Source organism: Daphnia pulicaria, chromosome 1 (assembly GCF_021234035.1).
Source record: "Daphnia pulicaria isolate SC F1-1A chromosome 1, SC_F0-13Bv2, whole genome shotgun sequence".
NCBI classification, from domain to species: Eukaryota; Metazoa; Arthropoda; class Branchiopoda; order Diplostraca; family Daphniidae; genus Daphnia; species Daphnia pulicaria.
Window position 1 is genome coordinate 16,043,741 of NC_060913.1, and position 52,680 is coordinate 16,096,420.

At 39.0% G+C, this 52,680-nt stretch overlaps 2 long non-coding RNA genes across 2 annotated transcripts; one reads left to right on the plus strand and one right to left on the minus strand.

Annotated features, from left to right (window-relative positions):
* Nucleotides 1-3,545: 3,545 nt before the first annotated feature.
* LOC124321185 lies at nucleotides 3,546-21,586 on the minus strand. Its single transcript, XR_006914179.1, has 3 exons — nucleotides 21,574-21,586; nucleotides 12,071-12,073; nucleotides 3,546-3,828 (listed from the first exon to the last, which is right to left on the minus strand). It is a non-coding gene; the product is annotated as an uncharacterized LOC124321185 (long non-coding RNA).
* Nucleotides 17,123-17,325, plus strand: LOC124321187. Its single transcript, XR_006914180.1, has 2 exons — nucleotides 17,123-17,177; nucleotides 17,260-17,325. It is a non-coding gene; the product is annotated as an uncharacterized LOC124321187 (long non-coding RNA).
* Nucleotides 21,587-52,680: the final 31,094 nt, after the last annotated feature.

Consider the following 52,680-nt stretch of genomic DNA (forward strand, 5'->3'; position numbering starts at 1 on the left):
AAACAAAATAACGTTTAACTCGGTAACATTGGAATCAGATGTTGACATAAATTGTCCCCAGATGCAAGACAATTGCAATTTGGATGATAAGAAATTTTTTTTTATTACGTTCACTTTGTTGGAAGAAGAATTCGTCCAAGTAATTGAGTTGTCTTTTTTGAAACCTTGGCAATAGGCATCAGTAGTGAACAATTTTCCGTTAACCGCAAATCTTTCACTAAAGAAAGCATTGTGATAACCAAATAACAAACAAAACTTCCGTTCAATCACAATAATTGTTTCAGGGACCATAACTTTTTTTTACCAATAGTGGAAGTTCGTACCCTGTTAAAAATACTGCTGCAGGGTACAGAAAAACTAATAGGGCTATCCAGTTTTTCATAACATTTACGGACATTTGGTTCAGACAACGGAATGAAGTGTCGTGAATAATTACGTAATTTGCTGATCATAAGAAATTTCTGAATATCTGCTTCGCTATGGAGTTTGATCCATGAAAAAGTCGCTTGATGAGACCACCAACGTCTTCATATAGGAAGGCAGAGGATGCCCATGGAGCACCCCAGTTTTCAGCTCCCTCAACAACATGTAGTAGTATATGTACGTTGTAACTTACACGTTCTACGCCTTAAAGTTTGGGTATCAAAGCTACAAATTTATAAATCATCAAGTGAGCAGTTTCAATTTGCGATACAGAAACGGTCTTCTGCAATAAGAGTCTCATTGCAGCTACAAACAACATCCAGTGTTTGTAATATGCGGGGGGGGGGTATTTTTTTCAAGACGACAGGAGAATAGAAAAGATGGAAATTGCGAAATTTACTAGCCTTCCAATCTCCAAGATATATAAGTGTCCATGCTTCGGAAATCACGCAAAATTTCATTACGCAATTTTAAATTTGCTAACTCATCATCGATTAGGGAGAATTTAGGTATATAATGAAATATTCCTGGTCTTTCCAACCATAGTTTTATGAAATTGCAAAACAACCCATAATTACGCACAGTGCATTATGTCAGGAATCAAACCAGTGATAGCGTTTAATAATGGAATAAAAAAAAAAGTATGGTTGGCTTCTTGATGCCTTGCACTGGTCTACGTATTCTTGTTGCTTCAACCACTTACTGGAATGATGTTTCATGCGTTCTTTTATCAGGCAAGGGAAGTGACAAAGGAAAACCCCTTACCAATCCAGATCCCTTTTCAAAAGTTTATCCGTTGTCCAAACAGTATCCGCATCCGTAAACCGCATTGAATTGCATGGCGTTTGATACCATTGCCCTAGCAGGTGCATCAGCTACGAAAAGGGGGAAAATTACTTTTGAGAAACGCTTAGTGCCCTTTAGTGTCCAATTTAGTCCATTATTGAAAAATTTTAGACTTCTCGTAAAAATGGAACGAAATATGTCTTAACCTATGTTTTCTTTGGTCCGCACCAAAAGCTACTTAACAACGTCTAGATTTATCGTTAAAATCTAATTCATTAATGGTACAGAATATGGGCCGATTTTCTAATCTAGAGGATTTGAATGGAAGGATCCCGTCTGGGGCCACTGCCATGGAGAAATTATCCCCAGAAAAAGGAAATTTACGAATTTCGTGTGATTTGTACATGTCACCTGTGTAGATCTCCCCCTTTAAGGTCCCATCTTGAAATAGGGATTTTTGTTTATTTGAGCAAATTTTGTCCCAAACTTGCGTCGTTTTCAAGGATCGTTTTAATTGATCACCAATGGAGCTCAAGAAAAAGAAAAATTTGGATTTCAAGAGTAATTCTTCCTCAAACTCTGTTTGGCAGAGTTCGCAAAAAAGTACGGTACTGGGTTCCCCAAGATATGATTGGCAATTAGGACAATAAAAGTGCGTCTCGACTATCATGTCTGAAAATAATATTTTTTCGAAGAAATTTTCGTTGTCGTTTTGGGCACGCAGATCCAGACAAAAATATTTAGGAGTTGTAAAATGTCCCCTAAGCAACCCTTGGAAAGTCGGTGTTTAACTAATAAGGCAAATATAAGAGATAAAACTGCCCCTTTAGTTACGTCTTTTGAACTCGGGTCAATAATTGCTTTATCGCCAGCATCTCGATCGAAATCGCCTTCTTCGTCGGAACCACTTGCGTACTCTGGTGGGGAATGGTCAGCTCTATTGGACAAATGGTCATCATCATCATCATTATCATCACTCAATACTCAGTTATTGCTCCTGGTGATGATCGTCGTTGTCAAAAATTTTATCACTAGCTACGTCTCCATCAATAATGTATTCCCTGTTGACTGGTTTGTACAATAGTAAACGAAAAAATACAAAAATAAGTAAAAGAACAAATAATTGCACGGTACCACGCGTTTTCGCATTAAATCACACAATCAATTGTAAGAAATAAGTAAAAATGTTAACTGTGCGCTATATTGCGCAATGAATTGTAAGATAAAAGTGATATGTCAACTGTGCGATAAACTGGGGCTGATTGTATGCTGGAAAATTGAAAAATTGATTACCATAGTTTGTGTTAGGATGACGATGAATAGACTCATTTTGAGCAAGCATCTGCCCAACAACCGTACGCATATTAACAAGTCCCATGTTTAGTCGCATATGGTATGGTATGTGGTTCTTGCTATGGCAGCTGGTTCACAGTTCAGTCTTTTCAGCCAAGACAAACAATTGGCTTGCTTTCAAAGAACTGAGACCTTAACCATACAGTGTTGACACTTTGTATTCAGCCGCTCTAACGCAAAACAAAACCAAAGAAAGACGATCGAGGCCCCTTCGGCGCTACCGCCCCCTCGATACTTCAGACCATTTCGGCCAAAATAATATAAATTCTTCTTCTTGAAAAAATGGGCATCCGCGACCGGCCGATTAATTGTTGCGGGAACCGTGGTGACCACGTCCTCTGAAAAGAAAGAACAAGAAAAATAATTTAGTCCGGAGTGGGAGGGTGGGAAACCTTAACTATGGTTAAGGTCTCACTTTTTGAAAGCAATTTCAATTGCTCTTCGGTCGCGTAGCGACCGAGAGCAATTTTCCAATTGTTTGTCTTGGCTGAAAAGACTGAACTGTGAACCAGCTGCTAAACGATCTATATATTAATGGTCGTATTAAAATTGAAGAAAAACCATAACCAAAAAAAACGTGCTTAATAAATGCATTTTTTTAAATCAATTCCGTTAGTCGTCAAAAAGCAGTCATGGCAGATAAAAGTCAGTTTGTTTCCGATCTTGACTTGCAAAATATATCAAGTAAATTGCAAAGAAAAATGAAGAGAAGATTGAATTAATTGAGCGAGTTAGTGCACGACTGACGAAATATCTAAAGAAAATAGAGAACTTCGAGTAAATATTGATCATACAAAAATTTTTGTAGTTGACCCGTCGATCAACGACATTGAATAAGAAGATGGCGAAGTTGTTGCTTTCGAAGAAGAAAATTTGTTAATTTTGGTGATTGCAACATCTAAGAGGTTGTAGGATGGATAAAGTAATATTGCATCTGTCCCTTGGTCACATGTTTGCAGTGGAACCAAATGGAAGTCGGGGATGTGGTGGTGTAGTGGATTAGAGCGTCAACACTTTGGAAAAAAGGCAATGAGGCTCTGGTTTCGAAACCCAGCTGAACCCGTCAAAAACCTGTAGCAGTCGCGCCGACGGAAGGCAGCACGCATAACACAGGGATCCTTGATTGCTTTCAAGGATATGACGTTAAACATACGGTGATGTGTTCAATCACATCTTCCAAATTGGAAACGAAACAGCGTCATTAGATCGGGATTCAGTTCCATGCGATAGTGCGCTATATAAATTGAGACATACATACATACAAGTCTATTTCAGTATGTTACAAAAAATAATAAAGATAAACCGACTTTTAATTTTAATTTATTTAGATTTAATCAGGATTAAGTTTATGATGATAGAAGAAATTGGAATTTTATTAAATCAATTTCTTGCGTTTATTCAACTGGCTGATCAAGACGACAATAACTTTATAGAACAAATAGTGAGAAGAAGACGAAGAGATATTCTCAGTCGAATTTTAGAACGCCATCGTGTAGTTTTGATGCGTTTTGAATAAAATAGGTCGGTATATTACTCGGCATATGTCGGAACTTGGTTTGAAACTTATCCCGAACGACATTTCAAACGAGACTTTCGATTTACTAAACCTACTTTTCGGGTAAGAAAACAAATCGTTTCAAAGCCAGAATTCTCTTACTGATTAAACATAGCTATTTTGATAAAGAATAAGGCTATTGTTGCGCATTATATAGAAAAACATTGTGTTTTCAGGTACTTGTTGAGTTGGTGAGCCCCTTCATACTAGGAGATTATGTATATAACGGCCTTCCTGTCACAGACAAATTAATGATAATGGTCTGGTGCCTTGCGAATCGAGAAGCATATCGTGTTGTATCAAGACGTTTTGCCATTAATCAAGAAACTGTACACTACGTAGTGATGAAGACGATGAAAGTTATCTTTAATATGGCGAACCGATTCATAAGATGGCCAAGGTTAGAAGACTACCAAGAACTATCAAGAAATTTTGAAATTGTCAATACTCTCGGTTAGTTAAATGTCTAGTCAAAATTTTCTCATATATTATAAATATTTTTATTGTATAGGGGCACTTGATGCTTCGGAATTTGAAATCCGCCAACCCTTAAATCAGCTGCCTTCATACACCAGCAGAAAGTGTAAAACGACAATAAAGCTACAGATAGTATCAACGCGTGATTTAGAAATCATTGATGCAGCAGTGGAATTTCCCGGAAGTTTGGGAGATGGTAGAATTCTGAGAAACAGTCCTCTTTCCGAAGCATTGGGTGTCAGGCTTGGCCAAACAGATTACCATATCCTCGCTGATACAGCCTATCCTCTACGTGAACATATTCTTGTACCGTTTAGAAATAATAGAGATCTAGAAGACCACGATTTAGCATACAACCGTGCCGTAAAAAGTGACCGTCAGGTTGTGGAGAGGGCATTTGGTTTACTCAATATGAAGTGGCGACGGCTTAAATTTTTAGACATATTCAAAATGAAGTACGCTCATCGAATGGTCTTGGTTTGTTGTTGTTTTCATAATTTCGGTTTACGTCGTGATGGGTGGATAGACGATGCCCCACAAGTTGACGATGGTGATGAAGTCGATCCAGACTATGAGTTCGATGAAGAACGGGAGACGGAAGCTGGTGTCGAAAAACAACGACGCATCGCTGAGGAGTTCATCTTTTAGAGTGTCTAAAATAAACTTGATTTTCAACACAATTGTTAACCAAAATTTTCGTTTGTATTTCTTTCTTGAAGAGAGGATTGTGTTTAATGGGATCACAGGGCAAAAGGCATTTGAAAATGAAAACTTAAATTACAGTCGAATTCTAATTGTTAAATAAAACCACAACAAAAACTGAGATTCAAACGTTGCTGACTTGAACTAAGAATTGCTTATTTTTTTGTTGAAAGGACGAAACATTTTCTCACAGGGCAGTCTAGTCGATTTCTTCAATCTGAAACATGAGGTTCAAGCAACATCGTTAGAAAAATTATAAATTGTTTAAAATTAAATAGATTATTAAATGGAACTTACAGCTTTGGCCACTTTATTATCTTCATTGACTCTTCTGTATTTGGCCAAGAAAGCCTCTGAAACCTTTTCAATAGCTTTAGCTGCAGAAATAATAGCGTTAGATTTAGCAGAACTCTTTTCGTTGCTTGCTTTTATCTCAGCTAGAAACTCTTTGTCCATTGCAGCACTATCCATTTCTAACTCTATAAGACGAGAAATTGATTCTGAATTCGTGATTTTTCCTTTTTGTCTTCTCGAGCGAGTTTCTTGGCTATTTTCCGATGACGGACGGCGGTTAGGTGAAGGAGTTAAATCCCTAGATCTCTTTTTCGAGGTTGCGGCTCCAACTCCATGGACATGTTCAAGAGTTGACGAATCTTCCAGCCCTAAGACTTGGTTCATTCGCAAAAAAAGGCCACTGGACGCGTTTTTCTTTGTTGGCTTCAGGAATTTGGTCATTGATTTCATTGAACTTTTTCTTCAGGGAGGCAAATTTCCCGCTGCACCGATCTGCAGTTGTATGAATTCCACGCTTCATCAACTCAACAGTAATCTGCAATAAAATTAATTGAGTGTCACTTTTACGAAATACTATGAGCTTAACTTACATGAAGATATATGCATTTAACTTATATAACAATTGATAGTGGCATTATGAAATTGAAATGATTAAATAACTTTCGAAAGCTTATACCTCTTGCCACAATGTTGACGCACGCTCGTTTTTTTTGTTAAATCGTGGCTGGAATTGTGAATACACGTCCAATAAAGCTTCAACTTCTGCGAATGTCCAGCGTTGAACGCCAGCGTTGATGGACTGTGGCTTGGTAGACTGTGATAAACCTATAACGAAACAAATCAATTAATAAAATCATTCAGCATGAAGTCTAAACAGAAAAATATAGTTGAATATACCATCTTTCGTGTGTTCAACAGTTTGCTTCTGTGCGATCGGTATTAGTTGACTGGCCACAACTGGTTTTGAAACCGACAATATTGCTGAATGAGAAGCAGAGACATCACAAGATGCTGATGGAGCTGATGGAATGGAGCTGGATGAAAGTGCTGTGGTCCTACCTCCTGCACCTGCTAACATTAGAATTTTTATTACTAAAAAATACATTGGCAAAATAAATAAAACAATCAATTCAATTAGTAAATTACCAGTCTCATATTTTAAAAATGCAGGATCTCTGGCTTCTATTTTACTTCTCAAAATTTTTGGAAAATTTTGCATAAATGTTGGCTCTGCATACAAAATTCCAAAATAAATTGAAAGAATTAAGACAAATTAGATTCACACAATTTTTACCTGTTTGAATTCTATGTTGCACATCCTTATTTATTGGGATAAGAAATTTCCTCCCAGTCAATTGACATTCAAAAAATACGCAGTTTGGAGATTTTTCTAACGCCTTGACGTTCGCCATTTTCGGCTGCTAAACGAGTGTGACGAAAAGAAATTTTTATTCGATTTGTTGGCTACAGCACTGCCTAATCAAAAACTATACTTCGCATCAATTCTTTCTCGTCAAAAAAGAAAGAGAGAAAAAGGTCCGCCGTTTATTGCTAGAAAACTCTCTTCTGTATTGGCTAAGAAACCTTGTCACGTGACATTTGGCAACGTTGATTGGGCGGTTTTCAAGTCGTTCACTTAACGAACCCCTGGTCTCTACGGTGGAACCCGACCAGACCCTTCGGATTGGCTCTCTCATCATACAGTGTTGCCAAAATGCGCCTTAATTGTCCTTCCAGACTTCAGATTTCAAATCAATAGGGATAGACTATTTTCTAAGGATATTAAAAGGCATTAATACTCCAGGGCAAAGGGGGAAGCCTAATTACGTTATCAGCAGTCGAAAAATTAAAATCGATGCCAAGCCAAGCAATCCCATTATTTTTCAAAACCTTTCGGCAAAAAGTCTTTTTTTAACCCATATCTAAAATTTGTCATATTTTTTAGTAAAGAGTGGTTTGAGGTTGCCATCTTAGATAGTTTTTACTATAAGAAAAGTGTACTAATGGAAAGACAAAGGGAGAGTGAAAAAAAGAGAAACCGACCCCTTTTTTCCCTACTCTATTCTTCCCTTCCTTGACTTTCCTTCCATTCGTACCCTTTTTTAAGGACAATGCCAAAGCTTTTGGGTTGTGGTTGCACCAAACTGGGAATTAAAAACTATCCAAGATGGCAACCTCGAACCACTCTATGTCTGTCTTTTTTCTCCCCCTGCCCCTAACATTTAAAATCTCGGTATTTGGAAAAACCGGCAACTACGGGAGGGGGGAACAAAGAGAAAATAATTGAGAAATGAAAACTTTACATTTTCACATCGTCGTTTCGTCACATCGTTTTCACAAGTCTAAGATTTCCCAGTCCAAAAATCATTTTCGTCCGACGAAAACTTGATTTTTGGCGAATTTTCAAAAAGCCGTTTTCCCATAAGCTTCTCTCAGCTGTGCGGAAACTTCAGTTAGTTACTGTAAGAAAATCAAAATTAACATGTAGTTTCAAATTGGATGTTTTTTTGTCAGATTGACTGTACTACTAGACCTATTTTGTATTTTCGTCACTTGATCTTCATTCTTCCACAATTTTTCCAGGCGGCAGGCGCTCACTTCAACAGGATCGCCACCTATTGGGCTAAATCAATACTAAAGCCATCTATGGGTAAGAAAAAGCAACTTTCATTGAAAAAAAAACGATCTGTCTCCATCCCTTAAAAAAAATAATCTGAAAATGAAAACAATAAAGAGACAAACGTCCGATCGAGATCCAAACATTCCATCTTCTAGCCTTTTTTTATTAATTTTATTATTATTTTAATAGTTTAAGTTTCAGTGCGTCAGCAGAGCTAATGCGTCCTATATAAACTCTGCCGACCGGCATCATATCTATTAAATGGTCGGGAGCGGACGCTCGAGACTTGATATATTCCGGCACGGATCAACTTGATTGCCGCCAAACACGGAATGTGCAGCTAAGTGTTGCTTCTGTTATTTTCCTTGGCTGCCAGCTCTCACTCTCTCATTGTCTCTCCCCCCCCCCCTCGTTATAACGCAAGAGTAATGAATCATAATCAATCTTGGTGGTCGGCCTCTCTCTCCCGAACTGCGTGGAATTGTCAGAAATTACCTACGCTATATCTAAAATGAATCGTATATGTAGACTACTACTATATACATACTATGCAGACTAAAGACTCTAATACATATGAGACTATTTCCCATATAAACATTGCGGCTCTTTTTCCCCTCTCTCCTTCCAATCACGAAAAGTGCCAGAAAACGAGAAATGGAGAGAGAGGGGAAAAGAGAAAGAAAAACGATCCCGTGCGGTCATATAAGATACTGGCTATATAGAGCGACTCCCTTTTCGTGCACAGCCGAGCCAAACCACCAAGGTATAGAGAGCAGTCATATTCTTCGGTCCACAGGGTACAAAAAGGGGAGAGAGAAAAAAAGGTCACGGCGTAACCCATAAAAAGGATGCCCATTATAGATCGGTTTTCACGGCGTGGAAAGGAAAAATGCGCAAGGAAAAAAAAAGGCGTGTGTGTTTTTTCTACGTTTTAGAATAGAACGGGTGAGAGTGTCTACATATGCATCAGAGCGGCCTTTTATGGGTGTATCTTCTTCGTCATCGTCGTAACGCTGTTGATCGGCTGTACATATGTCACTTGAATGATGGCGGCTTCTTCATGAATTCTTGATTGAACCGCCAGGTCAGCAGTATGCAACAGGCCAACGACGAGATGGAGGAGGACGGCATCGACGAGGAGTATCACCTTTCCTACCCCATGCTAGACGAATTGAGAGCAGTAGCTGCATCGGATACCGATTATGTCGAGCCCATGGAGGTGATATCAACGGGGTTCCGGACACCTTGCAATCAGACAGCCCTGGGCGTTCGTCAAAATTTGTCTGTCCGCGAAGAACTATCGGTAGACGATGGCCTTGTCCTCTTCGGCCGCCGCATCATCATTCCACGGCCGGCCCACCGGAAGTTAATCCAAAAGCTCCACGTGGCCCATCAGGGAATCTTACGAATGAAGCGCCGGGCGCGTCAAACCGTCTTTTAGCCGGGCATGTCCCACGACATAACCTTATGGGTGGAAAGCTACCAGGCATGTCAGGAGCGACTCCCGCATCTACAGAAGGAGCCTCTAATGTGCGGCCCCCTGCCAACACGGGTATTCGAAGATGTTTCAGCCGACCTTTTTCAGGTGGGCTTGCTACACGTTCTCGTCTACGCGGACCACCTGTCCCGAAGACCCATCGTTCACCAATGGCGCCACAACCCGTCCGCGCGAGAAGTTACACAGGCCATCATTGAAAATTTCGTCGACCTGGGCATTCCCGTGCGGCTGCGGTCCGACAACGGCCCACAGTTCGAAGCCCACAGTTTTCAGACCAAATTAAGCCAATGGGGCGTAGCATGGTGCAGCTCTACGCCACATTACCCCCAAAGACGTTTGAATCTCAGGACTGGTGTTTTGAATATTATTTCGTGAAACGCCATGGGCTGTTCCAAATTTATAACATAAAAACGTAAAAATTAATTCTACTGGAAATTCTCAATTGAATAAACAGGTTTAAGAATTATCACATTTTGAGTTTGGGAGGAACAGTGGGTTAAGTGGTAGCTTGAGAACCAAATCTCCATTCTTGGTCTTTTGTTCGATCCTCAAGGCTGTCATTATAAAAAAAATAATATTTACTCTTTTTCGTCCTATTTTCATTTTAAACCAAGATTTATGAGATAAACGAAAAACGTTAAGACTCGAATATCATTTCCAATAAAAACAATTGTGGGCTAGTTTTGGAAATTAGGTACGGCGAGAAAAAGAGGCCATTATCTAATTCAAATGTTGACATGAAATTCAAAATGTTTTGCAAAAATGACTGAATACCTATTCGCTTTAAAAATATTATTTTGTGAAAAGAAGAAAACAAAACAAACAAATAGAAGTACAAATTTTCTTGGCCAGACTTGATCCAACTTCCCTGAAAAATTTTGGTTTATAATCCTTAAACTAAGCAACAAAACTCATAAATGTTACACATCAATCGATTTGCCTTGAAAATCTAAGTCGATTGTTGTACAGACATTGGGAAATAACGAAAAAATTTTTTTTCGAAATTTGTTGTCCATATACGCGTCTACTGTTCCAAAATATAGAGTTTTGTTCCATTTCCTGGTAACGAAATATTTCAAAAAATACTAAAAATATAGAGAAAACATTTTTTTACTTTTGCAAAACTTTGTATTCCTTATCTTTTGGCATAATTATTTATAGGGTTAGTCCACTTTTACTCTAGATTTTCCATACAGCGTGATTTTTTCTTACAGTCAGCACAGGACCCAAATTTCCCGTCCATTAGGAAAATTTTAGATTTCAATTAACAATTTCTCGTTGAATCCTAGGTATTTATAACAATATGCCCTTTTGCTCAATTATAAAAAAAATAATTTAAAAAAATTGGAGTGTTAATTTTCTTAGACCTGGCCAAACTCTATCCAACTTCCCTAATAATTTTTGGTAAATTATGATTAAACTACGCAATAAAACCCATAAATGTTCCACGTCAATCGAAAAGCTTCCAAAATTGAGTTAGTAGAAGTTGGAGGCCCAAAAGAACCCGATATTCGTGATTCTCGTCAAATTTTGGTTTAATTTCATTTGTTGGTTGAAAATTATGAAAGTGTAAGTCCTTAAAGGATTGTAGCCTTCAGAAAAGTATTGATAATGTTAGGTGGGGACTATGGCTTGGATAGGATCTGGCTTAGCCCAGTCCCGTCGTGAAGAAAACCTGTAACAAATTTATTTTGTGGTAGCCAAAACGGGGACCTAAGTTATAGTGTGGATTAAATTACATTATTTGTAGTACAAACAATCTCAATTACACCTTAATTTCTTCAACATAAATGTCTTTAAAGCGAACTTCTCTAGTATATCCTGCACGGTTTGCTAGTAATAAATAGTGGCACAAGTTCTTCTTATGCAAAAAATATTGTGCGTTCAATTTGATCATATGGTCCACTTACATCAACACTTACTTCACATTTAATTGAATTAGTTCAAGCATAAAAGTAATTTAAAATTAAAAGTAGGACTAGAAAAAGATTTACAAGAAAAATAGGACACTTTGTATTCAGCAGCAACAAAAGCAAACTTAAAAACTTCCACTCTAGCTTATTAAAGAAGGGTTGGGTTTCTCGCAACTAAGGTATATGGGCAACGTTTTTGGCACATTCAATATCCATATACTTGCCTATTCCACTTGGACAACCAGTAGTCTGATTTGCACACAGATATTAAAATATGAAAACTAAAAAGAAAGTTATTACGTTTTCTCAAGTCGAGTTCCATAGAAAAATGTTGCATCCTTTCTGCGTAAAGTATACTAGCATTTTCGGAAAGCATTGTTATGAAAAAAGTTGCAAATAGAGAAATGGATAACTTGCAATGCAAAATTTTATGAACAAGGGGTGGGAACAGACTCCAGCGTAGGTAACCAAGTAATTGCGTAAAGAGACAGGCCACGGTGTGGATCAGGGAGTTGATGTGTGTGATGAGACCGATGGAAGCCAATTGTATGTTTTGTCGAAATTAAACAATTCTCTAGACTTAGAAGTTTTTACATATGCCCCGTCGTGTTCCAAGGAAGAGGGAGAGAATTAAGCAATGTGGTTTCTAATTCTTCGTTGTTTGGGCCACAACACCTTGAAATTTAGCATACAGGGATTGAGAGAATGATATGTATATTTATCTTTCAGTTTCGCTAGGTCTAAACTTACTTTATTCCGCGGAAAAATGTAAACCTATGGAATATGAAATAGGTTCATTATTCATGCAATACTTGTGGGATGTCCTTCAGCGTCATCACATGAAACTCAATATGTTAACTATGATGACACAGATCACAACTTTCTTGGTTATAAGCTTGTCCTGATTGTATTTAGTGGAACATAATTCCAAGCCGTCTTTTTTCTATTTTTAATATCTTCCTACAAAAGGTAATAATTCCCAAATTGAAGCGCCGAAACGGGTGGGCACCAGTAAAAATCTAGGTCGGGCTTAAAATTGTTGAGCATATAATTACAATGTGTTCCTAGATCTCGAAATAAAGCAATCTCTACAAATCTGAGTGATCGAATAATGTACTCAGATAGCTCTGCGTGCTTGCAGTTCTGTGATTTATTTCATTTTATTTTGTTATCATGGCTTCACGGAAAAGAAGAAGTGTAGACCGACAGCCGGATGATGCCAAGAAAGCCCGAATAACTTCGAATCTATAGGATCAGTCCCCCACCCCTGAATAGTTGAAGAGCCAGGGAAAAAGACGACTGTATTTTGTATTGCATTCTTACATACTTTTTATGTATTTCCAATGATCTTTATTTTCAATTCTAGAAGTCAAAGTGTACAAATTCCATGAAAGATTGTGTCATATCTAATGGTACAAATTAAAACTATAGTCAGCACAGATTTACTCGGAGGCCAAGCTGCACCGCGAAAGAATGGCATAGGATGAGTAAGCTACTTCGTGAAAAGGATAAGCTACTTCGTGAAAAGGATGAGCTTCTAGATGTCAAAGTGTGTTGATTGTGACAAAGAAGTTCTTATATCTAAAGAAGAAAATTATCTTCAACACTTAAAGGTATGTGGACGGCCTCGGCCACCAAGCTGCATCAAGGAAGAATGGAACAGGATGATGGAGTAACTTCATGAAAAGGATGACACAATTCGTAAATTACAGATCCAAATTTCAGGTAATTTAAAAAAAAAATAATAAATGTGTATATATCTAAAGAAAAGACATGTAACACGGCCTTATTTCATTTCAATCTATAACTTAAAGAAGCTCAACATCAACGTACTATCCCCAATGAGTCATCATCTCCAACGATTGCTGCTACCTCAAATCCTGATAAAGGTAGGGGGATTTTACTAGTTGACACACATTTTTTATTTTCACTTCCTCTTTTCGATTTACCTTACTCAACTTTTTGAGAATTTTTGAATCTCAAGACTGCGTATTGCCTGATATTGACATTCCCAAAGCATTTTTCGAAAATGGGGGAAAAACGAGCTAATATTGAACAAAACCAGAAAACAGATTTAGGAGTGGATAACAAAACTGAAAAAGATGGATCGGCCCCTATGACCATTTCATTATTTACATCTCGTCCCACGCGCAAAACAACACATCTCCGACTTCTGACTCCTGGGAAATGAATTTTGATTATTGGCAACAATAGTTTTGATTTTTAGTTCTCTGATTCTCATCTGTCTTCAGATATTTCTGGTAAGTTAATTCTGAGTCTGTGTGCAAGTTTTATAAATCTTGCAAAAATTTTGCATTGAGAGGTGAAGTTTTTTTTAAGATCGCGCCAAACCAATTCATATCGTTTCTTTTCCTTATTTCCTTGTTATCTAATTTTTGGCTCGATTGAAATTGACAAATGGCCGTAATATCAATTTTCGACTTCCGGCCACCTTGACTCTGATGTGCGTCCATTGTGTTGATTGTTTCCTATTCGGGGGGAGGAAAAGATAAATAATGTCAACCACGAACGCTGAACTTGTAACGTGAACCATTTCTTCTTTCACTTTCTTCTTTTCGCAGATGAAGGTGAATGCCAGTCGGCCGAGGATGAAGGCATCCAACAGGATTCGGGTGAAGCCAAAGATTCTGCAGCGGCGGTGGCAGCAGCTTTGACTTTGTATGTATTATCTGTGGTCATTCTTACTTTGTTCGTTTACGTGTGAAGATCCCACGTTCTAAACGAATGCGCAAAAGTGTAAATTATGCTGAGTCGGACTCTAGTTCACTCACGGAGCCTAGTTCACAAGTGTACGATACGTCACGACGTCGCTCACGTCGTGCACGCAATCAACTCCCCTTCTCCCCTCCCTCGCCTTCTGTGGTCGAAATCGCTTCCGAAAGGGCTACTAGCCGCAGCAGTATGCCTCCTTTGGAACCAATTTGGCCACCGACACTCCTCCCCGCCGAAGAAGAAAACTTCCGTGCTCCGTCTCCCTACGATTTCGGCTATCAGCAAGAGTTGGAAGCTTCCTATCTAGGGGCTCTACTAACAAGTAAGTGGTTTCTAAACACTTTTCTAAGTTTTCATAATTATTAATGTTCATTAAATTTTTCATTTATTCTTATTGTACATATTTTTTTAAAATTTTGTAGGCCAAACTACTTTTGAACGGATTGCTGCTTATCGCGCATTCCGTACACAGATAGATGCATTACTTAATACTCTGTCGCCTGATGACGAGTATTCAGTTATACCCCCGGTTCGTTATTAACATTTTTTTAAAATTGTCCTGGTTATTGTCATATGTCATCAATTATCTTTGTATCTCAACAAAGGAAGTATTATTGAAAATAAAATCCGATTTTTCCCTTATTCATTCTCATGTTTTTTTTAAATTAATTAACTGAGCAAAAGGCTGTTTACTACGCCCTTATTCTCACTTTAATTTCATTTTATTTGGAAGTAAAAAGAAAAGCTGTGTAAGCTGCTAGAATATCAAGATTGAGGAAATGAAAGGAAATACAATGTGGTCTCAAAGATTTCAAAGGTTTGTAAAAGATACATGTCTGGATACATGTGTGGGAGCAACACATGCAGAAGCAAACTTCAAAACTTAAACTCTAGTTTTTGGAATAGGAATCAGCCTAGTCCTTCTGTTGACGTAACTTGCGACATTATACAAGTAAGTATTAAAATAATTTGGATTAAAATATTTTATAAATATTTGTTAATCTTTTTGTTTTCCCAGGAGGAGCAGCTGGGAGAACTGAGACGCTTGAAAGAAGAAATTAATAATTAGCGGGTACATATAGAGCAATCTCACCAATTGCTGGAAAAAAATTTTGAGGAAGCACGTCGAATACTCAAAGAAGAAATAAACCCCCGCAACACATGCAGAAGCAAACTTCAAAACTTCCACTCTAGTTTTTGGAATAGAAATCAGCCTAGTCCTTCTGTTGACGTAACTTGCGACATTATACAAGTAAGTATTAAAATAATTTGGGTTAAAATATTTTATAAATATTTGTTAATCTTTTGTGTTTTCCCAGGAGAAGCAGCTGGGAGAACTGAGACGCTTGAAAGAAGAAATTAATAATGAGCGGGTACATATAGAGCAATCTCAGCAATTGTTTGAAAAAAATTTTGAGGAAGCACGTCGAATACTCAAAGAAGAAATAAACCCCCGCAACACATGCAGAAGCAAACTTCAAAACTTCCACTCTAGTTTTTGGAATAAGAATCAGCCTAGTCCTTCTGTTGACGTCACTTGCGAACAGCAGGGGACGCAAAAAAAGTGATGTTCGCTTAAGTGGAAGCTGTAACCGTTGCCAGCGGTGAAGAAGTTGCACAACACCGCTTCCTGCGCTGCTGCAGCTGTGCACTCCGCCCCTGCTAAAATTTTACAGAAACCTATTTTATATTTCTTTCAAATCTATCGCTGGCAATGTTTTCGCCCAAAAGGACGAGCAAGAAGGCAGCAAGAGGGGAAAATAGTGACGGAGGACTTCTTAGTTCTTAAACTTCTAAGTCTGGGCATTGATTCAAGCCATTGCTTGGATTTAAACCACTTTGTGGATGGACATAAGTGTATAAAGGGATATGTACCAAAGTTGCAACGTTTTTTACGTCCAAGTGTGGAAAAATGTTACTTGCGTGGATTGAACTAATAGTGTGGAGATAAGTAACTACGTGAATATATAAACCATGTGAACAGAATTCACAGCGAGAACTTAAGTTAGTCAGTTGGCAACATCCATTGCGTGGATTTAGACCGAGATATATTTGTGAGGAGCGTTGGTTTACTACATGAGATTATGAGAGACCAAAGTAGATTGAGACCTGAAGGGGCGTGAGCCTCTCTGTACTGTTAGGAATATCTAATAGGTTAGGGGAGGATTGGTTGCTGCGTTGCCAGATGAAGTTATCTGGTCTCTACGGTGGAACCCGACCCGACCCTTCGGTTCGATTGGCTCTCTCATCATACAGTGTTGCCAAAATGCGCCTTATTTTTCAAAACCCTTTGGAAATTTTTTTATTTTAACCTATATTAAAGAATTGTTATTTTAAAAAATCAATTTAGAAATATGACCGCGGTAAGGTTTTGTCCATTTGGCGTGGAATGTCCCATTATAAAAATATGTTTTCACTTTTTTGTAGGAAAACGAAGTCACAGAGGAAAGAGTTATCGTAAAAGCCGACTCCAATTTGTATTTCCCAGGAGTTGAAAAGTTTCGCCGAGCGCTCAATGAAGCCAGCGAGGTGGATGCTGAAGGGCGAAGTCCTTGCTTGATGGTTGATCTCTCCAACTTCATGGAAATCGACTACAGCGCACTAAAAGTATATAAGAAACTACAGCATTTATAGAAAATCAACATGTGTAGCAATTAACCGACAGTAATAATCGTATTTGTTGGTGCGACTTCACAGATGTTTGTATCCGTGGCGTCTGAGTGTCACAAAAAATGTGTGCTTCATTTCGTAAATGCTACTCCCAAGGTTGCCCAATCGATTTCTTCTACCCTACCATCAGCAGATATAGCATTTTTGCCCAAGGTAATGTCAAGTTGGTTTAACGAACAGCTTTATAGAAATCCATATACATCCTATTATTGGAACCCTTTTCATTCTGCCAAAGGTGGATAAGGATGACGTAACAAACGAAATTCAGATGGAAGAAATTGCCGCTTAAGCTAGTTGGGTATTTAAAAAACAGCTGATAATTTTTTGCAAAACAACGTGGATAACTTATTGATCAAATATAAGTACATGTTTCTCAGTCTATAAACAGTTCTATAGTGGAAGATAACACCCCTCTGGATGGAGATACAAGAGTGCCGGAGAAATCATAATTCTTAAAGAGGAAAAACCCTGGAGAAATACGCGAGTTCTTATAAACGCAATTATAAATAAAAACTGTGTTGAGAGAAATTGTTTCTTTTATTCACTTTATGTATTGAAGTTCATTGATTGATGACATGATTGATCTACATATCGGTTAGTAATTGCATTCGTTAGTTATATTACACTGTAGCCAAATGTGCTTATAAGGATGAATTACACATTTGTATTTCTTTGTGTTTCTATTTCTCCTCGAGTTTCTCGGGTGAAAAAATCGGGACCAGGTTATTTTGGGCTTTTACTGGCTTCCATCTTTCAAGAGGCACGAAGGAGGAAATTAGGAGGCGCTGCCCCCCTATGAGGCCATGAAGAAAAAGTGTGCCGATGCTGATTCTGCCTCGGGTAGACAATTTAGGTCTTTTTCGGCCACTAGATGGAGAATGGTAGCTCGTATAGTTAAAAACCTGCGTTGTGAAATTGCTGGAAGCCCAATTTTCCTTGGGCATTGTTGTTACTTGGCAACGTTGCCCCTTCTCTCCTAGAGTGTGAGAAGTGCAGATGTTTTTCATTTCTTGCCGACAAAAGTAACGGAAATCGAATGTCAATAAGACCCCGTTTATCTTAACTGCACTTAATAAAATAGAGTAATCAGAAATAACTTCAGAAGAAAAGATATCATACATATTTCGTAAAATCTTAATATTTTATTTACATTTTGGGTCTAATCATAGTATGGGTTCATAGCATGGGTCGCGGTTAACGACTGTGTAAAAAAAGATAAAAAAGTTGCTCCATAAATGATTGGCTCAAAAAGATAAGGGGACAGCCGAGAGAGAAAGTTCTGGCCAGAGAGATTACCTGGAAAAGGATGAAGGGAGAAGAGTTTAGGGAGGTATGGGTAGAGAGGTAGGGGGCGATTAGTCATAGTAGACTTCCGGGGTAGATTCAGATGTTGCAGAAACGAAAACGCCAACACACACAAACACACTAATACACACAAACTGAAGTAAGAAAAGACTATAGATAAAACAAGGGACTACAAATTTCAAAATTTTTCACATGATCTCAATGATTTCACACGATCACTTAAGGAAGGAACAACTTCATTACTGAAATGGATGGAATCCGGCATTGAGGACAAGGGAACTGAGGTGTTAATTTACTTAATTGCAGGGTGCATCCATGGCAGAGGGTGTTCCCGCATGGTACTACAACCCGATTTATTTGGTTTAAAAGACAAATGGGACACCTTTGGAAAGGAGCAGGAGCGGGAGCAGGAGCAGGAGCGGGAGCGGGAGCGGGAGCAGGAGCAGGAGCAGGAGCAGGTTGTTCTTCATTTTGTAATACAACTGCAGCTGGAATTTGTATTACACGATTGTTCCTTGGCCTTATAATGTTCCCATTTTGGATCCTCTGCATCCGTCGTTGTAGAGCTCCTTTGTATTCGATGTTCACTTCTGGTCGCCTAAAGATCAGAAGGAAAAAAAATACATTTTCTTTTTTTCTTTCCACAATATGAAATCTTTCATCCATTTTTTCTTTTTTGATAGAACAGGCACAATATTCGCAATATTTTGAACAGTAGCAAGAGGTTTCCTCGAATCATTCCGGGGTCGGTTCCCATTTTTGTTTTAACGATCTCTAGCATGCCATGTCGCCCTGGCTTCCGCCGTTCAATATCGGCTCTGAAGCGTATTCGATCATTCAAAATAGTGTCAATAAAATATCCATAAATACACTTTGACTTATGTCCCCTCTGTGGCTTATGTCCACGCAATAATAGTTTTTATTCACACTCCTGTCTCTTTTCCACCCTGAAGCCCTTACCCACGTCAAGCTTTGTGCCTTTATGGCCATTCCTGCCGTGAATTATTTCCACGTCATACCTCCTATTCCCACAATCTACCTTGAGGCCTCTAGAATAAGTTATTATACAGTGATTTGTAGTGATAGAGACCGGTTTGTTTGCTACTTTAAATCAGCTTTTGATCACGTCTATTAGACTCATGGAACAATTAAAGATTCAGAACATGGAGATCTGTATCTCTCACCACAGGAAAGGATAAAAGGAAAGATTTTAAAGTGTTCCTTTATGTAATAAAAGTATTAAAATCTTTTTGTAGAATGCTGATTTTACAGAAATTTCACAAGCTAGCTAAAGACGCTCGTAATCAATTTCGATTCCTCGTTGACAGTCTGCATAATCTCTTGTCGTTCGGGGGATACATATCCGGTAACAATCCTTTGAACACGTCCTTTGATATAGAGGTAAATATATGCAAACTAGTAGTATAACTAATAAATCACGATTCACAATTTAAGGTTTTTTTGTTTTTGTTTTATTAATAAGTCGCCCGCTCGCCAGTTCATTCACCGGGTAATCGTACACCGGTGCGGATATTTTCTGAACAGTCCACTTCACGACGAGAATGCATTTTAGAACTAGATGCTATGGTAGAAGCGGATCATGATTGGAAGCAGACGCAGTTTCTCCACGTTTTCCAACAACAACTTCTTACTGGCTACAAATTGACTAACAACATCGCAACTCCGTCTAACGTTCCAGCTGCAGATACAGCAGTTTGACAATTTTGTACTTTTTAAACATAGTTTTTGTTCCATTTCTTTCATGAAGAAAGAAGTAGGGAAGTTTGTTTGAATTGCGGCTCTGATGGACGTTTAGAGAGGAAGGGGCGTTGTTGCCGGACGAATTGCCCAACTGGACAGAGCCGGACGCTGTGTGGAACTCGACGTCGACTGGCTGCCGAAGCGACGGCGACGATAAAAAGGGCGGTTTGTTTGAATTGCGGCTCTGATGGACATTTAGAGAGGAAGGGGCGTTGTTGCCGGACGAATTACCCAACTAGACAGAGCCGGACGCTGCGTGGAACCTGACGTCGACTGGCTGCTGAAGCGACGACCACGGCATCGAGAAAAAGAGCGGCTTCAAATCCTGTTTATTGGTCGACAATTGACTATCAGGTCTCATCGAGACAAGGATCGGCATCCCATCTTCGCCAGTGAACCAGGCTTCAACCGACAGTGCGGGAACGAGTCCAAGAGTGTTGGGATAAAAATCTTCCAGGAAGCCTTTCGATGTCCTCGGTACAATCGCCGAGATGACTTCGCACTTGTTGGAATCGGTGATTCGGTAGAAGCGGGTAATTTCATTTTTGTTCACGTCCACCGTCCACCGTCTCTCGTTGTCCATCGAAGTGTTTCCACTGCGAGATACAATACTGGCAGAAAGTGTGCATGCAGTTCAATATTGTGGTAGCCTACTCAAGCAAAAAATACAATTCATGTAAATCAACTAGAAACACATTGAGAGTAAAATTATTATTGCTTACACAATTTAAGGTTTTTTTGTTTTTGTTTTATTAATAAGTCGCCCGCTCGCCAGTTCATTTTGGGTAATCGTACACCGGTGCGGATAGTTTCTGAACAGTCCACTTTACGACGAGAATGCATTTTAGAACTAGATGCTATGGTAGAAGCGGATCATGATTGGAAGCAGACGCAGTTTCTCCACGTTTTCCAACAACAACTTCTTACTGGCTACAAATTGACTAACAACATTGCAACTCCGTCTAACGTTCCAGCTGCAGATACCGCAGTTTGAAAAATTTGTACTTTTTAAACATAGTTTTTGTTCCATTTCTTTCATGAAGAAAGAAGTAGGGAAGTTTGTTTGAATTGCGGCTCTGATGGACGTTTAGAGAGGAAGGGGCGTTGTTGCCGGACGAATTGCCCAACTGGCCAGAGCCGGATGCTGTGTGGAACTCGACGTCGACTGGCTGCCGAAGCGACGGCGACGATAAAAAGGGCGGTTTGTTTGAATTGCGGCTCTGATGGACGTTTAGAGAGGAAGGGGCGTTGTTGCCGGACGAATTGCCCAACTGGACAGAGCCGGACGCTGCGTGGAACGTGACGTCGACTGGCTGCTGAAGCGACGACCACGGCATCGAGAAAAAGAGCGGCTTCAAATCCTGTTTATTGGTCGACAATTGACTATCAGGTCTCATCTAACACAAGGATCGGCATCCCATCTTCGCCAGTGAACCAGGCTTCAGCCGACAGTGCGGGAACGAGTCCAAGAGTGTTGGGGTACAAATCTTCCAGGAAGCCTTTCGATGTCCTCGGTACAATCGCCGAGATGACATCGCACTTGTTGGAATCGGTGATTCGGTAGAAGCGGGTAATTTCATTTTTGTTCACGTTCACACCGCGTTTGGGAATCATACCGATAGTGCGGTGCGTATCGGGTGTGATACCGGCTTGTTTGGAATCATGAATGTCGAAGGAATCAATTCCTGTTCGAAATACAGAAGCCTAGTTGAGCACATATCTCACTCTTATCCTTGTCTATTTCCAACGACATGTGAAGATTTTAGGCCTAGACCCAATCTTCGCCGCCGTTAAGCGGGATTGTCAGCACATAGAGCCTTGACTCGTGTTATACTGTGCCACTGAATTTAAGAATTTATAACCGTAGGTGCTTACTGACAAACGAAAACCCTACTGAGCTTTTTTCTACTGCTCGTATCCTAGACGTGGTTTCGTTTAGCACCATCATCCGCAGCAAATCATCTTTACTCTCTTTGATGTTCGATATAGTATATGTGAGTGCCGTTATCGACAGTGTGGGTCCCCGTATGACGGAATTGATAGTTGTTACTTGTCTATCTGTGTCTTGGAGTTGTTCGCTGAACTCTGTCTCAATGGTGTATCGTATGTTTTTAGTTTAGTTTTTTATGTTTCTTAGCATTTTAAATGTTTTTTTTTTTAAGTTTGAACCTACGATGAGGGTTACTGATTTTTTGGTGCCAATGTTGGCCAGTAATTCAATAATTCTTATTCACAGGTGCACATACTTCAAATCTTTATTATTTAATGTAGTAAATATACATAAATTTAAGGTTTACGCAACAATTTGTCAAAAATTATATTGTAAACAGTTTATTTAGTAGACAAGCAGAGAGACCAACAACGGATCAACCCCAAACCCACAAGAACATGCAATCACACTTGGGTCGCATTCAGGTCATAGACTCCATATATTACCATTTGAGCAGTAAGGCCAGTTAAAAGCAAGTTGATGCATGTATAAGACAACGAAGAGGGATAAAAACTTGTTATGGTGGACTTCTTTGTCGATTTTATTTTTGGTATTCATTAAATTTAAAACCAATTTGCCCAACAAAAACAAGAAATGGAAAATGTCGATAGCCTATCCACATCCTCTGAGGTGCTTTCTGAAATCCAAAAGGACATATACATTGGCCTCACATGCTTTTGCGAATGCTTTCATGGCCATTATAGTTTGTGGTGTATTATACAGCCGGAGAGACTGAACAGACACTGTTAGGTACGTTCTTTATAGTGTTATAATAATACCATTTAGCACGAATTGGATCCCTTTCAAAGGGAATACAAAATCTCATACAACAGGTAGTAGAGAAAGTAAAGTATACATAATCTGTGCTGTGTTAACTGCGTTTGTAGGAAAGTTGATCTTTTTAGGTTTTTCGTTTTTTTGTTCTTTAATTATTTTCGCCGACACTTCAATATTTTCCTCTAATAACTTATTTCGATTTTGTAGCTCACTTACTGTTTAATTGGTGTTTTATAAAAGTCAATGGATATTAATTCCGAAGCACGTTCACTGTTCGAGTCAGGTGAATTTTTTTCCTTAAAAAAATGTATTTAGTATAGTAAACGTAATTTTTAACCCATGGAATTTTAATTATCATATAATCTCGACCTTTATTTGTAAAATCAATTTGAAAAATCAATCTAACTCCTCTTCCACCTGGCCGAACGGCCATCAAATAATTGAAATGGCTCTTCAAGGTAAAACCATGTCACTTAATATTCTAGCTCGCTATAAAGCCCGTCTAGTTGAAAAAGGCTACACTCAAAGCCATTACATAGACCAACAGGACACAACAAAGCTCCCTTCGCACCATTGTCTCTTGTTGCAGCCTTGGATCTAGAAATCATTCTACTCGATATCAAAACGGCCTTTCTCTACGGTGAACCCAAAGAAGAACTTAACATACTTAAGATACTTAGAACAACTCGAAGGTTTTGTCACAGCCGGACGAGAAAAAGAAGTCTGTTGTCTCAAGATACAAAATAGATAAACCGGATACATCTTATAGGCTATATGCATACAAGACCTCCGTAAATGACTCTCTGCTTGTTAATACGTCGTTAAACATGACAGTCACCATCCACACAGCATCAGGAAGAAGTACCTCGAAACAAAATTTCAGGAGGAGAAGATGGTGGGGTATCATTAATTTCATATTCCTAAAATTCATTTGCCACAAATAAATTTTTTTTTGCTGGGAACTGAATTTGACGTTTTGGCACTTCAGGCTGAAATTATTCGTTTGAGGAAGGTAATTTCAGGGAAGTGGGGGAAAGAAAACCAAACCAAAGCGAGTTAATTTTTCCATAAATTCCGTGAATGTAGCACAATTAGTGACATAATGAGAACTTTAGTACCAATCATTAAAGATTACAAACACGAATTGGTTCTACCTAGACCCATTTTGAACGGTTTCATTTTGGGTGTAAGCATTTCTTATATAACTGCCATTGTAGTTTTGCTGTGCGTTGACCTTGACAATCCAGACTTGCGTCCATAGGTCAAACGACTGTGTATAGGAATTCGCGTCATCGCTGTCGTAAAAAACTGTTCGTTCTATCACAAAAGTAAAATTGCTTAACAATATTTACTTGAATTGATTTACTACGATTTTTTTATGTCTTAACGATTTTCTCTGTCAGAAAAAATACAAATTTTTTATTTAAAAAGAACCGGAACCAACAGGGTTTTTATAAAATTTTGTATTACATAACACCGACACTACACATTTACATAATGGGGTTTTCTTCAGAAAAGAATTGTGAAACGCAATGTTCAAATCCCCCTATTAGAACACTTGAAAGAAAAACACTTTTTTATCCTGGTTTTTACAAAAATGATGCTGGTTCACTTGTTCCACTTCATGAGCTGCGCAATTCAATGACAGCCTTATCACAAGGTTTCTTGTTGTTATATAATATAAAACATAGGTTACCCACGATCCAAAATGAAGTTATAGAAGTATAGAATAGGGCAAGTAAATGGCAGCATCACCACAAGGTTTCACGATTTACAAAATGCAAAAATGGAGAAAACTCACATGATAAAGAACAAATCCCCCGTTTTAAACCCAACTGGCTGGAGCCGAGGGATCCTTGACCAGGGCCGCCGCTGCTGTTGTTGTTGGCTCCTTGACGAATTGTTGTTGGCAGATGGTTCGGTGGAAGGAAGCTCAAGATTCTGGCGGAGCCGGTGTATATTCCGGAAGCGGAGTGCCGACGATGTTCTGCCTGGGTGGTAATCTCTTAATCTCACGGTAAACTGTCGTTACACCAAAGAACTGAACGCTAATCAACATTTGTGAGGATGCTTGAAAAGGTTAATATCTACTGGCGCTGTCCAAACTATTGGGAGATCTCTATTTAGAGCATGTGATCTGGGTTCACGGACCACCCGGGATGTCTTTCCCTCGTTTTGGGTTTCCCTCACGCTTTTTTATGTCAGCCACAGCGAATATAATATCGTCATATAAGCGACGAACCAAGGCGATTTAAGGAAAAAACCTGCAGGGAGCCTTTACGCTGTGACTTCCTTAGTCGACTCAGAGCGACTTTCACAACCGGCCCGGAAAAGACGATCGATTTAAAATCGATGGCCGCGATCTCCGATACTCTGAAAAGAGAAGTCAAGGCGAGAAGCATTACTAATTTAGATTATAGGTTCTTGAACGATAGGGAGGTTTCTGGACCGAGACCTTCCAGATAAGATAGCACCGAGCCTATATCCCAGAAGGAGTTATATCTGGGTTTCGGAGGGTAAGAATTAAAAATTCCTAGCATAAGTTTAATAACCAAAGGATGTTTACCCACGTCATAACCTTCGATCTTGCCAAGCGTAGCCGAGAGCATAGATCGAGAAATATTAATCGACCTATATATCTTACCCTCTTCGTGTAATTCGGAAAGAAAATCGAGTACGACGGTTAGAGAAGCAGACACGGGATTTTGATCCCGTTGAGCGCACCAACCGAGCCAACCGTTCCATGAGCTCTGGTAGCAAGCTGATGTGGCCTCACGGTTACTTTCCACGAGCAGCTGGACCACTCGTTCCGAAAAGTGAGGGTTACCCAATGGGTCCGAGAGCAATGCTATCTCCAGACAAATTATTCGGGGGGCTGCAAGGCTATCTCCATGACCACCACGGTTGCGCTTGCCAAACCGGTGCCACCAGAATTAATTCGGGCTCTTCTTTTATGATCTTTGTTAGACATCTGGCGATCATATTGAATGGGGGAAATGCGTATCCCCTCCGATTGGTCCACCTCAGGGAAAAAGCGTCGACTGCCATTGCTTCCGGCTGAGAACTCCAGCTGACAAACCGGTTCAATTGTCGATTCCATGTCGAGGCGAATAGGTCTATCTCTGGCTCCCAGAGGGCCAGAATCCGCTGGAACATCGATTCCTGTAGTTTCCAATCGCTGGATTCGTTCCGCATTCTCGATTGCTGATCTGCAAGAACATTCAGAACCCCGGGTAGGTGTATTGCTTCGATCTAAAGTTGGCGCTTTTCGCACCAATCGACAATGTCCGCCGATATGGCGCTGAGAGCTGGAGATCTAGTTCCACCTGACTTAGTAATATAATGCACCGCCATAAAATTGTCTAACATAAGACGTACTGATAGGTTAGAGACCTGACTGGTAAAGCATTTTAAACCATTAAGAGCCGCCAAAAGTTCCAACTCATTAATGTGCCTGTTTTTATCACCAAGAGTCCACGGACCTTTCGATGAAACCTCATTCATTACTGCCCCCCAACCTGAAAGCGACGCGTCCGAAAATATTGTGAGATCGGGGTCTGTTGCCGACATCGGTCTGCCGTTGGACTCTCTCACGTTGGCTCCTCCACCAATCCACCAAGTCAGATTCTGTTTCGATTTTTTGTCCAAAACGATAGTCGAATTAAGCGATCCCCCCAATTGTTTACAACTTTCAATGTATTGCGCCTGGAGGTCTCTATAGTGTGATTGGGCGAATGGAATTCTTTTATCGCCCAGGCAAGATTACCCAAAATTTTTGCAATATCTCTTAAGTAAACTGAAACCAGTTCTAAGGCTTTCCCACAAAGATCAATAATTTCTACAATTTTTTCGGGACGGAGAGAAAGAGAAAGAGACTTCGATTCTATAATCAAACCTAGGTACTCAATGACTTGCTCAGGTGTGCCCACTAATTTTTCTAAATTTATGAGAAAACCACACTTTTTCAAGATGGACACCGCAAATAAATAATCTCTCCCCGCCCCTTCCGCGTTTGAATTTAATATGAGAATATCGTCAAGGTAAATTATTAAACGAAGGTTTGTCTCCTTAAAAAATTTACGATTGGTTTCAAAATTTTGGTGAAAATCAAAGGGAAGACCGAAGGCTAGGCATCGAAATTGATACAAAACGCCCCCCCCCCCCCCCCCAAAGTATCCTAAAGAATTTCCTATCCTCCGGGTGGACGGGAACGGTGAGATAAGCGTCCTTCAAATCGATTTTAACAAAAAAATCATTTCGGCGGATCAATTCTTGAAGACAGCTAATGCCCTCCATTTTGAAATGTTCCGGTCTAACAAATTTATTTAAGGATTTCAAGTTTACAATAGGGCGAAATCCGCCCAAACGTTTAGGTATAACAAATAGACCGCTTATGAACCCCTCTGTAGACGTGGCGCTTTGTTCAATAGCGCCCTTTCTAATAAACTTTTTACTTTCCTGTCACAAGTCTCAGACTGAATTTTTCCCATCTTCATATTACGGCCTGCGACTGCTTGAAAAGGCGGGCTAATAAAATCAATTTTTACTCCCTCTTCTACGCTCGATAAGATCCAGGGGTCTTTAGATAGCGATTTCAAAAATTCGAAAAAATGACATAGCCTGGCGCCCACTATGACAGAATCCAAAATAACTAGAGGAATAGATGAGTCTGACACATACCGATTGTTGCTGAAGCTGTTGTTTCTAGCTGCTCCACCTCTGTTGAAACCACCGTTGTTGAAACTTCCACCGTTGTTGAAACTTCCACCGTAATGCCTGCCGCGGCTGCTACCGTTGCGTTGGAAACCGTTCGGCGCTTCTCTAGCGCTGCTGCCGCTTTCGTGTCCTTGAGACGATGAAGGGGCGCTGCCACGGCTGACGATCCTGAGTTGTTGGTCGTCCCTGGCTTCTTTCACCATTCCTTTGATGAAGGTCCTCCCAAATAGCGACCCGCATTGGCGAGTCTTGAAACGGCTTGGTTCAGACAGAAGCGACACAAATTTTGGGTCTGAAATCTTCAAAAGATTCTCCCGCCGGCTAGCCGTGATGCCGTGGAAGGTATGGCTCCATAAGCGCAACGCAGTATCAACTGCATTGGACATAGGTGACCCTCTGAATTCCTCTCTCTCGGACATCTTCTCCCGTAAAAAGAGGAGTGGACGGGCCACATCCAGAACTTTGTACTGCTCCGCTTTGGGAGATTTCTCGTTCGCTTCCGCCTTGGATAGATCTGGGCCATTGATGTTAGGATCCTTGAAGTGACGGGCCATTGAGCTATCAAGCTGGGGACATTTCAACTCAAAAGAAGTATTAATGAAATTAGGATTGAAACTTTCTCGAAGCTGCTTCGCTTCTGTTGATTTCAGCGACGAAGTCATCCAGCTTCTGAACTCCCTCATGTTCTTGCGGCACACCGAGAAATTTGTAAGTGGCGCAGGAGATGGGCTTCGAGGATGCGGAGTACGGCTGCGATCGCGGTTCTGGTCTCGTTCCTGGCTCCGACGTTCTATGGGACGCTGGTCTCTATCGCGTTGTCGAGCTTCTTCATCGCGTTGCCTAGCCTCTTCATCACGATGGCGAGCCTCTTCTTCACGCTGTCGAGCCTCCTCATCACGTTGCCGAGCTTCTTCTTCACGTGCCTTGCTATGACGTTCTCTGGGCTGAGCCTCACGCTGCAGAGCCATTTCTTCACGAGCCGGGCTGGCACGTTTTTCACTGCGCCGACCATTGCCTACAGCCGGCTGGGCATCGCCGGCAACCTGTCTCTGCACATCATCGCGATCTACCTGCCGACGATAGCCGGATGACGATGATGAACGACGATTCTCCCGAACGCGACTTCGCCTGTAATCTGCACTACTAGAACTAGAACTTGAACTGCTAGAGCTTGAGCTTGGGCTCGACATGACTGCGTTGCGTTAGAGCCGAAAAGAGTCTGAAGTATCGAGGGGGGTGGTAGCACCGAAGGGGCCTCGATCGTCTTTCTTTGGTTTTGTTTTGCGTTAGAGCGGCTGAATACAATGTGTCAACACTGTATGGTTAAGGTCGAGCAATTTGTATGCAATTGACTGGTCTGTTAGGCTTCTTCATCTCACGGCTTTTATAAATTATCTTGTGGCACGAGTAGACGCAATGTTTACGCGCACGTGAAAATATTATGAGAACAAATCTCAATCAAATACTGCTGAAAATATATCAGATAAAAATTCGAGATTTCTGTAACGTAAGCATGTAAAACCTTGACTGATCCTAAGTTTTCTTTCCCTTTGTGTTAAGTAACCTTTCCCTTTTTATTCAATCGCGCAACCAACATATAATCCATTACCTTACCCAACCAAAATATAAGGTATTTGATGGGATTTGTTATAGACGCTCACCTTAGTAAATGATTCTTCGTTTTAATTTGGGTTCCATTTTATATGTAATAAAATTCGCTATTAATAAATATGCTAAAATGAAACTAAAAAATATAGCCTGTAATTTTCATATGTCAAATATCGTATTGCAACCTTTTAATTTGATTTGATTACCGAATAAAATAATAATATCACTGTACCAGAAAAAAAAGACATAATTGAGAGTGAGACGCTCTGCTTAAATTCGCTTCCTTCTTGATTAATTATTTGATTTTAACGATGATATTTTGATTTGGAGCGTGATGCCTTGTACGAACAAATTGCCCAAGTTTGCACTTTACAATTTTGACGATGGCACTGTGGCTACAGGTCTTAGTTGTTTAATCGACATGGCATCAGCTGAAGTATCAGACAATGATTTTGATTATAACGAATCTCATCTTGTTTTTTGGTGAAATCGTCCAACTAAAAGCAGTAGGGGGCCTACTGAACAGGATATGATCAAATTGAAACAGTGTGCCAAAATACTGTGGTAAGTTTCAGTAGAAAGAAAATATTTCTTAATTCCTAGCCTGTATTTCGTAATATAAATGTTATTTTTAATTATCAGATTATCATAGATGATCTATCAATTGTGAAACAGTATCGTGACCAATTGTCAGATGATATTGTTTCTGTTCGGTTATTTCCCAAAATCAGAACGAAGGATTTGGAAGAAATCAACAGCAGTTGAAGAACACAGCTGCCATGGTGGAGCAAGACAGTCAAGGCGTTTGAAAGAAAGAAAGCACACACCGAAAAAGAACATGATGACCTATCAAAGATAACTCTTCAAAGTATTCTGAATTGACCACCCAACCACCATCCAAAAAACAAAAAAAGGCTTTTGAGTCCTTCAGTAACAAAACTACGTTGGAAAAAATTGCCCAACAAAAGGTAGCAAACAGACATCCTAATTTATCATTTTTTAAATTTGAAGTGTGGCATTTATTGTCAAGGGTCTAGCCTATTAACGAACAACACTCAACGGGATAAGTCTGGCAGCCCGCAACCCACTGTTACTTTTGCTGAGATTCATGCTGAGCCAATTTTATTTTCGGGAAAGTCAAGAAAAATAAGCCATTCGGTATATTCCGACAAGGACGACCGCAATGATGATGTAAACATCTGCAGATTTATGAATTATAATATCATAACTGAAGACTCCGCCTCTGAAAGCAGTTCAGGCTGCTCCACGCTTGAACAACTAGCGCCAGTAGAGACAACACCCGTATTGCCGGAATCCATTTTGGATGCGGAAGATTATGATGATCTTCCTACTTTGACCCGTACTGATAATATGCAATCAGAAGTGGAGGTGCTATCATCTTTAAAGGCGAGTATGCTGATGGGCCAGGCCCCTGTTTCAACTGAAGACGTCCAGCACTTAAAAATCAAGATACCCGCCTTAAAATAAGAAAATGATCACTTGAGGAAAGATGTTAAGTTTTTTAAAGGTTAATTGCATCCATATTTTTATTATACCGTTTAGTGCACCATAGTATGCTAAATGCATTTAAACGCAAAATTAATTACAAAATTACACAATATATTGCGCATTTTCCCAATTTATTGCCCCGGAATTGTTGGTTTTTATATCACTATTATGTCTGTAGAATATATATAGAATGTATGTTATATGTAAAATGTATATATTATGTATTACCGAATTCAGCAGCGTCAAAGCTTGGGTTGACCAATTGATCCTTAAACAAAATTCGTCCATCCAACAGTTACAGAAGAAGGGGGGATGTGCCCAGTATGAAGAGTTTCAGCCACATGTTCAAGCAAGTAGGAGTTCCTCACCACCACCACTACCACCTGTTTTGAATGGACCAGCAGAGACACCAATCGAGGAGACTGGCAAACCACAAAAAAATATCCATCGGATTTGTATAAAAATCCATTTCCCATTACGCAAGACATTCTCGACCAGATTCCGGCTTGCGCAAAGAAATCTGAAACTCGCTTTGTGGCGCCTCTGTTCACGTCATGTACACCGATAATTACCTGAGTAGGCATACGATGGCTGCAAATTTAACATGAAAGAAGAATATGGACGACAACGAATTGCTCAGCATTATTAGTGAGTATATATATTTTACATATATTATAGAATAAATGCAATATTTTGTTATGTTTTTGCAGTGTTTCCCAGAAGCAACAGCTGATTTTTTCCAATTCAAGCCTCACAAGAACACAAGAAGGTTAAAAGACCAGCAGATGTCCGAAAGGGCATTTTGATTATTTTAAACAACACGAAACAGAAGTTTAAGAAACTCCATTAAACAAGTAATAAAGCAACGATATTATCTGAATCGCCAGCACAATAAATGTGAAAAATTGCTGAAAAATTCAGATATCAACAAACATTTTTGAACAAAATACAATGGTTGCTCTGATTAATCAAATTCCTATAAATTTATTCTTTTTTTTCTGAAAAATTGCTATATTTATTACGTAATAAGTCAGTTATAAATTCCACGATAAACTAAATAGCATTTAATGCGTGATAAAATTTTAATGCGTGAAAAATTTTAAAAACAGATATAATTCAATAATAAAGACATTTTATTTTGAAGTAAAAACAATCTAGCGTAATTTCCAATAACCTCGGTCCATATTTAAGTAAGTAATCAATCGTGTGGTATAGAATTAATTTTAGTTTGGAATGTATACAATAAATCATAACATAAATTAACACTCACTTAATTACGAAATAAACTCTGTACACCATAAATTCGACACAACTACGTAATTTATCGTCTTTGACTGAAAACAAATTTTCAGTAATTCAAATTTAGAAAGTTACAACCCAATAGTACGTTAAAACCCAATTAATTGTCGTCAAGGAATTGTTTCAAAATAACTGCGTGTTCAAACATACAATTAAATTGCCTTGGATTTTTGGTTGGGCTGTGCGGTCAAATGGAACACAGTAGAGCCGTCTGTAAAAAACCAAGAACATTTACAAACTGAAAGCAATGCACAACTCTGTCCTATACGAAATACAGCAGGCATCGATAAAGATCTAGACTTTGGGGTTCTACCCATTTTCACGGTTTTCATAGAGCAAGAAGATTGAACATCCAAACGGTTAATTGGACTGATGGATTGTGGCATTTAAATGATGAACGTCGAGTTCATCAAATCACTGGAGATGGAGTCCACCTTACTAGAAGAAAACGCTAAGGAAGCTCTCAAAGAAAAAAGGAACTGGCAGCCGTAGCGAAGTTAATCTGCACAAGAAATCTTGCCAAGGATATGGAGAAGAACATATAAAGGGAGGTTATAGTATTATAGTTACCAACCAATAAATTATAATATTATAATGGTCCTTCGAACCTACTAACGAACCAAAAACAACTACTATTTACTATTATTCAGTGGCCAACGCAGACACGGTGCCAACGGTGAAACTAGCGATTTCAGCTATTCGCCAACAATCAATAGCCTTGTTGGAAAGGCAAGACATCAAAGGGTGCTGGGCACTCCTAGACGAACTGTTTCCTAGGCAATTTTTCTACCGTCTCAATAACATCACAGCTCCCTTTTCTGGAGGCAAGCCCCGTTATATCGCTAAACGGCTACAAAACAAACAACACACGCAAAAGCCATTAGCATTCAACTCTGATCACTTAACACCAGAGGCAAAAGAGAATCTCTGTGAGCTAGAAGAGGAACAGAAATTCCAGGACTACCTGGCCAAAGAAGCAGCAGCCAAAGCCGCTTTAGCCGGAGAACAAACCAAGGTCTTTTATCAGTTACCCAATCTTTAACGGAAACAGGCTGAAATCGATAAGGAGAAAGTTGAGCTAGCCAACAAATTCAAGAATTCATTGGTAGCCCACGCTACTTCCAGCAGTGTGGCCGTCAGTACGGTGCTGGTCACTCCGCCGGTTACCCCAGCCAAGGGACGCGCGGATCATTTTCGACGTTTATTCCGACAAAGGGAACCTGAGAAAGAAAAAGAAGAGCTGGAAAATCAACAAAAGGAGAAAGACGACGACGAAAGATTGTTTAAAGAAGTCACGTCTATGGACATTGAAATTGTTTAAACGAAAAAAATACAAAGTTTCATTGCAACTTGTTAATGTGCTAAAATTATATGTATAAAAAAAATGGCTAAAGGTAGTAAAAAACCAAAAAGGGCTTCAGTCGAAGATACAGAGTCCCCAGTCAGTACAAGGTCTAAAAGACAGAGGAAAAATCGTACCAATACACCGGTATAGGAAGACGTAGAACTCAATACGGGGGAGGAAACAATATCCAACACAGTCCCAGATTTAGAAGGAGAGGTGCTAGACACTAGTGAACAACCAGAAGCATTAGATTTCGCGTCAGAAGAAGAGAGTGATGAAGAGTCCGAAGAGCCGGAAACCTCATTGGAGGACGCGGTGGCCAACCTTAAACGGAAAGTCAAAGTCACCCGAGAGACTCATGTGGTCAGTAGACGGAATATCAGAAGGAACGGTAGAAATCTACTAGTGCTACGGGAAACTATCCTGGAAATGGAAAAACAAATAATCTCAATAGAGAATGCAAAGAGAGCAAAAAAATTTAATTAATGACCTAAGGGAAAAAGTAACCGCTGGTGCAACTGATATAGATTTATCAACTGCCGCGGAGAAAGAAGCAATACGGTTAGCACGGTTAAAAGAATTTGATGAACTAACTAAGGATATAGAGAGTGAATACATCAATTTTCAAAGCACTGACTCAAAAGACAAGTCAGTACCACTGGCTAGGGCTGAAGCAATATATTCTATCCTGTCACAATCTCATGATGAGATATGGAAAGACGGTGATCTAAACGATCGAAGGGATATAAGAATTGCAAAATCCAACGCCAACGAAACCTTGACGAGAATGAAAATAGAAAATCAGCTACAATATAACCAACCAATTTCCTACCTTAGGGTAGGAAGCTTTGGGAGTAGGAAAATGGGAACAAGATGAGGGGATATATAATGATGAGGATATATATAAACTCCAGGCCAAGAAGGTTATAAAGGATAAGGCAGTGCTATCTGCGCTTACGATTTTGTAAACGATAACCTTAATCTAAATCAGCTAAATCTATACTAACTTGTTGGAGGGCATTGTGTTCTGCAAAATGACTGGTAGGAACCTTATTTCTATCCTAAACGCAAATTGCTTGAATTTGTTTTGTTGCTCAATTTTTGACCATGTTAATAATGTAGTATGAAAATCTAATCTAATCTATAATATCTAATGAATCTCCACAATCACTTGCTTCAGTTTTGTAACCAGAAACAATGTTATTACGATCCAAGGAGTAAGCATACGATTCCATAATTTTTTTTCCATTAAATGATCTGTATTGTCCTATATCATCAATAATCCAATAAGTTTTGGGATAACATTATATTTGTCATAATATTAGTCCCATTCCAATCATCTCCAGTGGTCGCTTTCCCCCATACCGTCCACATTGTAAGAAGTTGTCTATCATCATTGCGTTTCGTAATTAATGTTCTTTGGTCTTAAGCGTAGTCATGTAATTGTGCAACTGCATCTATAAAAGTTACCGGGACGTAATTCAATGTATTACCAGGTTCTAAAAAATTATACCCAGCCCAATTAACTAGGCCAGTAAAATCATCAGATAGATCCCGAGTTGAGTCTGAATAGTCGTTTTGTCTAATTAGTCGTGTTTGTAACTGTGTCTACGTAGTTTTTCCCTGTTACATATTTTTCAATGAACTAAATTATTCTAATTTATTAATCAAATAGAATATCGTCTAAAACATAAGAAGTGCTATCTCCACTTGTAAAGTGCAACAGATACTAGAGCAGACGAAATTTCCAGTATTGCCGGATTTCACCAGGGTCAAGTTGCCAAATTTGTTTTAATTCATTGAAAAAATAAACCTTTCGACCCCTCCCATCGCTAATTTTTCTAACAAACAAACAGCACTACCATTCTTGTCATAAATGCATCAGTTTATATTCTGTCGCTTAACTAACAACAAAGTCGAATCCCTCTCTCCGCCTCTATTTTATACATGAACACGTCGGTCGTCTCATTACTGAATGGGGGAACATACAAGATGATAAATATTCTCATCCACAACGTTATCTTTGTGGCGCATTACTTAATCGTTTACAAGAGAGGCCCCTTCCTTCGATAGGCCTACTGCTTAAAATTACGTTCAAAGTTTATGCCATTAAGATGTGTATTGTATGTGGGTGTTAATACGCTTCCTTCGTTTATTTTCATCAGATAACATTTTAATGTCATAATTGCCAATTTTTTTTGTTTTGTTTTTTTAGATAATGTTAAGGGTACAGTGGTGGTCCAGTCAATTTTGTTTGTTTTGTTTTTTTAAGAAAATGTTGAGGGTACAGTGTTGGTCCAGTCCTTGGGCCACCACTCATAGGTAAAAATAAGTCAACAACTACCTCAGCCTTGATGTCCGCTGATTCATCGAGGCCATGGGAAAAAAATAACAATACTCACAGATGTTTTTTAGCTGCTCACGCTCGCTTATATCATTGGTCGAGTCCCGCCATTACTTTTTTCCGGGATAGACACCGCAGTGTCGTAAAACGAAAACAATGTTATGAAAGGAAAAGTAGAAACTAGAGAGCCTCTGCCGCAAAGACTCACAACTTAAAGACAAAACTTAGTGACTAAAGCCTCTGCCACAGAAACTGAAAAATTGAAAACATAACAAATAAAAAACAATAAAACATGTAACCTGGAACACATATGGGATAGAAACGAAACATTTCAATAACATTAGAAAAATGAAAAGGGCATGATTACGAACAATTTCGCATTTTTACTATCTCTGACATCCAGATCATGGCCGACTTCAATGGATGTTGACGGCACAACACGCTAAAACCCATCTTCAACAAATTCAACAGTAGGGCAGAGAACTATACAGTCGGTGGCACACAAAGTAATGGCACAATTTGGCTGTGCTTTCGGGAGTTAATAAATGTCCACTCTCTCTCTCTCTCTCCAATGTGTTTCCCATTTTTCATCGTTGTCTGTTTCACCCCGCAGCCCGTCCCCAGTAGAATGGAATGGGGTGAAGTAAAAAAAATTGGAAAATGAAGAAGAAGAAGAAGAGAGGTCGGCCAGCCGCTAGCCTAGAGCAGCCGGAATAACTCGCTTGTCGTTACGCAGCGAGCCACAAATTGGCCGTGCTTGCGGGGGTTAATTAAATGTTCACTCTCTCTCTCTCCAATGTGTTTCCCATTTTTCATCGTTGTCTGTTTCACCCCACAGCCCGTCCCCAGCAAAATGGAATGGGGTGAAGTAAAAATAAAATAAATATGGAAAATGAAGAAGAAGAGAGAGTGGTTGGCCTACCTATGAATGCCGCCCACGTGAAAATCAAGAAACCCTTGTTTGGAATTGTCTGGTCTGGAATTCAGACTGGAAAGGATTTGTTGACAGTTGCAATTATCAATAATAAATAGAGTTCTTGTAAAAATGAAGGATTTGGTTTTAGTAAATATATTTAACTTATTCGTGCGTTTCTCCAATTAATTATTTCAATATTTAGTCATATCATTATTCAACTCAAGAACTTCAGCCAAACTGTTTGGCATTGATGTGATCAAACTTTACCAATAAGCTTGATTATTTTCCATAATTTCCCAAAATTGAAAAAAACTAATCATTAAAGTCTTCAACATTCTTTACTTCCATCTGGCCCATATTGCGGAACACGAAGCTCCAGAAGTTCTCGATCGGATGTAATCCGGGCTGTACGCTGGCCACCAAAGAGTCTTGATCCGATGCTCCTCTATATAGCCTCTCTTCTTAACCAGTTTTAACAATATCTTCATTGTGACAAAAAAATACTTTCAGTATTAGTGTTATCATTATCAGTTCCTCCTTTATTACTCATCATGGTAGATGATTGGAATTCTTGGTGAACACCGTCGGCTACGGCTGAAACTGGAAAGTTTTGGACGGGAAAAGGTTGCATTTTTCTAGATCTTGTAAAGATATTTTCTACTGTCCAGTTTACCATCAATCTGGTTTAGCACTGCTGGGCTGTCGAATTTACACAGCCCCATAGTTATAGCTGGTTTTCTGGTTTATCAGAGGTTGCGTACAAGATTAGCGGAATAATTTCAAATTCCTTCCCTTCATCTAACGTATTGTGGAGGGCACCTATAGAAGAAACAAAAAATGTTTAAACAAAATCACTTTCCGCCAGAAATCAAAATTATAAGAAATGTGTTGTTGCAGATTTGATGCGATTTGGTCGATTCATTTCCTTAAAAATTGTCTACACTTTGAGTTCTCGCCTGAAGGAATAATAAGCAGCTTCTCACAGTACGAAAGGCAATACTGACTGCTTTCGCCGTTTCTCTTATCTTTTCCACCGCATCAAATGAACGAAAGAAAATTCAAAACGAGAATAAAATGTGGTTCATTCACCAGCCGCAATAATCCTCTGACACAGGCTTTGTGAGTTTCACGTGGTTTCTTAGTACGATTCCTCACTTTTAATCCAGCCTATCCCTCATTTCTAAAATCTGATAACCCATATGCTAAAAACGGTTGCTTTTCGTCCGATGAACCGTCTACATGATGTCCTATTAGTATTCCTTTCTCAGCGACAATTAAACAAAGGGGTCTGATACGTTATTATTTATAGAAATACTATTGAGTCCTATGGTGAACTGATTATCATTTAACTTAAAAAGGGTTGTATAAAAATTTTAAGCATTGCAGTAAAATAGCAATGGATACTAGAGGAAGAGTAAAGAGGGGATAAAGGGGTTTCCTGTGTACTTTTATCAGATGTTAGGAACTTTCTTTTTGACGGCTTTTCCTTAAAGTATGGTTGGCGTGGTACCTTTTAGCACGTAAAATATTTTCACGAAATCCAATCTACGGAAAGTTACAGTCGTAACACGAAATGATAAATTTGCCTTATCCTCACAATGATCCAATTGCCAGCCCGATCCTTCTAAATATGTCAGACAAAACTGGAACAGAGCAAGTGTACACTGTTATAGTACCAGATTTTGTGCTCGTGATTGTTGGCAATCAGTTTTTTATGTCGGCTTACATGTGTGCTTAAAAAAGCACCAAACACATCATGGAAGTATAGGTGGATGGCCAATCAACTTTCTGGCAGCTTTTTATTACGTCTACATGCTACCAAACCAAATTGTTATTGTATTCAATTTTGAGCATATAATATAATGTACGTAAAAATTTTTACAAAACGGATGAAGCTGACAATCATATGCGGAAAAAAAATGAGGAAGGCTCAAAAATGATTTGATCTATAAACTTATAATGATCCACCACCACCTTCATACAGCAATAGTGATGAAGCAAATGTGCTACTTGAACATTTTCTTTTTTTAAGTATAGTTAGATTTCAAGTAAAATATTTTCAATGATAAAAAATCATTTTTATTCCTTCTTTAATTTTATATTTTTAGGTGGGTTTGCAGCTTCTACCTGATATTTCTCAGCCTTTAAGCAAACCCTGGCAATAGCGGCAGTAGCAGCATCCGTTATTTGCGTTTTTTTCTCGTAAGTAACCCAGTTTACATATACTTTTAGTATATCTTAAGATTTTTTTTGCGCAAAAAATTGCATTTTTATTGTTAAAAATTTTAACAGCAGACAAAATTTTAATGGCGAAAAATATTTTAACACCAATGCCAACATGTGAACCAACCTTCAATAAGTGCTGTTTCTTTTGTTCATCTCGTGCACTGTGAATTCTGCCCACTATACAAGTTCAGTGCATGTCCCCTGACCTAATTTTAATTAAATATCGCTCAGCACCCAAATTTCACTTCATCATTGAATTATTAATGCTAATCAACCACCTAGCTTTGATTACAATGAATGTTGCTCGACCAGTTTTCTTTTCTATATTGATATCTAGCAAGCACTTAAACCATATGCTGCACAGCCTCTTTGTAAGAAGACGTCAACCTTCGATTGCTGATAATAATTATTCGTTTATTTGACAAAAATCTATTCTAGTTTGTGGTGTACTGTCGAATAAGGAAAAATTCTATTCGTTTTGTAATACAATACGAATAATGAATAAAGAATAAAGTGGGGTTTTACTAGCGAATAAGGAATACTTTTCGAATAACGAATAAAATAAATGAAGTTTAGGTTTACCTTTAAGTCTACCTTTAAGTTTAAGGAAACCAGTAAACTTCATGGCAAATTTGGATTTTTATTTTTAAATATAGCATGACGACGTAATGTCAAAATACACAATCATTATCAAACATTTGCTTACTTGGTTAAACAGTAACAACATGAAAACATTTTTGAAACAAATTGCTTTAGATCTAAGTTGACGAGAGAATTTAAAGATTTCAAGAATTTAAACTTAAATCACATTTAGTCAACCACAACGAATGACAGGATACTAGATTTGATTAAATGACTTTCGATAACTTTTTTCGACAGTTTTAAAGAACAAACAAAACAATGTGATGTGCCTCTTTTTTACTTGGTTACGTAAGGATAAAGTCCATCAGCATATAATATACTTAAGAATGTAAATTAGGGATGAAATAATCCAATTATGTCGTGATAAAGCTGACATCGACAAGACGACACCAGATAAAGACTTTTGTAAACTTTCAAAATCTGAAGTTTCAAATAGCTCATCTGATAACCGATTTGTTCTGATAGTCAACACCATAGGTCCAGCGCTGAAAAAACGTTTGACTGGTCTGCTCAACAAAAAACTAGTGTTAAACCGGAGAAAAAGGGAATCGATGTGGGGGTATTTGTGTAGAGAATTGATGTCTTTGTCATTTTCAACTAGGAAAAGGTCGAGCCATTATCGATTTCGCTCCAGAAGGGATATCTACGGTCTTTCAGTTGTTCATGGTGAGTCGTTTCTCCTTGAAGATCCAGTTTTTCTATTTCATCTTCAATTAATTTCTTTACTTTGCTCGCAAGCACTTCGTTTTCTTTGGCAATCCAATTAAACTTGAACCTCTGGTGAACTTTGGTTCAATCATAACCGAATCTCTTTCCAAGTGTGGCTTGAATCTAACAATAATTAGGGATTCAAAGTAAAAAAACTTTTTCCATTAGGGGCCAGATTCTTGCATTCAGTCATTGCAAAGAGAATTGAAAATAGAAAGTAAACAAAAAACAAAACAAAAAAAAACACGTACAGTATCCTGAATAAAAATTGGAAAACCATTGACGCGCCGCTAGATGTTGGTATAGTGACACATAATGCAATCACAAAAGATGGTGGGACAGTAGGGACACAAAATGCAATGTAGACAAATAGAGAAGCGTTCGGCCTTAAAACCTTGATTTGTTTTTTAAACCAGGCAAAATTTTTGGGTTTTCATTTTGGGGTAATCGTGACTAGGAATCTGAGCTAGTCGCGATGTAGATCATTGGAAGCGAAATTTAGCGTAAAATCGAATGGTGAAATCGGCGATTTCGCAGTTGTTATAGTTTTTAATATATTAATAAAAAACTAACCGTAGCCGAAATTCGTGAATTTTTCGGGTTTTGTACAGCAGGTTTCTTCCTAACAAGACGTTGTAGGGTTGTCTTGGTGAACACCTAGTTTGCTCAAGAGCAGTCTTAGCCAAGTCACTTCCCTGCATGCACCAATGTATTATGCCTCCTAGACAGAGCAACAATTGGTTGGCGTCGACTTGACCAGATTATCGGTCCTCCATTTAGCGTGAAAAATAATCCAGATGTGGATCGCCTGCTGTCTGGGTCACCAGCATAGTCTGCGTCAGAGTAGCCATTATTTCTGTTAGGGTTCGTTCTTCAGCTGCCGAAGCATATCCCGTGGTCCTAGCAAGGTATCTTAGTACACGCTTCGCTCCCTTCCAATGGCCGGGGCCCGGTTTTTGACGATGTTGGGCGAGTTGTCCAGCAATGAATGATACGTCGGGACGGATGGTAATCACCGCATACATTATGCTCCTAAACTGCTTCTCGTTAGGGGAATGACACTGTTACTGGGATCTTCATGGCTAGATGGTAGTGCGGACAGTCGTGGTGCCCCGTTTTTGGTCGGAGTTGAAATCGGATTACATGTATTCATTTGGAACTTGGTGAATATCTTCTCTGCGTACTATGGTGCTAATAGAAGAATTTGTTTGTTGGCTTGGTCGCGTTGAATAACGAGTCCTACAAAGTGTTCTGCTGGGCCGTGTGTCATTTTGAAATTTTATTTCAGAATATTCACGATTTTGTCGATGGTGGCCATTCGATTTCCCGTCGTCGGAAATGTGATGACTAGAAAAAGAAGATAACTAAAAATGAGTAACTGTGTGATGATGGGGTATGTGAGGATTACAGATGTGTGAATTGCAAATATACTAATGATAAGAGACTTATCTAAGGTTTCCTGGCACTCCTCCACTCCAAATCCAGGAAATTAGAGCGATGATTTATCGGGCGCGGACACAGACGAACCCCAGAATCCCTGTAAATCCAGAAGAATTTGCATAGTTAATCCAATTTAACGATTATAGTGAGAAAAATATTAGTTTCCGCTGTGTTAGTGGCAGCCGCGGGATCTGGCACCAGGAAATGCTCTCGACATTGCTTGTAATAGGGCCAGCTCATAATCACTGACTACCACCTCCGGAGCTGGCGCTCTTCCTGTGAGTAGTCATATTAATTTAAGAACATTTTCAGCATTGCATAACGAAATCATTGGTTCATTTAGATATTCTAACTGTTTCTTTAAGGCATACTTCGTAAAGAGCTTGGGTCTTCACAGTCATTAAAAACGTGGAAACTTGAATTGACATTTCGTGGGAAATGGCATGGACACTTGCCAACTGATAATACCCCCGTGGTGGGATGCGAAAAGTTGCATCCATATGGGCAGCCCGAGCTGCTACTAACGAGCAACGCTCCAACATTGACAATCAAAGCTTGTTCATTCCCTGCCGCGAACAAAAAAGTAACGATATGTTCCCCTTTAAAATCCATGCTATTTAAATAATATGAAAGGTATTTTTATTTTTTTCTGTTAAGTATTGTGCTGTATAATTAAAAAGGTGATCCGGCGATATTTGGTAGAGTTATCAGATTATGTCGGACCTGAGACGAGGAGCCAACTGAAACAATTTGTTGCCCACGTCAGAAGCTATTGGTAAGAGAGGATCGGACCCGAACGTTTTTGCGTGCACAGAAATGTCAATCGGACCAACAACCTATTGGAAGTGCAACATCGGATTTTCAACGTCATCGTCGGTGAAGCTTATCCTTCTCCATGTCTGTTCCTATGTGAACAAATAAAAATTATGAACTAATATTAGTACGTTCAACAAATGATAACAATTTAAACAAATAATCCTTGCATAAAAACTGCAAGAAATCGGAATTTTAGCTGTTTACGATTTTATTGCTGTAAGCGCTGGAAATCCTATTAGGGATACTATGCACCGACAGCAAGTAATTCGTAATAGGAAACTAAGGCGGTTGCTTAACAACTTCGACGAAGACAGCATTACCACCAGGGAATTCTTGATGTCCGCTGGAAATCAATTCGAATTCGATGATGACAATAATAGAGGTAACAATGCTCAAGACTTCTCATACATTGTTCTGAAACGCTTTGAAGAAAGTTTCAAAGTCAAAGTTAAAGCGTTCCAGAATCTTGTCTGATGCAGATACTGAAGTGACCATCCCACATGAAACCACTGGAAATGCTCATCCCACAATCAACACTCCCAGCAAGAATGCCCAAGAGTCCGGGAGCGAGCAAGGTTCAACATCTGAGAGTGAGGAAGACATTGATAGGTAAAGTGGCACTCCCTCGGAAACCACTGTAGAAGTTAAAACTACGCCTACCAATCCCAACGAAAATCCAGAAGGGTCCTGGAATGGTGGGGAAACCGATCCATTGTCCACTTGGACTTCACGACAGTGGAACGATAAATTGAAGCTTATTTCTTGTAGAACTTTTGTCTCCAGACTGCGGCGGATGTTGGGGGGAAGTCACCAGTTTTTACATACCAAGCTTTCATGAGAGCCGCGCAACGACATCGTCGCCAGAAGACGATCGTAGGAACGGACTCGTACTGAGCGCAATCAGTCAGTTGTTGGGAAATACGGATTCAAATAACGTCCCCAAGGACACAAGAAAATTTATTGAAGCCGGAATTGCATCAAAGGACGTGGGTTCTGTGATGAAGTGAAGTACGATGTACCACTGACACTGAGCTGAATCCAATCTGTATTCAGAACGGAGAGAGATGACACGACCGTCACTACAAGAGGGGTGAAAGGGTTATTTAAGCTATTTAAGTATAGTTACAATGGATGTAGATGTAGAAGATGATAGTTATGCTGATTCAAGTTGGATTGAGTCGGCTGAAGATGTGACTGACCGAGCAATAAATATTTGGCTTTTGTATAAATTCACGGCTTTCACCCAAAGCAATCACCCCAAAAACTATTGAACAGACAACAAACTTTTCTTTTCTTCAAAGCTATTTTTTTTTAATGAATTGGCAAAATCAAAATCAATCTATTTAGTCGCTAATTGTTAGTCCTAAGTTAATTCTCTATTAACCACTTATTACTTGGCCAAATCCCTGCTTTATTAAACCACTAGGGGCGACAACCTTCCGCTCCCTGCCTCCCCGTCAGATTGTTCTGTTATGCTGGGCTGGCAGTAAATGGTAAAGAAGGAAAATATTTCTAGGTCTTTCCAATAAGGAATCGATACTTACCCAAAAAGAACTTTGATGTGACAGAAAAGAGCTCAATTACGCCAACCTTGTCGTTTATAAGTTTCCCTTCCTTTTCTGCCGTTGTTGCGTCATTAGATGCCAATGCATTGACGTGGTGGGTGGGTATCAAGGGTAATTTTTTTTTACTTTTACTAAGAATATTACAAATTATTATTTCATTTTTTTCAGGAAATCTTAAACAGATCCTGCTGCTAAGGAAAATTTAAGTGAAGCTCTTATTCAGTTGTAGGATATCAGAATGAAATAAAAAAACATTGATGCAGGGATAGACGATTTAAGAACCTGTCTGAAGTTCTAACAACTATGCGTCGAGCAGACAGTAGGTTATTACTTTTTTAAAATGTTACTTCGTCAAACTGGAAATGTCATTGTTCCTTTGGATCATTGGCTGAGTTACACTTTCAAATTGGTAAAGCAAGCACTGATTTTACCCAATTTAAGGAAGCGATATTTAGTTTTCAATCAGCTGCAAGTGTGATAGAGCTGAGAAATGAAAATCTCAAGTGAGTTATTCTTATATGATTTGTATTGTAATTTAAGCGTTTTTATGATGTAATTCGATATCATAGGGACCCTGTTAACAAAAACCCGTCTAAGTGGGTTCCTACGTTGTTCGGAACCATTGAAGGTGAGATTGATGAATTGGAAATTCGACTAATTTAAATTCATGAAAAGATTTTCCAGGCCACGGAGGATGAGAAGAAGGAAAGGCAACGCTCCATAGGCTCCTGTAGAAGGAATTGGTTATTGGACAAACCCGCAACCACCCTACTGAAAAATTCCAGATTGAGGGAATTGTACTCGATGACCAGGGGTGCCAGTTTTCAAACACTGCTTTGCGTGTGTTTTGCGTGTTGTTTTGCTTTGCCAAAACAAAAAACTTTAGATTCCAACTGGCCCTTTTTCCTGGGGCGTATCAAGTATCTAAGCCCTCAACTTGGATTCCGTCTGCTCAGACGAGATTCTTACTTACTTGATGGTTTGGATTCCTATTTCAGGTTTGTCGTCTGCCATGATATGATAAAGTAGGACGGTCCGGTCCGATTTAATTTAATTTTTGATATATAATTTGTCCTTTTTGTATATAGATAGATATAGATGAAAACTCGGGCCACTGTTCGGGATAAAGAAAAAAAACCCAAATCAACCCATCGAGGCATTTTTTTAACGGGGCGGGCCATGGATCGAACAGCCGGGTCCGCGGGCCATCCCGAGATGTGGCGCCATCTATGAGTCAAATAAAGAATCTCACAGTTAGAAAGTGCCAAAAAGACGTGGAAGGATAGGATCATAGCCTACTTTATTATAGGAAGCCCAACGGTTTGGGCTTTTTTTGGAAGCCAATTTGGGTTCCCTTCCCCTTATTTGGCTCCTCCTTATTCGCCCTAAGTGGACCCACGGGAGCCAATTTATCGTCTAGTGGCGATATTTGAAAACACGGATTTGTTTACGTTTCTATCGATATGATAGAAAACTAAACAATAATGTACACCGTTCCATGTAACATTGTCATGAAATCCCTCACGGCAACATATTAATGGAGCGTTCATAAATTACAGGGTAATCTCCCCAAACCATAACATTCGAAATTTCGGAGGTGTCATTATTTCGATCACCAGATGGCCCCCCTGGGTCCACTTGGCGGATGGGAAATCGGAGGAAAGGTGAGCAAAGTAGGCTTCACTTTTCCAACACGCGAGAGATATCCTTCCTTTGGGCTTCCTATAATAAAGTAGGCTATGATAGGATAGCCGTTAAATCCATGCAGAGTTGCATCCTCACTTTTAATCCAGCCTATCCCTCATTTCTAAAATCTGATAACCCAAATGCTATAAACGGTTGCTTTCGTCCGATGAACAATTTGAGAAAATTCACGAACCGTCTACATGATGTCCTATAAGTATTCCTTTCTCAGCGTCAATTAAGCAAATGGGTCTGATACGTTATTATTTATGAAAATACAATTGAGTCCTATGGTGAACTAATTATCATTTAACTTAAAAAGGGTTGTATAAACATTTTGAGCATTGCAGTAAAATAGCAATGGATACTAGAGGAAGAGTAAAGAGGGGATAGAGGGGTTTCCTGTGTACTTTTATCAGATGTGAGGAACTTTCTTTTCGACGGCTTTTCCGTCCGAACCAACCTTCAATAAAGTGCTGATTCTTTTGTTCATCTCGTGCACTGTGAATTCTTCCCACTATACAAGTTCAGTGCATGTCCCCTGACCTAATTTTAATTAAATATCGCTCAGCACCCAAATTTCACTTCATCATTGAATTATTAATGCTAATCAACCACCTAGCTTTGATTACAATGAATGTTGCTCGACCAGTTTTCTTTTCTATATTGATATCTAGCAAGCACTTAAACCATATGCTGCACAGCCTCTTGGTAAGAAGACGTCAACCTTCGATTGCTGATAATAATTATTCGTTTTGTAATACAATACGAATAATGAATAAAGAATAAAGTGGGGTTTTACTAGCGAATAAGGAATACTTTTCGAATAACGAATAAAATAAATGAAATTTAGGTTTACCTTTAAGTCTACCTTTAAGTTTAAGGAAACCAGTAAACTTCATGGCAAATTTGGAATTTTATTTTTAAATATAGCATGACGACGTAATGTCAAAATACACAATCATTATCAAACATTTGCTTACTTGGTTAAACAGTAACAACATGAAAACATTTTTGAAACAAATTGCTTTAGATCTAAGTTGAAGAGAGAATTTAAAGATTTCAAAAATTTAAACTTAAATCACATTTAGTCAGCCACAGCGAATGACAGGATACTAGGTTTGATTGAATGACTTTCGAAAAAAATTTTCGACAGTTTTAAAGAACAAAAAAAAAACAATGTGTTGTGCCTCTTTTTGACTTGGTTACGTAAGGATAAATTCCATCAGCATATAATATACTTAAGAATGTAAATTAGGAATGAAATAATCCAATTATGTCGTGATAAGGCTGACATCATTAAGACGACACCAGATAAAGACTTTTGTAAACTTTCAAAATCTGAAGTTTCAATAGCTCATCTGATAACCGATTTGTTCTGATAGTCAACACCATAGATCCAGCGCTGAAAAAATGTTTGACTGGTCTGCTCAACGGAAGGCTAGTGTTAAACCGGAGGAAAGGGGAATCGATGTGGGGGTATTTGTGTAGAGAATTGATGTCTTTGTCATTTTCAACTAGGAAAAGGTCGAGCCATTATCGATTTCGCTCCAGAAGGGATCTCTACGGTCTTCCAGTTGTTCATGGTGAGTCGTTTCTCCTTGAAGATCCAGTTTTTATATTTCATCTTCAATTAATTTCTTTACTTTGCTCGCAAGCACTTCGTTTTCTTTGGTAATCCAATTAAACTTGAACCTCTGGTGAACTTTGGTTCAATCATAACCGAATCTCTTTCCAAGTGAGGCTCGAATCTAACAATAATAAGGGATTCAAAGTAAAAAAAACTTTTTTGAAAAAAGTTTTAATGTGCGATTAATTGCGGAAAGGTTGTTTAAAGAACTGTCTAACCTTCTTTCAATATTGCCAATAAGCCAACGGAAAATTACAACTCCATATCCATTAGGGGCCAGATTCTTGCATTCAGTCATTGCAAACTTTATTTTTTGGAGACGAGGAATAACACAGCCGAGGTAATTGTTTCAGACTGCACCACATCTTAGTATTGGGCCAGAGGAACAATCACAGCCAGCAGGTATTTCTTTGAAAGAGCAAAATCTGATTCGCCGAGGATCTAAATTTAAAGTTTCTGTTGAATAAACACAGAATCGAACGTTTACTGAACGTCAACATTCCGAGTAAAGTAGATCGTGTGCCTATCGTTAATTGATTTCCGCTCTGCCTTGCAGTGAAGATTATTTTGGTTCAGTCTCTTTTGAATACTCGGTTGGAGATCTACCTCTTAATAAACATACTAATTTAGAAGTTTTCCAAGTTTATCATCTTGAAGCTAATAAATCTTTTACTAAAACGTAGGCAAGTGTGTATCTTCGTCTCTTATTCTGTGCAAATTCAGCAGGTTTTTGGCCCAGAGAAAATTTTTTCCTTTTTTTCGTTTACAAAAACTTTGTAATTGATGGTGGCGTATTCCTCAAAGGACATAAGTCACATAAAAAATTGGCGGAACAGATTTTTTCGTTCTGGAAATTTCAATTCCCTGTGATTCATGAAAAAGCTGTTACTCTCTATAACTGAATGTTAATATTTTAAACTGCAATACCTTCCCAATGGCTTTCCGGTCATATTTTTGTCTGTCGGCACATGCTTGTCCCGTATATAAAAAAACGGTTTAAATCTAGAATTACTCTCAGAGTATATACAAATTAATCTTAAGTGGGTGAACGTAAAACATCTAAGCCCGTAACCTGTTGTGGATACAATTTGCGTATATTGCCTTGTTTTTTATGTATAAACAATTGAAAGAAGATGAATTGCGACTTGTGAATATCTGGACACATCCAGATCTGTCTAAAGTCAGACGGTCAATTACGGAACCATTTACGCTTACATAGTCTCTCTTATGAGAGGGGAAGTACCTAAGACACTGAATCCCGCGACAATTGTGAAATTATCCCAGTTGTTTGATCAGTTAAAAACACGGAGCCTTGCTGGACCTCAAGTCCCATACCCTTTGCAATCGCAAAGCAAACAAAAGGAGCTTTGTCATAAGAAAAATTTGTAAGCCAAGGAAATTCTATCATCGGAAAATGTTGAAACGATCAGCAATTTTTATTGTCGCACGTATCGCTGAACTCCTACCATTAAACCGAAGAGGTCGGAACAGAAACAGGTCAAAATTCACAGACTGGATTGACAATCAATGAAGATAAAACTGAGAAAACCCGCAAACCAAAGAAAAAGTTTTATGGCCAAATCCAATTAATGGGGTAATCTGACCATGTTCTCTAAATCTTGCGGCTTAATACCGCTATAGATATTCTCATCGTCTTATGAAAAAATCTGCAAAATGGAAACCATTGCTTAATGAACTGATGCTTAATTTCCGCCTTACAGCTATCTACGACTGGCCGAGAAAAACGACGGGAATTAGGTCAAATTGGCCGATCGTTTTCCAAACGACGTGTTGAAAACCTTCAATATTACACCAATAAATGTCAAGAAACATGGCAAAAATATGACTGGGAAGTGCAGCTGAATAAAAAAATGAAAGAACCTGCGCGGGATTGAGAGTCATGATTTCTCTAAAAATCTTCCACTTCCAACCTACTTCCAACTTCATTCATTGTTCGTCACACACTCAGATCCATCTACAGCTGGAGAATCACCAGCTTGATGAGTTTGGGGAGTTCAATCGAATGGATTCATTGTAGATGAGTTTAACTTCAATTGAACTAAATTTAATTGATCAAACGGAAACACTGGTACTCAGCAGTGTTACAAAAATGGGTGAAAGAATTGCATGAGCCCAAACTTGTGCCACAAAATCAACATAAACGATTTGAAAAAAAATCAGAAGTTTGAAAGAAACTTGAGAAGGCCAGTCAACAGGGACGATTAAATTCAAGTTTTCTCAAGGTAATACAGCAATAAATATGTATTCCCTCCAAAATATTCTCTAGTCTACTATTTTTCTGAAGGAAAATATGACGTTAAAAGACTCTGATACAAGACACGTTATTGTCAGAAGCGGTTTTCTTACAGTACGCAGAACCATAAGTGTAACCGTTGAAGACGGTTTCAACAAAAAATGCATCTTCTGAAATAGTTTCGAAGCACTAGCAGAGCCCTTAATAGCTTATTCCACTTACAGCCTTACAATCACATTAATAAAGCCATATCAAGATAATGGCAGGCTTGATGGGGTTCATGAAAACATATTTAGATGAGATTAACTTTGATTTTTTGTGTGTCATACATTTTTTTGTATATTTACATATGATGAAAGAAACTATAGCTGAATCTTATCAAGAAACAGATCCGCCATTGAAAGGGCATTTTCATTATTAAAGGGAAAGTGGAGACTGTGTTATTGCTGTGTTATGTTATTGCTGGGACGAATGCCTGATGTCCGACAAAGGCAAGTCATCGAAGGATCCATAAAAGAATGGGAAATAGAAAGTAAACAAAAAACGAAACAAAAAAAAACACGTACAGTATCCTGAATAAAAATTGGAAAACCATTAATTGACGCGCCGCTAGATGTTGGTATAGTGACACATAATGGAATCACAAAAGATGATGGTACAGTAGGGACACAAAATGCAATGTAGACAAATAGGGAAGCGTTCGGCCTTAAAACCTTGATTTGTTTTTTAGTAATTGTTTTCCGATGTCAAGACTTTTTAACAACCAGTCCACGACTCAACCAGGCAAAATTTTGGGGTTTTCATTTTGGGGTAATCGTGACTAGGAATCTGAGCTAGTCGCGATGTAGATCATTGGAAGCGAAATTTAGCATAAAATCGAATGGTGCAATCGGCGATTTCGCAGTTGTTGTAGTTTTTAAGATATTAATAAAAAAACTAACCGTAGCCGAAAATCGTGAATTGTTCAGGTTTTGTACAGCAGGTTTCTTCCTAACAAGACGTTGTAGGGTTGTCTTGGTGAACACCTAGTTTGCTCAAGAGCAGTCTTAGCCAAGTCACTTCCCTGCATGCACCAATGTATTATGCCTCCATCCTAGACAGAGCAACAATTGGTTGGCGTCGACTTGACCAGATTATTGGTCCTCCATTTAGCGTGAAAAATAATCCAGATGTGGATCGCCTGCTGTCTGGGTCACCAGCATAGTCTGCGTCAGAGTAGCCATTATTTCTGTTAGGGTGCGTTCTTCAGCTGCTGAAGCATATCCCGTGGTCCTAGCAAGGTATCTTAGTTGTATGGAGTATGGATTCCGTCTGCTCAGACGAGATTCTTACTTACTTGATGGTTTGGATTCCTGTTTCAGGAGGGTTCCCGCGCTGTAACATATTTTTTTTCCCTGACTTTTCCCTGATTTTCCATGAAAAAAAAATTTCCATGACCATCTTTTGCAAGTTTTCTGTAGTTAACTCCTCTTTATTGAAGAAAGAATAGCTTGGTTAGTAACAACACATTATTTCTTGATGACTGAAACATTATCAATTGACTTAGTTAAAGAAGACACACTTATAATGATTATAAAATGAGACGGCTTAAGTTGTTAAAATAAGGTCTGACTTAGTTTTAAAAGGATGAATGGACTTGTTCACGAGTGCGACAGATGACGGGTTTCCAATACTCGCTGTTCGGCGTTCAAAAGTGCTATTTCTTCTTGTTGATCACCAACTAGCCTCGCTTTCTTCTTCTTCAGTTCCCTTAATTCGTTCGCAACATTTCTCTTCATCTGCGCTCCAACCGTCGCGCTCTCTTTTTTTGGTTCTCCTCGAGGGCAGTTCTGTAGCGTTGACGGGCAAACTTTGATTCAGCAATCATCTTGTCAGTAATAGGTACATTTTGAACCTCTCCATGCGATTTTATTGCATCATAAACAATCCTCAGATTAATAAGAGACGATTCCTTCATGTTTTCTACTAACATACTTTCGTTGATAGAGAATCCTGATTCGACAGTTGCGTTTCCATTGCTTAAGATTAGAATCAATTTGATCACTTGATATAAATCGCTGCATCCGTTTCAGAAATTTTTTTCTATCATAACAGAGGCGTAAAAGATATCCAATGATGAGTTTTGAGGATCCCATTCCTCAAAAGTTGACTTCAGGGTGCTATCGGACAGTCTGCAGAGTTCACCAAATTGTTTTCTAGACTTTTCTGCGCCACTTTCGCTGATCTGTTTTTTCTCGAGCAGTGTCATTAAGAGATTACTCATCCTAGTTTGTGCAATTTTCGGTTCGGAGACAATTTTTTCAGGGCAAATGCAAGATATATATTGCACAACTGGATACTGCAAAGGAGAACGTTCTTGTCAAGCATGTGTTGAGAAGAAATACTGCACATTCTTGGCGAAATTGCAAAATTTGTCGCTCACTTGCAGTGTTATTTTGCTTCAGTTTTTTAAGGTAAGTTCGCGCACCAAAACCAATTTTTACATGCTTGGCAGCCATTAAATTGCTTGGGTCCTGTAAATCCAGTTGTGCGATTGCACTTGGTTTCAAGCCTTTAAGCAAGAACTTCCCCTTTGACGAATCGATCCATTAGGTTGTACAGAACTGAATAAGTTTCTTCAAAAAGGTATGGTGCCAAGGGCTTGGGAGACTGGAATTTCGTTAGATAAGGCTCCAGCTCATCAGCAATTGTAATGAAGAATGATATTTTGGGTTGAATAAAAATATCTTTGAAGCCTTCTTCCAGTGTTGCCCAGCTTGAGAGCTCAGGGTGTTTTTTTTCTTCAATCCATCAAAAAGTTTTAGAAATCTTGATGCCACACCTGAATTTTCAACCCACCTCGTTCTACAAAATTTAGCGGGGGAAAAAGATAGTCCTGAGGTACGTGAAAATTCAGCTCTTCTCGCTGGGTTGTCGTGAAGCAAATAGTATCCCGCTGATAGGATGGCCGACACTTTCCAGTTAGCCTTTGGATGGCCGGTGAGAAATGCACCGTGCACAACATGTAAACCACAATAACCAGTTTCGAGAAACTGGGGGAAACCAGGGATCTGCCACAGTTCAGTTTTTAATAGTTTTATGAAAGCCCAATTGACATTCGGCCCATCCAATGAAATATGAAC